This window comes from Capsicum annuum, chromosome 9, assembly GCF_002878395.1.
Source record: "Capsicum annuum cultivar UCD-10X-F1 chromosome 9, UCD10Xv1.1, whole genome shotgun sequence".
NCBI lineage: Eukaryota > Viridiplantae > Streptophyta > Magnoliopsida > Solanales > Solanaceae > Capsicum > Capsicum annuum.
This window is the reverse complement of record NC_061119.1, coordinates 195,808,531-195,880,619: the sequence shown is the minus strand read 5'-3', so window position 1 is coordinate 195,880,619 and position 72,089 is coordinate 195,808,531. Positions and strand designations below refer to the sequence as shown.

At 31.0% G+C, this 72,089-nt stretch overlaps 1 protein-coding gene and 1 pseudogene across 1 annotated transcript; both read left to right on the top strand.

Annotated features, from left to right (window-relative positions):
- The first annotated feature begins 39,257 nt into the window (after positions 1 to 39,257).
- Positions 39,258 to 47,380, top strand: LOC124887171. The gene is made up of 5 exons (XM_047396356.1): positions 39,258 to 39,444; positions 39,927 to 40,037; positions 46,530 to 46,638; positions 46,739 to 46,820; positions 47,267 to 47,380. The coding sequence occupies exons 1-5, from the start codon at positions 39,258 to 39,260 to the stop codon at positions 47,378 to 47,380; spliced, it is 603 nt and encodes a 200-aa protein (XP_047252312.1).
- Positions 47,381 to 50,966: 3,586 nt separating this feature from the next.
- LOC107841907 lies at positions 50,967 to 58,704 on the top strand (annotated as a pseudogene).
- The last annotated feature ends 13,385 nt before the right edge of the window (positions 58,705 to 72,089 follow it).

The window sequence follows — 72,089 nt, the reverse complement described above, 5'->3', positions numbered from 1 at the left end:
TGAGTTCTTAAGGATTTCCTTACTTCCACTTGTTCAGGCACTCTTTAATAATGGATTTAGGTAAAGCAAGTTATTCTTCAAGTGCCTTATCGAGCGGTGATGGCTCTTAAAATTGTTGCTCTTTAGGTAATTCATGAGAATTTAACTAATTTACATTCAAGTTTTCAGTATATACCATAAGTGGTTTTTTTTTATCTCTTTTAATTTCACCACTTGAGTTGAACTACTCCCACTACTTCATGTTCCTTAATAGTTTAGCATTTCTAGTCTCAACAATTTTAGGAGAATCAGAAGGACAATAAAATCTAAATCCTTTAGAGTCAACCACATATCCTATAAAGAAATCACTTATTTTTCGTTCACCCAATTTTTTTAAATATGGATTATAAATTCTCACTTCAGTTGGACATCTCCAAATGTGTAAATGGTATAAACTAGGTTTCCTCCTTAAAGATTATTCAAAAGATGTATTGGTGACAACCTTGGATGGAAACCTATTTAAAATATAAAATATAGTTTTAAAATCTTCATTTCATATGGATAATTATAAACTTGATCTACTAATCATGATTCTTACCATGTTCATTAATGTAATACGACGCATTTTGGGCTAGAACGTAAACCGTCATTCCTGCGCATAAAGATTCTAAAAGCCATAAATCCAATGTGAACTTAGTGTGGTAATCAATTATGTAGTATGGGCATCTATTTGAGCATAAATTGAGATCATAGAAGTCCTTTAACTCAAGGACGAGTTGAAAGTCTTCCTATCGATTGAGTTTTGGTGAGCGTTTAAACTTGGGTCAACTTCAATCGACCATAACTTTTTGTATATAAATAATTAGAGGGCCTACTATATATAAAAGGAAAGGTATTTCAATCCTCTTTACAACTCCACTAGTTTTGCCTTAATCCAATATCGGGGTAAACATTTATGCCCATTTTTATAGTAAGGTGCCAGGCTGCCTAAGGAGCGATGGCCGGGCTGATGATCTGTCAGGCCCGTGATGGTCCATCGCGGGGCTCGTCGCCCCAAAAAAAGCGAATCAATCACTAAAAATGCAGCGACAGTTCTGGGGACGGTTCGCCGGGCCCGTGATGGTCCGTTGGGCCATCCGTCAGTCATCCCAAAGCTCAAAAACATGATTTTTTAAAGGGTTGTTTTGGTACTTTTCCTCTTCAGAAAACCTCCCCAATGGATTTAATTACACCCTACACTTTATTAATCAATTTCCATCAGTTGCAACATCAAAAACTTCCTTCTTCACTTTCAAAATAAGATCAAATTAGGGTTTTTTTTCCCAAGAACAAGGAATCAAGAATCAACCTATAAGTTCAAGTTTTTCAAGGAACAAATCAAGTTTTGAGTCCTACTCTTTAAACCAAGTAATCTAAGGTACATGAAATTTTCCTAAAGCTACATGAGCATAAGAAAATTATTTCAATACCATTTAAACATTGTGAGGTCATGAATTTGTGAAGGGTTTTGGAACTATATATACAATCTTGCATTATGAATTCTTTAATGATATTATTATTTTGGTCTTGAGGCCTTTCCCCCAAATTTATTTTTACTCGTATATATGTATGTATGAAATTGGATTTGAATATTTAATTGAGAGCATGAACATATGGAATCCCCCTCTTGCTATGATTTTCTAGTGTTTTCATATGATATGGATTATTTTGAATACATCTTGAGAAGAATGATACAAATGTCTTGATTATTGGTTATGATTTGATTATGGTTTTGAATTGAAGAGAGGGGGTTTTATATGTTGATAAATTTTGAAAATAAATAATGAAGAATTGCATGGTTTGTCAAAAATACATGACCACCACATGTTTTGTTGAAATGTTGGAAAGAGAGATTCTTTGCATAATTTGACAAATGTTTTGAAGTACGAATCTTCTTGAATTGTTTGAACTCTGGTGGTCCAAACTTTGTGTTTTCAAAGAAGAGATTATATTATGATATTTTATCACTTAGAGATTCGACTTGCAAGTCAATGGTATGACGGTACCATATAAATGAATGCCATAACAGAGTAAGAGTTTCAGACTTGATTTCAGAGAATATATGTCTTAAAGAGCTAAAAATAGGCTTAAAGAGGATTAGATGGTTTCCCTAATAAGGCTTGAGTTCAAATAAATCCTAGTCCAAAATCGTGTTTTGTCGATACGGGTTTCATTACATCCCCAAGAGGGATTATACACTGGCCTAGTGCTCTGTAGAGTATCAGGGACAGAGACTCCAACTCTTACGACAAACTTGAGTTGGGGGCTTGGCTATCGAGTCAAAGGCATATTCCATATAACCCGTGGAATTTCAGAGTTGTAGGGTATACCACCTAGTTCAACAGTAATACAAAGAATGAGATTGCATTGACAAGATTGTTTTAAGATCATTTGAGATGACCCATGTATTTTAAACTATTTCATGCATAATGTTTTATGACTTGCTCTCACCTATGTTATATATGTATAAATTTATTATTTTGGATTGCTCTACGTACCAGTATATCTGTATTGACCCGCTATATTTCAGGGTCTGATGCACAATCCAGTGGTTCCGCTAACCCATAGATTTATCAGACAGAAGTGTGCAGTCGGTGAGCCTTCTTTATTCCGGAAGGCCTTTTTAGAACATTGTTATTTCATTTTAGTTTTGGGTCCGACTGGGGGCCTTGTCCTAGTTTTAGACAAGTTGTTAATTTCTGATGTATTAGAGATTTCGCAGACAGAAGTAGATATTGTCTAGATACTTACGGATTTTATTTAGTATTGTTAAATTGAATTCATAACAATACCATGATTTCGTTTGTTTACTTTCCGCATTTCTTCTTATTGTATATGAATGGTGTTTATGATTGCCAGCGCCTTCATGGTTCAGAATGCTCGTCGCGGTCAGGGCCTCGGCTCAGGTCGTGACAATTAATGTCCCATTTTTTCATGCCACACCATTCATTGTGGTGTTCCTGGCATGATATATTATGCAATTACCTTATTTTTCAAAGAACTAGCAAATGAATCTTTAACTTGCCCCTTTTCTATGAACCTACCATAATATTCTCTACCCCTATCAGGCCTTACAATTTTGATCTAAGCTCTAAGTTGTTTCTCTACTTCGGTTTTAAAAATTTTAAAAAGCATAAAGTGTTTTGATTTATTAAACAGAAGATAGAGGTACATATATCTTGAACATATCTCTCACCACTCAAGCAAGAGGTAGGAAAAGGTCCATAAATATTTGTATGTATGATCTCAAGCAACTGAGAACTCCTTAGGCACCTTTAGTGAATTTGTTTATCTTCTTACCTTTTATGCAATCCACACAAGTCCCAAAATCAGAAAAATCAAGAGCTCCAACAATTACATCATTAACTAATCTTTTGAATCTTTCTATAAAGATATGTCCCAATTTCTTGTGCCAAAGGCTTGATGCGTTATCATTCATAATACATCGCTTAGTGCCGATTTACTTATCATACAGAGTTATGACATTACAATCAATCGTGGGGGATTGCTCAAATTTAAATAACTTCCCAAACAAATTTTCAAAATCAATAACTTTATTGCCATTCAAATATTTTGTTAGACAAATGAAAATTGAAATCTAAACAGTTATTGATAGTCTAGATAAAGAGATTAAATCTCTAGAATACGATGGAGCATAAAAAAAATTTCTAAATCTAATTGAGAACCATCTTTTAAAATGAGCCTAAAAGTCTCCACACCTTCCAAATATGATGTTGTTTTATTGCCAGAATAAATATTTTGCTCACTTTTCATCGGCTTCTTTAGAGTTAAAAATCCTACATGACTTTGGCAATAAGAGTTGTGGAATCAAAATCAATCCCCATCTATTATTAGAAAGTTCAGTGAAATTAGATTCAGAACATGCAAAGGTAAAATTACCTTTCTTCTGAAGCCACTTTTTGATTTTTAGGTAATCTTTCTTTCAGTTTCCCTTCTTTCTGTAGAAACGACAAGTGTATTTGTCAAGACGGTCCTTCTTTTTCTTTAAAAGAACACTTTGCCATTCATTGCATTTTTCTTATCACGAGTCACCAAATTAGCACTTTCAGGTGTTTCATGTTTCAACCTTTCCTCTTCTTGCACACACATGATCAAGAGTTTATTGATTGACTATTTAAATTTGTATGTGTCGTAATATATCTTGAACGGACCATATTTCATAGGAAGATAGTTGAAAATAAAATGAATGGTGTAGACATATCAACCTCAAGGGACTTGAGTTTTGCAACAATAGCTCTCATCTCCATAATGTGCTCATGCATGGTATGACTTCTATCAAATGTCAGACTTGAGAGCATCTTCACAAGGGTGCTGACCAACGCCTTATCAGAGCTTGAAAATTGCTCATCGATTACCTTCATGTAAGCTTTGACATTGTCGTTGTTAGGGATGAAATTCCTAATACTTTGACTTATATGAGTTTTTATGAGCATTAAGATGAAGCGATTAGATCGCTCCCACTGCTCATAAAAAAACTTAACTCTCGTGTACTTAGGTAGTTCTTCCATACAGAGTGTCAGAACCAGTCCGCGTATCCTAAAGTGAGAAGACTTCTCCTTTCATTCAGTAAAATTGTCAACAAATAATATTGAAATTTGAGCATTTTTGTCAAATAGAGCAGTCGGAAAAGTTGTGTAACCTGCAAAATAAGGATACAAATACATAAGCTATGAAGTGCATAACCATCAAAATGAATTGCGTAAATACCAATTCTTAAGTAAATTCTAAACCTTCATATGGGTAGAGGTTGCAACCCATGAATAAAATTACTTAAATTTATTAGACTAGTAAACCAAATAAAGGTAGAAAATAATTCATACCTCTGGGCATTGGATGGTTTTTAAACTGAAAGGTTTACTATCTATTCCAATTAATTTAACCAAACTAGTTGCCTCCATGTGGAATGAGGTTACTATTTTGATAAGATAATTAGACTTTATTAGGTGAATTATTGTATCTTAATCACTTAACTTTATATGATCAAAGAATTTAGGTTTTCTTTATATCATATACACAGAATATTGTGGCTAACCCAAGCATATGACGAAAGAACTCAAAAATGACATCTACAAGTATTTAACGTTAATACTTTGACTTAAATAAATAGTTAATTAATCACAATGCTAAAATCAGATTGAATAGACATAGCCTACATCAAAGCAATCCGGTGTTGAAAGCATTTCACATTAATCAGAGAAAAATCGCACAACAAAGAAATAGGTTGAGCCTACATAATCTTTATTATAATGATAATTTCTTATCCATAGTGATAATAGGTCACATACGATAAGAAAATAGGCGAAGGCTACATATCTCTCATTTATATTTCTTACAATTATCACAAGAACAATTTTAATCAATAATTCTTAAATTCATCCAAATATTATAACAATATCCCTTTATGTTAGAAAGAATGAAAACAAATGAATATATATTGATCACGTTTCCACAAGAAAAACAACTTTCGTCCTTGTTAATATTTTATGACAAATTCATAACTAATAAAAGGTCAACCAATAACATTTAATGCAATAAATATTAAACTCAAATTAAATAAACCTTGTTGTTATGAGTTCTTAGTGTTTATAGGAGTTGTTATGATTCTTACGGATAAGCAAACCACAAGTAAAAGAAAACAAGAACAACACACAGATTTACGTAGAAATCCTTGCGGGAAAAATCACGAGCAGAGGTAGAGGAGGTTTCACTATAATGGAAAGAGAGTACAATGTGGAGAAGGCTGAATTGTCTGAATAATAAAATAACCCACTAAACGTACTTATCTATTACGTGCGTACAAATAGGTCCTAGGACCAAGAATATAAAGGTCCATCAACAAAATTCGGTTCACTACACTAACAATCTCCACCTGACATGAATTCTAATTCAAAACTCAAATGTATTTCAAGACATAAACTCTCCACCTCTTCTACAAAAGCCTCTAAGGGCACATCTTAACAACTAACACTAACCAAGTCCAAGCAATGCTCAAACTTGGCACTTGGTAGTGTCTTGGTCATCATATCAGCGGGATTATCATGAGTACTAATCTTCCTCACCACAATATCACCACGAGCAATAATTTCACGCACAAAATAATACAGAACATCGATGTCCTTTGTCCTCTCATGAAACATCTGATCTTTCGTAAGGAAGATAGCACTCTGACTGTCGCAAAAGACCGTAGCAATTTATAAATCTTTGCTAACTTCACCAAACAAACCCTTCAATCAAATAGCTTCCTTGAAAGCCTATGTAATAGCCGTGTACTCTACCTCAGTAGTTGACAAAGCAACCGTAATCTGTAAGGTAGATTTCCAACTAATAGTACAACCACCAATGGTGAAAACATAGCCTGTAAGGGACCTCCTTTTCTCATGATCTCCTGCAAAATCAGAATCAATTACCCAATTACTCTATCTCTATTTTTCCCAAACTACAAACAAACATCAACAGATCCATGCAAGTATCTGAAAATCCGCTGAACTACTTTCCAATGTTCTTTGCCAGGATTTGCCATATATCTGCTAACTGCACTGACGGCATAAGATAAATCTAGTTGGAAACACACCATCGCATACATAAGAAACCCGATGGCACTAGAGTGTGGAACTCGAAACATATAGTCACGCTCATCATCTATTTTTGGAGATAAAGTGGATGAGAGTTTGAAGTGAGCTGCCAATGGAGTACTTACAGGTTTGGTATTTTGCATATTGAACCTGTGAAGCACTTTCTCAATATACCTTTTCTAACTCAAATATAACTTACACTTTTCTTTATCCTGCATAATTTCCATGCCAAGGATCTTCTTTGCTGATCGTAGATCCTATATCCCAAATTCCTTACTGAGTTGGGCTTTGACTTTTATTATCTCTCTCATATTCTTTGCTGCAATCAATATATCATTAATATACAAGAGAAGATACATGAATGAACCATCACTTACCTCCTTGAAGTAGACACAACTATCATAGCAGCTCCTCTGAAATATATGAGAGGTCATAAAAAAGCTAAACCTCTTATACCACTGCCTAGGAGACTGCATTAAGCCATAAAGAGACTTTTTCAACAAGCATACACAGTCCTCCTTTCTTGAGACTACAAAACCCTCTGGTTGCTACATATAGATGTCCTCCTCAAGTTCTTCATGTAAGAATGCAGTTTTGACATCCAACTGCTCAAGATCAAGATCATGCATAGCCACAACACCAAGCAAGGCTTGAATCGAACTTTACTTTACAACTGGAGAAAACACATCTATGAAGTCAACACCTGGAACCTGACTGTATCCTTTAGCAACTAGTCTTGCTTTGTACCTAGCATCTTCAACTCCTGATATTCTTTCTTTCTTTTTAAATACCCACTTGCAACAGACAACTTTCTTATCTTTAGGAAATCTCACCAAATCCTATATGCCATTCTTATGAAGTGATTCCATATCCTCCTGCATAGCAATCATTCATCGGCCAGAATCATCACAACTAACTGCCTCTGAGTAAGAAGAAGGTTCTTCACTGGAATCAATACCTTCTGCTACATTCAATGCATAAGCAACCAAATCAGCTTTAGTATACTTTTGAGGAGGTCTAATATCTCTTCTAGGCATGTCTTTAGCAATAGAATATTATGGCGTCACTGGTGGAGAAGAAGAAATAGTACCACTGTATCTCTGGGCTAGACTGAGAAGTAGGCACTGGTGTAGTCTCTGCTCCAATCTGCAATTCAACATAGGTGCTTGACTGCTGCTGATTCATGTCACTAAGCTTATTTAGAGGCAAAGCACTAGATTCGGAGGGAACCCGAAGCATGGCAGTTTCATCAAACACAACATCCCTGCTAATTATAACCTTTCATCTTTCTGGACACCAAAGCTTATAACCTTTAACACCAGGCTTATTACCCATAAATAAGCACTTGACAGATCTAGGTTCCAACTTTCCACTATCAACATGAGCATATACAGGACATCTAAATATCCTCAAATCATAATAACTAGCAGGAGTACCAGACCATACCTTTTGTAGAGTCTTTTTATCAATCACGACTGAGGGAGAGTGGTTTATAAAAAGAAAAGTTATGAAAGCAGCTTCAGCCCAAAAAGACTTGGGTAAACCAACATTAGATAGCATACAATGCACCTTCTCCATTATAGTCCTATATATTCGTTCGCCAATACCATTTTGCTACGGAGATGACGAATTGTCAAGTGCCTCACAATTCCTTTTGACTTGCACAAAACATTAAATTTATAAGAACAAAACTCTAAACCATTATCGGTCTGAAGGCATTTTACCTGTTTCCCAGTCTGTTTTTCAATCATAGTCTTCCACTCCTTAAAAGTAGGAAACACATCATTCTTTTACTTCAGAAAAAACACCCAAACTTTTCTGGAATAGTCATCAATAATAGTCAACAAGTAATTAGTGCCTCCTCTAGAAGGTACTCTATCAGTACCCCAGAGATCAGAATGAATATAATCAAGTGTGCCCTTAGTTGAGTAGATGTCTTTAGTGAATCTGACTCTCTTTTGCTTCCTGAATATGCAGTTCTCACAGAACTCTAATTTGGTAATACTCTGCCCATCAAGAAGTCCTCTCCTGCTTAGTTCGGCCATCCCATTTTCAATTATATGCCCTAGGCGCATATGCCAAAGTTTAGCAATGTCATTTTCTGATAGAGAGGAGGTAGAAATAGCTGCATCACCTATAATAGTAGAGCCTTGCAAGACATACAAATTTGTAGACTTTCTCTGTCCCTTCATCACAACAAGAGAACCTTTAGTAACCTTCAGGACTCCACCTTCACCAGTGTACCTAGGTACTCAACAAAATAAGATTTCTCTTCAGGTCTAGGATATACCGTACATCACCAAGTGTCCTCACAACCCCATCAAACATCTTGGTCCTTATTGTTCCAATACCAGCTATATCATAAGGTCTGTTATTTTCCATTAACACAGCACCTTTAGAGACTATTTCATATGTTGTAAACCAATCTCGATTATGAGATATTTGAAACGTGCAAGCTGAATCAAGAATCCAATCCTCGTAGGGTTTAGAGTTACAATCAGAACTACCAAGAGCTCTCCATTACTACCGCTATCTTCCACAAAACTGGCTTCACCGAACTTCTCTGGTTGGTTTTCCTTTGGTTTTGGAGCTTCTCTTTTCTCTCTATTTTGTAGCTTCCAGCACTCAGATTTGATATGGCCCTTCTTCTTGCAGTAATTACAGGTTTTGTTTCTATTTTTAGATTTCGACCTATTTTTGTCATCACCCCCAAAATTCCTCTCATGAGTCCTTCCTCCTCGAACAATGAGACCATCTCCTTGAATCTCCAACCCTTTCACAAGATGCTTCATCTTCTTCTTAGAGAATAATGCATCATAAACTTCATCTATGGTCAGGGTATCACGACTATATAAAATCATATCCCTAAAGGTCTTGTATGATGCAGGCAGCGAACACAATAAAATCAACCCTAAATCTTCTTCATCGTACTTAACCTCCAAAAGTCTCTAAATCAGAGACAATTTCTGAAAAGACAGATAGGTGATCTTTCAAAGATGCACCCTAAGACATACGATGGGAATGAAGTCATTGCTTAAGATGTAACTTACTTGTTAGGATCTTCATCATGCATAAAGATTCCAGTTTCAACCACAACGCAGCGGTAGTGGTCTCCTTCAAAATATCCTGTAGAATCTGATTGGATAAATAAAGGTAGATCTAAGATAGAGCCTTCCGATCCTTATGCCATTTGTCCTCATCCGTCCACGATGAGGGCATCTTATCAAACCCAAATAGAGCATCATCCAAATCCATTTGCGCGCGCACAACCCGCATCTTAACGTGCTATAACGAAAATCTGGTGTTGCGATCCAACGGTGGAATATCATACTTCATGGTTTCCATCCCTACGAAAACAATCAACCAATCTTTGATACTAGTTTGTTTTGATTTGGACAGAATAAGCAAACCACAAGTAAAAGAAAATAAGAACAACATATAGATTTACGTGGAAACCCTAGCAGGAAAAATCACTGGCAGAGGCAGAAGAGGTTTCACTATAATGGAAAGAGAGTACAATGTGGAGAAGGATGAATTTTCTGAATAATAAAATAACCCACTAAATCGCACTTATATATTACATGTGTACAAATAGGTCCTAGGCCCAAGAACATAAAGGTCCATAAACAAAATTCGGGTCACAACTCTAACAGAAGCAAATAGTATATTTACAATTAAGGCCACACACAACACTTCTTTTAATTGTAAATCTTTATGAACAATGTGAAAGTTCATTAACAACAAGTCTAAACAACGAGGCAATATTTAAATATTATCAAAATACTGCACAATATGGCTAAAGCAGTCTCTTGATACCAAATGTTAAATTTTAACATACATACAAAACCAAAACGAAGTGAAAAATAAATAGAAACGTACCTTCAACCATCTTTATTCAAGTGCAGTGGAGAATCCTTTGTCAAAACTTTAATAAGAAAAAGGTTGAGAAAGAAACTTAGAATCTTCTAGCCTATGCCTATCAATGGATATGCCAGACTGATGGAATCACAGATGTAGTAGTCTAGGGACTCTTAGGCAAATAATTTTAACTCTATGGACTTTCATAATTAATTATTAGCACCAAAGAACTACCATATATGCATAACTTGAAAGAAAAATAATTGACTAATTTATTACTTTACTTGGAAGATAAGGTAAATTTATCATCAAAAATATATGGGTCGTTAATACTAATATTCTTACATTAGGAATACAAACTTGGACAAATTTATTTGTTCATATTTGTTTTATTCATATTATTATCATGATATAAATGAGTATTGGAGGAAAATGATTACCTTTTATTATTTGTAATTTTGTTTTTTAGATATATACACAAAAAATAAATATGGTATATATAGTTGCTTAATGTTATTATTATTTTATCTTGCATAACTTTTTTTTATTTGAATGTTGTCATTATTTTCATGTTGAACTAATTATTTCCATATTAATGTCGTCATTATGGTGGTAGTGGTGTGGTGGGGTGTGGGGTCGGTGAGTGTAGAGAAAAGACAACTCATAATTAGACCAACAATATGAGTCCACATATTAACTAATTTCGAATTAATAAGTATATACTAGGACCAAAAGGTTGACATCAAACGAATATGAAGGCCGAAAGGTAGATGAGGATAGTTTTATACCACAACAACAACAACAACAACAACATACCCAGTGTATTCCCACTTAGTGGGGTCTGGGGAGGGTAGAGTATACGCAGACTATACCACTACCTCAAGAGAAGTAGAGAGGCTGTTTCCGATAGACCCCTGGCTTAGGACCAATAACAGTATAACAAATACAAAAAGTAAGCGGATACAAACTAGTATGATACACAAAACAATCTAACAGTATAACAAACACAAAAGATAAGTGCATAATAAACTAGTACAGGATGCAAAAAAGGCAACACCACTGACCCCAAAAACTACAGCCCCAACACTATGAACCAGAAACTCCAGACTCAAAGGAGCACTCCCCTATTACTACCACTGTGATCCTACCCCCTAACTCTCTACTAATCCGTGTCCTCCACACCTTTTTATCAAGGGTCATGTCCTTTATAAGCTTAATTGCTCCATATCATGCCCAATCACCTCCCTCTAATATTTCTTCAATCTACCTCTAACCCACCTAATCCCATCTATATCCAGAGTCTCACACCTCTGCACTGGAGCATCAGGGTCCCTCCTCATCACATACCCAAACCAAGGTAGCCTCACTTCTCACAACTTATCCTCCACCAAGGCAACTCCCACCTTCTCCTGAATAATTTCATTCCTTACCCTATCTTTCCTGGTATGTCCACACATCCATCGCAACATTCTCATCTTTGCCACCTTCACCTTTTGGATGTGGGAGTTCTTAACTGGTCAACACTCCGCTCCATACAACATAGTCGTTTGAACTACCACTTTATAGAACTTACCTTTAAGCTTCGGGGGCACCTTCTTATCACGAAGGACTCCCGAAGCGAGCCTCCACTTCAAGCACCCTATCCCAATACGATGCATGACATCCTCGTCAATCTCTCCATTACCCTAAATTATAGACCCCAGATACTTGAAAATCTCTCTCTTATGGATGACCTGAGAGTATAACTTCACAACCACTCCATCTTCTTGCGACATATTACTGAACTTACACTCTAAGTACTTCGTTTTTGTTCTACTTAATCGAAAACCTTTAGATTTAAGCGTCTGTCTCCAAATCTCCAACTTATCATTAACTCCACCCCGAGTCTCATCAATCAGAACCACATCATCTGCAAATAACATACACCAAGGCACCTCCCCTTGAATATGTTGCATCAAAACATTCATCAACAAGGCAAATAGAAATGGGCTAAGAGTCGATCCCTGGTGCAACCCTATCAAAACTGTAAAGTGCTCTGAATCTCCAGCTACCGTCCTCACATGAGTCTTTGCACCATCATACATATCCTTAATCGACCTAATGTACGCCACGGGCACCCCTTTAGCCTCCAAGCACCTCTACAGAATCTCCCTGGGAACTCTGTCATATGCTTTCTCTAGATCAATAAACACCATGTGCAAGTCTTTCTTCCTCTCTTGAAACTGCTCCACTAATCACCTCACAAGGTGAATAGCCTCAGTGGTCGAGCGGCCAGGCATGAAACTGAACTGATTCTCAGAGATCATCACGATCCTCCTCAGAGGATAGTTTTATACCAGTTTGAATATTTTAGAGATAATTTATGCTCTTTTGCAATGACATTGAACAATCTTATCACTAGATTACACGTGTTCTTTGATAAAATACTTTTATTATTTTTAATTTATACTCCTTAATTTGCGGTTAGTTAGCACATTAAAAAAAACCACGGAGTCCCTCAATTAAAAAAATTTAAAATTCGATTGGCTTATCATTTTTTCTTTTCTATATTATAGAAGAGGTGATTTCAACATGGTAGTTTTTTGTCTTTAAATTGATACTTAAGGTTATTAAAGTCATTACAATAAATTATAAGCTCAATTCAATTATTTTTTGTGCTTTGATTTTGGAACCTCATCAAAAGTTTGAATAAAAACCCTTTTTTTCTCTTTAATTACAAACAATGTCATGTAAGAAATTTACCATAATGCCATCACACACGGCCTTGCATATATTTCCACACATGTGGGCCCTATATCTTCCATTTATTTTTCAATCTTATTTATCGTTTTTATGTATAAAATTGTTTCAAATATATTTAAGTAAATTGATTAGTAGGATGATAATTTATTGTAAAAATTAATTTTAATTGATGTAATTAAATAAACTTTATTCTTTATTTAATTTCATATCAAACATATAATTTACTTTCTTTCTTATTTGTTACTACAATTTCACCTAATTTAATTTTTTCCTAATAATATATTCAATCGTGATTTTACTATATCACCTCTAATTAATTATTATGGTCATCTAAGTATCATGTCACTTAAATTGGAGTAGAAAAAGTTTTACACAATAATTAAAATTTTAAATTATTTTAAAAATACAATTGACTATCAATGACACAAAACTTTGAAAAAAGAAAGTAGCATATATTTTTTAAAAATTACATAAAAAATATTATAAATTACAATAATTAAAAACTTGAAATATCTAAAAATAATTTGATCTATTATATATTTTTAAAAAATACTACAAATCACAATAATTAACAACTTAAAATTTAAACGATATAAATATTTGGTTGACTCTCGATCCCGGATGAATCTTAGGATGTATATGCAATCCATTTTTTTTAAAAACTTTTTTTTAAATATATCAAAATTGAAAATGCAAGTTCTAATATAGTACATCTAATAGTGTATAAGAAATAATGTAAGCATAAATAATACCAATATTATTAATACAAACATTATTAATGCAAACATTATTAATACATTCCATCAACATTATTTTTATACTCTCTAACAAACGACTCCATGTTTGAATGGAAGGAGAATATACAAGAGCAAAGTTCAATAAAATATCTACATAAGTATGTTTTATCGTGTTCTCAAAGTCAAATAATTTAAATTAATATGAAAGATGGTTCTATATAATTTTTGAAACACTTAAAATTTGAATTTAAAATATTAATTTAGTTTAACTTCAAAAAACAAGTTGGCAAATAAAAGAGAAGGAGAAAATGAAAGCAAATGATATTTATGGCAGCTTAGTAAGGGAACACAATGCAGGTTATTAACTGCAACCCACATATGATGTAATATGCAATGACTAGATAACCCTTTATCTTTTTCAACAATTATTCTCTATTTTATACAACAAGTGTCAAGTCTTATGCATCAATTTTAATCTCATATTTTCTACTTAATGTAGCAAATCTTAATCATATGATTAAATATATAGACTTCTATATGCATCGAATTTTGTTATTTATATGAGTAAGTTATACATACATATCTTGTAAGACTTGACTCCTTGAAAAATACTACCAAGCAGTTAATATGTTTTGTTTATTCATATTTTATAATTCATAATTCGAACTAATATCAATTTAACTTACTGTACATAGTAAAAATATCTTAACATTGGGTTCGTACTGACACGGGCCATGCTCCTCTAGTATTATATAGAAGAGGTGGTTTCAACCACCTTATGTAATTATCGAAAAATCCAACTACTTTCACTTAATTATATATCATGTCCCAATATATAATAATTATATTGTTTCATCATAATAGTTTAAATATTTAATATATTCTATTAATTTATATTAATTAACTATAACTACATATTGAAAGTAATTTTTTTATTTATTTAATTGTCTATCATGTTCAAGTCTAATTTGTTACCACAAATCACAATAATCAATAATTTAAAATATTTAAAAGACATATAGAAATTTTATTGACTCTCATTATTTTAGCAATGCCACATAAATTGAGACAAAAGAAAAAGCAACTTAAAATATTTAAAAGATATATAAAAATTTTAATTGACTCTCAAAATTGTATCGAAGCCACATAAATTGGGACACAATGAGTAAATATATTATTCAATAATTACATAAAAATTATTATAAATCACAATAATTAACAAGTTAAAATATTTTTTTAAAAATAGATAAAAAATTTATTCAACTCTCAAAATTTTATCGGTGCAGCATGAATAATGACAAAATAAAAATTATCTTAATTAATTTCAACTAAATATTTAAAGTAAATCAATTTTATTATTTTAATGGACTTTTATATCAAAAAATAATATTTTTATTTATTTATTTTAGTTAATTTAAATTTTAAAATGATTTTTTTCTTATATAAAAATACTAATATTTAAGCTTAACTTTAAATATTTAAAATAAAAAATTAATAAATTTAATTTAATAAAATAAATTTCTAATGAATATTTTCTTAGAATTTGTATTGGGTCAGTATCTATCAAGTTAAAAAGAAATAACAAAAAATACATAGTAAAATTTTATTATTGTGAAAGATAAATATAACGCACTATCCAATAATGTTTTAGTAATATCATATTTTGCATAGGCAAAATATTGCATCCCGTATTTAATTAATATACTACTCCGGTGGGTTATCGATGACTATTATTGGATATGATAAAATTATATTAATTTTTATAGTAATAACATAATCAATCACTCTTAATTAATTATTATGAGTCATCTAGGTATTAAGAAAATAAATAATATTTAATAAAAAAATAAAATAGATATAAAATGCGAAATTAACTCTTGATGTTTTAAATTAAATTGTCGTCTTTCAAATAATGATTTCACTATATCACCCCTTATTATAAGTCATTTATGTATTAGAAAATTAAGAATAATAATATGATATGTCAACATAAAATATTTGATTGACTATCAAAATTATAATAGTGCCACATAAATTGGGACGGGATAGAAGAAGATATAAAGCAACATATATTATTTGAAAATGAAATAAAAAGTACTATAAATAACAATAATTAACAAGAAATTTAAAAAGTTGACTGATTTCTGCTTCAGCTGCTTCAATCGTAATTTTAATGTATCACCCGTAATTAATTATTATAAGTCACTTATGTATTGAAAAATTAATAATATTGAATCCATGATTTTACTATATCACCTATAATTAATTATTATAAGTTATTTATGTATTAAAAAATAATATTTAATTAAAAAATATAAAATAAATATTTATGACATGTCTGATTAAGTTGCTTCAATCATGATTTTATTATATCACTCCTAATTAATATTTATATATTAAAAATTAATAATATTTAATAAAAAAAGTAAAATAAACATTTATGACATGTCTGCTTCAGCTGTTTCAATCATAGTTTTACTAAATATCACCCATCATTAATTATTATAAGTCATTTAAGTATTAAAAAATTAATAATATTTAATAAAAATAAAATAGATGTAAAAATGATAAATTAACTTATGATGTTTTAAATTAACTTGACGTCTTATATGAGGTCCACTTAAAGTTTTCACAAGTAATTTTATAGTAATTTCGCCATGTCACTTCTAATTAGTTGTTATAAGTCATTTAAGACATCTATGCTTTGTTGTTTCAATCGTGATTTTACTATATCACCCCTAATTAATTATTATGGTCATTTAAGCATTGTGTCACATAAGTTGAAATAGAAAAAATATTATAAATCACAATATCAAAAGTTTTATTTAAAAAATTTAATTGGCTAGCATCGACACAAAACTCTGAACAAAGAGAGTAGCATATATTATTCAAAACTTACATAAAAACTATTATAAATTACAATAATTAACAACTTAAAATATTTAAAAATAATTTAATCTGTTATATATTTCAAAAAAATTACATGAAAATTACTAGAAATCACAATAATTAACAACTTAAAAAATTTAAAAGATATAAAATATTTGGTCGACTCTTGAAATTATATAAGTGTTACTGAAATCGAAATAGAAGAAAGTAGTATAAATCACAATAATTAAAATTTTAAATTATTTTTAAAATATAATTGACTATCAATGCCCCAAAAATTTGGACAAGAAAAGTAACGTATATTAATTTGAAAATTACATTAAAAATATTATAAATTACAGTAGTTAACAACTTAAATTATCTAAATACATATTAAAATAACATATGTTGAACTCATGCTAGATTCCGGATGAATCCTAGAAAACATATGCAATCCTTTTATCAAAAAAAAAATTATTTAAATATATCAAAATTGAAAAGATAAATAAATATCTTAATGTTGGGCCCGTGCTTCTACGGGCCATGCTCCTCTAGTTATTAAAAATGAGTTAGATTTTCAAAAATATATTTAATAATAGCTAGTTGAATTTGAACCCATGCATTTGTTATGAAAGACATTGAACAACTAGACACAAGAGCTCGTGCTTATGCTAATTTATGGTCTCAATTTATATGATATAAATAAATTTTAGAGAGTCAATCTAATTTTTTTTACAATCTTTAAATATTTTAATTTTTTAATGAAATACAATACTTTTTATATAATTTTTAGACAATATATGTTACTTTCATTTTTTGAATTTATGTGCCAATGATATAATTTAGAGAGTCAACCAAATTTTTTATATAATTTTTAGATGTAGTGTGATTTTTAAATATTTTAAATTGTTAATTATTGCAATTTATAGTATTTTTAAATAATTTTCAATTAATATATGTTACTCTCGTTGTCTCAATTTATGTGACACTGATGGAATTTAGAGAGTCAACAGAATTTTATACTTATAGTTTTACATATTTTGACTTGTTAATTAGTATGATTTATATTACTTCATGCTATTTTCAAATAATACGTGTTACTCCTATCTAATTTATGTGATTGTGATAGCATATGGATAGTAAATTAAATTTTTTATATGCCGATAATATTTTGAGTTGTTAATTATTATGATTTATGATCAATTTTACGTTATTTTTAAATAATATATGTCAGTTCTTCTGTCTCAATTTATGTGGCCGATAAAATTTTGAGAGTCAACAAACTTTTTTATGTCCTTCAAATATCTTAAACCGTTATTATTGTAATTTATAGTAACTTTGATGTAATTTTAAATACCTAACGGATGAAAACTAAGATAAACAAACTAAAAAGCTGACAAAATAATAATAACATGTAAAAAGTGGGTTTGGTCCATAAGCTGGTGGGACCAGCTGCTTCCCAAGCCACTTATATATATTAAACATTTGGAGTAATAAGTCAGTCTGGGTATCTTTGGTATCAGCCTTTTCCATTGGTAAATCAGTTTGAGTAGCTTTGTCTTGATAAGTAATCTGCAATGATATTTTTGTTAGTATTGATTACTTCGATTGTAAATGTACAATTCAGTATATTTAATACTAGTCTCCGAATTTCCTTTGTCGTAACTGAGTTTTGTATTTTTCTTGTTAGCCACCATCTTACCTGTGTATTATCTGTTCTAACAATAAACTTGTTATACACGATATATGGTTCAAATGTTATTAAACATTTATATAAAGAACATGATTCTTTTCTATTTATTTCCCATTTTATTTATGTTTCGTTAAACGTTCCTGAATAATATCTACAATGATGTTCTAATTTTTCTTCTTCATATCTATATTTGAGTATTCCTCCATAACTATATTCACTTGCATCAGCTTCTACTATATATGTAAATTTTTTATTTTCATCTGGAAATTATAATTTTGGTAATTTTTTACAAAGTAATTTTATTTTCTATACCTGTATTTTGTCTTCTTCATTATATCTATATTCTACATCCTTTTTTATTTTTTTCTGTTATGGTTTTAAGTTTTCTGCTAATTTTGGAATATATTCTCTTACTTAGTTTACTAATCCTAAAAATGATTGTAATTTCTTTTTTGTATCTAATTCTTCTTTTGAATTTATTATTTTTTGGACTATATATTGTTGCATTTTGACTCCACTTTTATCTATTTGTATTCCTAAAAATTTTATCTGATTTTTCATTATTTCTATTTTCTTCTCACTTAAACTTATTCCTGAAAATAATAAATGATAGAATAAGTACAACAAAAAGAATAGCTTATGAAAAAACAGAATCATCAAATTCATCAAAAAGAACAAGTTATGAAACAAGTTCAATAGTTAATTTAAACTAATATTACATAACAGGAAAAATAAATAAAAAAGAATATTTAATACTCTTAAATACAGGACAAGAAAAAAATTATATAGCAAAATATCTAGTAAAAAATGAAGAAATAAAATCTGATAATAATATATGCCCAGATCTACCAAAAATCTTAATAAAAGCTAAAAATATAGCATAAAAAGAAATAACCATAAGAGTTAGAAAAATGAAAATAGAATTTGAAATAAAGGAAGAAATCCAAAAAGCAAACATAATATTAAGAATAAAATGGTTAGAACGACTAAAACCATATAATATAGAGCATACACAATTATCTATAACATATAACAGAGAGAAATTATTCTTAAGAAGAGCTTTAACATGATATGAAAATATATTTATTAATGAAGATAATAGTAGAAGGATATTACAGTAGATACTATACACCTATGATAGATATAGGAGCAGAAGCTAATTTATGTAGATATAATTGTTTACCAGAAAGTAAATGGAATAAATTAAAAACACCAATAATAGTTAAAGGATTTAATAACGAAAGAAGCTTAATTATTTATAAAGCTAAGAATGTAAAAACACAAGTATGGGATAAAATATTAACAATAGAAGAAATCTATAATTATGAGGTGACATCAAGATATATACTTTTTGATATGCCGTTTTTAGATAAATTATACCCACATATAATAACTAGAACAGATTGGTGGTTTACAACACCATGTAAACAGAAAGTAAGAGCAAAAAGAGTTACTAATAAAATAAGAAAGAAAACTGATTGGATAGAAAAAAGTGAAAAAATTACACAAAAATTAGAAAATATAAAAAATACTGAAGATACAATAGAACCGATCGTATTTCCAATAAATAAAAAGGAAATAACTATATTCTCAATAAATAAGATAGAAATAATTAAGAAAAAATTAGAACAATTATATAGTGAAGATCAATTAAAAGGATGGGAAAAATATAGAACCACTATTAAAATTGAATTAATAGATAAAAATAGCATAATAACCCCATACCGTTTGTAGGGAGTGCGGATTAGGCACGGTAAGTTTACTAGATAATAAATACTTATGTATTTATTTTTATATAATGTATTTTGTGAATATTATTGATTGGAATAATTTTTATTTTTATCTTCTTGACTTAAGATGTTTTATTAATTCATATTCTAGATTAGATATTATCGTAATTAAATTATCTAGTGTTTTAGGATCCTCTTTAATATTATGTAACCTTTTGTATTCTAGGTATAAATTATATAGTTGGGTTTCGATTTCTTTTAATGATTTATCGTTTTCGTAAGATGTATCCATTAATTTATGTAATTTTTAAATTCTTTGTAGTAATATTCATTAACTTTTTTTCTTCGTTCTTGTATTTTTTATTTTCATATATTTTATTAATATATTCAATTTTACTGATATTCATATTTGGGGGGGGGGGGGGGTGATATAATGGTAGTTGATTAAATGCTTTGCTATAATATTCTTTAGTTTTTTATCTTAGTTTTTGTAAATCTTCTATATTATTTTTAAGATATTCTAAATATTCTATATCTTTTGTTTTAAAGTATTCAATTAAATTTGTTTTTATAAGGTTTTCTGTTAATCTTATTTCTTCTATTTCTTATTTCCAATATTTTAGATATTCGTAGTTTATCATTTTACTCTAAAGTAAATGTATAATAATCTATTCTATTTGTACTATATTTAATATCTTGTTTGAGGTTATTTATGCTACTAACTATTTCTTCTTTTTCTCTTTTTAATGAATTTTTTAAACTATCTAAACTTTTATCTTTGCTTTTTTCTATATTTTTTAAGGTTTCGTCTATCCATTTTAATTTTTCTATTAGATTTTTTATTATTTCTCTAATTTGTTTTCTATAATTAATTTCTTTATGTAGGTCTTCTTGGTTTGCTCTAATTTTCTTAATATATCCTGACATTTTTAGTCTATAATATCCATCTGAATCTAAATAATATTGATGTTCATAATATATGTTTAAGTTTTCTATACTGTTTAATAATTCTTCCTCTTCATAATCTTGTAATTTTTCCCATATTATTTTCTTTATGTCTATAATTTCTATATCTCTAAGTATATATAAAACAAGTATCTCAATAGCATCTGTCATTTAGGCTTGATTAAATGTTTTTTCTTAATATTTTTCAATTGTTTGTTTTAGTCTAAGTAATTCTTGCATATTTTCATTAAGGAATTCTGTATATTTTATATCTTTAGTTTCCATGTATTTGTCTAAATTTGTTTTTATTAGTTTTTCTACTAATTGTATGTTTCTCATATCTTTTTTGCAAAATTCTAAATATACGTAATTTATCATGGTTGACATGTAGGCTTGGTATATATGTGTTTATAAGTGTAATTAGGTATTTGTGGTGTGTAATTTATTCTAATCATATAATATTTACCAAATATTTTTTCTAATATGATTTTTCTTATATCTACTACTTCTATATGCTTAAGTGCATATAAAATAAGTATTTTAAATTTATCTACCATTTCGTCAGATAAATAATTATTCATTTTTCATAAAATTGCTATTTTCAAAATATTCCCTTCAATCATACACATAACAAAATATGATCATATTAGATTACTATATACTAGATTATTCTTAAATAATATATTCGTTGGTCACTATTAGCATGGTAATCCAGATACTTTTCCCTTAAACAGCGCCTCAACTCTGGCTACTCCCCACCATGGCTTCTTGCCTTATTGGTTTCACCTTTAGGATGACATAGTTCTTACGGATTTTTCTCCGTTTTCACTTTGTTAATAAACTTCTTAACATGCTATTCTTCAAATAATTATATTATAAAGTAACTAACATGAAACTTATTTTATCATATCATGATTGTTAGGAATTATGAATTTAGCTATTCATAATAGTAAATGAATATACCTGTTCTGGTAGGTTTGATAATTCTAAGTTTTGTTCCTCCTTAGATTTTTCCATTGAAATATACCTTTTTTTTAAAAATAAATAATCAAAATATTTGTTGTAGACAAGAGAGAGAATTTTTTGCTTCAACGCGCGAAGGCTTACCTTCATTCTGTCTCCGATGCCTTCTATTTATAATCTGAAATTTTACAAAAGTATCTCTAATTTTACACGTTCCTAAAACTTTTTACAAAAAGTCTTCTACCCAACCTACTTTACTAGTCTTTAAAAAGACAAAAACTATTAATGTTTTAGACTAATAATAGTCAAACTATACAATAGTTTCTAATAATTTACGTAAAAAATATTGTGAAAGTTTGTTACATGTCGCTTTCACAATTTAATATCTTGTATTTTATCTCCATTAATTTACTTTGTTGCTTTTTTTTTTGTTGTTGTATTTGTTGTTTTCTATCTTCTTTTCAGTGTAGCATCACATCTGGAATAAAGTTATGCTTGCCATTACATCTGCTGCATATGTGGTCTTTGTATTTTTGGCCAACGTTTTCACAAAATTGGTCTATAGCTTCTTCTGAAATAATTCTCTTACTGATAGATCTTGTTAACGGTTGTTCTTCTGGTCTGAGGAGTGTTAATCCCCATTTTCTAAGTTCTTCCATGTCATGGTCTCTAACTTCTTTGCAAGTTGAATAAATCAATGCTTGATTCCTTGAATTATATATCCAAACTGGTTTTTTATTTGAATAATTATTAAGTAAGTCTGATAATATATTGCTTATTCCAATAACTCTTTTGTTGCGGTAAAATATTGGTATCTGCATTTTTGGTATCTCAGTCTGTGCACATATTTCTTTCGGAATAATATAATCTCTGGTCATACCTATTTTGACTACATTAATAGTCTGTTTAATTTCATCAAATAATATTTCTGCTGGTGTAGAATAAAATCGAACATAGAATAATTGTCCGTTGGTAATTCTCTTGTAATTTATAAATTCTTTGTGAATTTCTGGAATTACTACTAACTCTTCTCCATCGGTTGTGTAAACCGTAGATAATAATCCAAAATAGTAACATGAATTAATAAAATTTGGGCTTGTACCTGGTAAGGCAATAAGTTTATTGTAATTTTGACATTTCTGGGTAATATATCCTTTTTGTTGTGTGGCTATCTCTTCACTTTGAATAGGTTTTTTATTTAATAAGGTTTGTAAGGTGTGTATGTTGTCAATGTATTTACGAGAAGAATAGTTGTATATCTGTTTTTCTAGGTTAAGTGATTCAGAATATGTATGTATCTGGGGAGGTGCAAATGCTTCTAAATTTTGTATATTTGGTGTATATGGTTTTGAAAATATTTGGCTGAGGTTATAGTTCTTTTTCTTTGGTATTTCAGGTCTAATATTAGTGACTATATTTTTCCCTTTAGATGTACCTGCAGCTGTAATTGAAGTTACGTCAGTAATTTGAGTTTTAAGGTGTTTCTCATCGTCACCTTCTAGGTCTAGTTTTTTAATGTGCTCTTCCTGCACAGTATCTTATTTTTTATAGTGCTCGACTTGCATTTTTACATTTATAACTTCAATAGTTAGTGTAATAACTCGTTCTTGTAATAACTCCATTTGTTTAAACATTTGGAGTAATAAGTCAGTCTGGGTATCTTTGGCATCAGCCTCTTCCATTGGTAAATCAATTTGAGTAGCTTTGTCTTGATAAGTACTCTGCAATGATATTTTTGTTAGTATTGATTACTTCAATTGTAATGTAAAATTCAGTATATTTAATACTAGTCTCCAAATTTTCTTTGTCGTAAGTGAGTTTTGTATTTTTCTTGTTAGCCACCATCTTACCTATGTATTATCTGTTCTAACAATAAAATTTTTATACACGATATATGGTTCAAATGCTATTAAACATTTATATAAAGAACATAATTCTTTTCTATTTATTTCCCATTTTATTTATGTTTAGTTAAACGTTCCTGAATAATATCTACAATGATGTTCTAATGTTTCTTCTTTATATCTATATTTGAGTACTCCTCCATAACTATATTCACTTGCATCAGTTTCTACTATATATGTAAATTTTTTATTTTCATCTGGAAATTGTAATTTTGATAATTCTTTACAAAGTAATTTTATTTTCTGTACCTATTTTTTGTCTTCTTCATTATATCTATATTCTACATCCTTTTTTAATTTTTTCTGTAATGGTTTTAAGTTTTCTGCTAATTTTGGAATATATTCTCTTACTTGTTTTACTAATCCTAAAAATGATTGTAATTTTTTTTGTATCTAATTCTTCTTTTGAATTTATTATTTTTTGGACTATATGTTGTTGCATTTTGACTCCACTTTTATCTATTTGTATTCCTAAAAATTCTATCTGATTTTTCATAATTTCTGATTTCTTCTCACTTAAACTTATTCTCGATTTTCTATTATATCTGTAAATTGTTCTAATAATTTTAAATGTTCTTCTTTAGTTTTTGTATATAATAGTATATCATCTATGTATACTATACAATTAGGTAATTGTTTAAAATAACTATCCATAAAATGTTGATATCGACCTGGTGCATTTTTATATCCAAATAGTAGTACATTCCATTCATAAAATCCTTGTGGTACCGTAAATGTGGTTAATTCCTTAGATTCTTCTTCTAACTTTAAATGGTAAAATTCTGATTTACAATCAAATTTACTAAAATAATTATATCCCTGTATTTGTCTTATTTTTAATATCTTGTTTGGTATTGGGTAATTATAAGTCATAGTTTTTGCATTTAAATTTCTATAATCAATAACCATCCTGGTTTTTCCTCTTTTTTGTTCACTATGTTTATTTACTATAAATGTTGGGCTATTATGTTTACTATTATTTCTTTGTATATATTGTTTTTCTAATAATTCTTCTATATGCATTTTAAATTCTTTTAAATCATCAAAATTATATGTTAATGGTTTCTGGGTTATTATTCTATTTTTATCCATTAATTCAATTTTTATAGTGGTTTTATGTTTTTCCCATCCTTTTAATGGATCTTCACTATATAATTGTTCTAATTTTTTCTTAATTATTTCTATCTTATTTATTGAAAATATAGTTATTTCCTTTTTATTTATTAAAAATACAAACAGTTCTATTGTATCTTCAGTATTTTTTTATTTTTGTGTAATTTTTTCACTTCTTTCTATCCAATCAGTTTTCTTTCTTATTTTATTAGTAACTCTTTTTGCTCTTACTTTCTATTTACAGGGTGTTGTAAACCACCAATCTGTTCTAGCTATTATATGTGGGTATAATTTATCCAAAAACGGCATTCCTAAAAGTATATCTTTTGATGTTAGCTTATAATTATAGATTTCTTCTATTGTTAATATTTTATCTCATACTTGTGTTTTTACATTCTTAGCTTTATAGGTAATTAGGCTTCCTTCGTTATTAAATCCTTTAACTATTATTGGTGTTTTTAATTTATCCCATTTACTTTCTGGTAAACAATTATATCTACATAAATTAGCTTCTGCTCCTGTATCTATCATAGGTGTATAATATCTACTGTAATATCCTTCTACTACTATCTGCATTAATACATATATTTTCATATCATGTTAAAGCTCTTCTTAAGAATAATTTCTCTCTATTATATGATATAGATAGTTGTGTATGCTTTATATTATATGGTTTTACTTGTTCTACACATTTTATTCCTAATATTATGTCTGTTTTTTTGCATTTCTTCATTTATTTCAAATTCTATTTTCATTTTTCTAACTCCTATTGTTATTTTTTTCTTGCTATATATTTAGCGTTTATTAAGCTTCTTGGTAGACCTGTGCATATATTATTATCAGGTTTAATTTCCTCATTTTTTACTAGATATTTTGCTATATAATTTTCTTCTTGTCCTGTATTTAAGAGTATTAAATATTCTTTTTCATTTATTGTTCCTGTTATGTAATATTAGTTTAAATTAACTATTGAACTTGTTTCATAACTTATTCTTTTTGATGAACTTGATGATTCTGATTTTTCATAAGCTATTCTTTTTGTTGTACTTATTCTATCATTTATTATTTCTAAATCTTCTTCTATGTCTATATTTTTGTAACTATAATCATTATTATCAATTGTTTTTACGAATTGTTCAAAAGGACTTTCTATTTGTATTTTATTAATTTTTTTCCCCGTTATTTTATGTTTTGTTGTTAATACATATAGATTTTTACATCTTGCTGTAAATATTTTACTTCCTGGGGTTAGTTCTATTCCTGATATTTTCCAATATAATACTAATGATTTATCTATATTTTTATCTGTTATTGCTGCTGAATAGTTCACACTTATTATAAATTTTAATTTTTGGTATATTAAATTTCCTTTTATGGCAGTTATTATACTTTTTTCTACAGGTTTTATAATTCTATCATTTGCTAAATATAATTCTATTGGTGTATCTATTCCTTCTCTAAAACATGCTTTTATTAATATCTTTGTACCTCTAAGGTGTACATATTTTATTGGGTCTCTACTTTTTATATCGTTTATTTCTTTATTAATTAACCTTTTTGTTACTAGTGGTATACTAGCTTTACCTTTTGCATATCTACAGTCTATTACATGTTCCTTTTGACTTACTACGTAATATTCTTCCTTTTTCCTAGTAAATAAATTTTTTATTGTTGGTATTTTAAATATTTTTTCTACACTTAAATCTAACTCTTTTCCTTTTATTTCATCAAATATATTATTATCAAATATTATTTTTAATCTGTTCCTTCGTCATTTAAATATTCTTCTTTTGTTATTTTTTTATATCTTCTTCAGTTATTTGGTTTATTTGTATATCTTCTTTAGTCATTTAATTCGTCTAATTCACTATCTACTTCATTATCTTCTATTTCATTATCTGTTTCAGTTTCAGAAATTTTATATATACTGTCTTCACTTTCTAATTCGTAATCTATATAATCTATCTGCATATATTCTGTATTTTCTATTTTTATTTCTAATATTTGTTTATTTTTTGGGTTTTTAGGTAATTTACAATCTCTAGCTAAATGTCCTAATTTTCCGCAATTATAACAAGTACATTCTTTTATAGATTTCTTTTTCCTATATGGTCTTTTATGTTTATAATTTTTTACATAATATCTTTTTCTTGGTTTTTTATATTTATATTTTGATTTTTTGAATTTCTTATATTACTTATGTCTTTTTCTTTTCTTATAATCTCTTTCTTCGCATCCAAATTGAGGTGCTATTTTATCTTTGCAATATGCTAAAGTTTTTATTAATGTTTTTTACATTTTTATTTCTTCTCTATATTTTTCACATAGGTTTCTATTCCATTGTTGTAAAAATTTTATTCTTGCTCCTAGAGTATCTACTATTTTTGCTTCTTCCTAACTTTTTATTATTTTTGAACTAAATGGTTCAGGTAATTTACTAAAATATAATTTTCTTATTTCTTTACTTTCTTCTGTATTATATGCTCCTTTATAATAATATTCTTTAAATTCGCAAGTATATTCATCTACATAGCACATATTACATATTGTTAATTTTAACATTAAATTCCTATTTGTATTTTTGTCATCATTTTGTTCTTCTTCTGTTGTTGTCATGCTACTAAAATCGTCTTTTATAGCTATTTCATATTTTTTTAATAATTCTACAGGTGTTAATTTAGTTGTTGTTGATGATGATGTTCCTTCTGTAAGTTTATCAGTTCTTAATACCCTTTTACTATTTTCAGTTAGATTTAAAAACCATAATTTCACTGTTCCTATTAGTGTTCTTTCTATATATTCTAGTGCATCTGTTATATTTATATTATTATCTAATAATTGTTTTGTCCTATATCCTATCCATAATTGTATTATTTTTTCTGTATTTATTACACAATCTAAATCTAAAAAGTTATAATTTTTATTAATTATTTGTTTTGGTATCCATTTGTCATATTCATTCTTTAGATTATATCTTTTAAACTTATTCTTATAATGTGTAGGTTTTCTTATTTCTGATGTTCTGGGTATTATATTTTTTATATTTTCATCTTCTTTTTTATCAAGAGTATTTATTTCCTTGTTTATATTTTCTAAGTTTTCTTCATTAACTACTTCTAGTTTTTCATTGATTTCTAAATTTTTTGTATTTGTTAAGATTTCTGTATATGTTTCACTATCTTCCAAATCATAATTATTTGTTTCTTCAACATCTATTGTACTAATTTCTAATTCCTTGGTTTCTATTTCTTTATTGTTTATTTCTAATTTTTCTTTAAATTGATTTATCTCATTTAATAATTTTTGTTCTTTATCCTTTTCTTTTTTTTTCTTTCTGTCTTTTTTCATACAGACCCTTTAGCATTTGTAGTTCTTTTTCTCATTCAGCAATCCTACTATTTTTAGTTTCTTCTAATTTTCGTATTTCTTCTGTAGTTTATTGTTTTATTTTTTCTATTTCCTTTTTTCTATCTATTTCTTCATTTTCTTTTTCCTATTCTCACCATAGCTGCCAATTTATCTTCTAATGTTAATTCTTCTTTCTCTAACATTAAATATAAATGTTCACCTATTTTATTATACCTTCTCCCTAGATTAGAAAATACTATTTTTATTTTTAACCCTTCATGGTTTTCATATATTTTTTCATCTATTATAAATTCTTCTTTGTTCATTTTTTATTTAATTGTTAATAGATCATGTTGGTATGTATATTCTAGACTATCTATTGTTGATTCTAAATTTGATATTTCTTCTTTTTGTGCATTTATTGAGTTTTTACTGACTCCGGCAATTATATTATACTGTAGTCTTTCTAACCTTATTTTTAATTCTTTGTGTTTTTCAGATATTATTTATTTTAATTCTTTATATTTTTGTACGTTATTCATTTAAATAATATTTTGTAGAATATCTAAATCTCATCATAATTAATGTATTAATTAAATAAATCCATATATATACTACTTCCGTATTTTTTAAATAACAAGGATCTGATACCAGTCACTAAAAATAGACTTGAAATACCAAAGAAAAAGAATTATAACCTCAACCAAATATTTTCAAAACCATATACACCAAATATACAAAATTTAGAAGCATTTGCACCTCCCCGGATAAAAATAGCATAATTACCCAGAAACCATTAACATATAATTTTGATGATTTAAAAGAATTTTAAATGCATATAGAATAATTATTAAAAAAATAATATATACAAAAAAGCAATAGCAAACATAATAGCCCAGCATTTATAGTAAATAAACATAGTGAACAAAAAAGAGAAAAAAGTAGGATGGTTATTGATTATAGAAATTTAAATGCAAAACCTATGACTTATAATTACCCAATACCAAACAAGATATTAAAAATAAGACAAATACAAGGATATAATTATTTTAGTAAATTTGATTGTAAATCAAGATTTAAAAACTTTTTACAAAAAGTCTTCTACCTAACCTACTTTACTATACAAAAGTCTTTAAAAAGACAAAAACTATTAATGTTTTAGACTAATAATAGTCAAACTATACAATAGTTTCTAATAATTTACGTAAATAAAATTGTGAAAGTTTGTTACATGTCGGTTTCACAATTTAATATCTTGTCTTTTATCTCCATTATTTTGCTCCGTTGCTTTCTTTTTTGTCGTATCTGCTGTTTTTCTATCTTCTTTTCAGTGTAGCATCACATCTGGAAAAAATCTGTTTTTCTATCTCTGGTCATACCCATTTTGACTACATTAATAGTCTGTTTAATTTCGTCGAATAATATTTCTGCTGGTGCGGAATAAAATCGAACATAAAATAATTGTCTGTTGGTAATTCTCTTGTAAGTCATAAATTCTTTGTGAATTTCTGGGATTTCTGCTAATTCTTCTCCATCGGTTGTATAAACCGTAGATAATAATCCATAATAGTAACATGAATTAATTAAATTTGGGCTTGTACCTGGTAAGACAATATTTATTGTAATTTTGGTATTTCTGGGTAATATATCCTTTTTGTTGTGCGGCTATCTCTTCAGTTTGAATAGGTTTGGTATTTAATAAAGTTTGTAAGGTGTGTATGTTGTCAATGTATTTACGAGAAAAATAGTTGTATATCTGTTTTTCTTGGTTAAGTGATTCAGAATATGTATGTATCTGGGAAGGTGTATACCCTTCACCGACAGTTTTGCATATAAAATACGAGTGGAATATCTCAATGTTTTCTTAAAAAATAATTAAGAAATCGAGGAACTCTCGCAGTTTCTTAAAAAATTAAAGGGAAAAGGATAAAAAATATCCCTCTAATTTCATTAATTAATTAAATTTACCTCTAATTAAACTATGGGGTCAAATATGTCCTTATCATTATACTTTATAGACAAATATGCCTTTGCCATTTATATTTCACGTTTTACCCATCAATTGGATGGAGTCCCCAAATCAAATAAAAAATTCAATTTCACTTAAATTATTCAATTATCTCTTTTAAACGGATCCAACCCACTAATCCCACAACTGTACTCACAAGTTGGGGTGGACGTTCGGTCGGTTCGGTCTGATTGTTTAATGTCGGTTTGGTTTATCGATTTTTGGATTGACAAAAATAACATCCATAGCCAAACCGAAATAAATTCGGTTTGGTTCGATTTTTACAAATTCGGTTCGGTTATTTCGAATTTTTATTTCAATTTGAAATATTAAAGTAGTTAGCTTCTCTTTTTCATAACTGAGCATTTAAAATTGATGGATTTTTTTAGAAAAATTATTTTTTTCAAACCTGTTTTTCATTCCCAAATACAAATAGTTATAAATAACTCAACATGGATGAAATAAAATGAGATAATCATAAGCTTAACATAATACATAACGTCATTAATCATTACATATAATATAACCTTGCATAAATAGTTTACAAAACAACACAAAACTCATAAAAATAGTCCATGAAACAACATACTTTCTGCATAAATAGTCCATAAAACAGTCCAAAATCACCAAAATAGTCCATAAAATATTTAAGTCACTAAAACAATCCATAAACAGCCTGCGGCGTATGCGAATTTGCTGTTAAATTTTAATTGTGAATGTGAATTACTAAATATTATATATATATATATATATATATATATATATATAACATAATATTATATTATATATATAACATAATATTATATTATATATTATATATATAATAATATATATATATTATTTATTTATTTATAAAATTTTGATTTTTCGGTTTTGATGGAATTTTTTTTAAAATCGAAAACCGAACCAAAAAATCAAAATTCTAAAATTACAAACCGAATCCGATCCAAAAAATCAAAAAACCGAAACCAAAATTAAATTTCGATTTGGTTTTTCGGTTTTTTCGGTTTAAACTAAAACATGCCCATCCCTACTCACAAGAATAACCAAATCATGTACCTCCCAAAATCCAAACTAATTAATAGCCAAATCCCAACAATTGCATATCCATGTATGCCTGTGAAAGCTGCTGACTGTAAAATTCAAAATCAAAAACCAAAAATAAAAAATATTAGCAAATGCCCTTTTTCTAGTTGATAACAATAAAAACACACTTTTTGTCCTATTATAAACAAGAACTTAGAGCCCAATAGTGCTTGTCTCCAAGACTATAAGTTTCATGTTGTTCCATGTTTTAATAATGACTACATGATACTTAGGGACTTGGTCCATTGCCTGTCTTGCCAATGTACAACTGTCACACTCTGCACAATTTTATCTTATAGTGTAACAACTGTGCAGGTGCATAGTGTACCGGAATGAATACCTGGTCCAATCGAATTTTAAGTTTAAAGTTCTACATTCCTATAAATACAAAGAGATGATTGTGGCTGAATAGTTTTTGTAAATCCAAGTCTTCTAGTGTGGCGACAAAAACCCTCATAGCTCAAGATTACGTATTCATAATGCTCATAGTGTTGGTGTTCTTGAGTCAAGTCCTATAACTGGTTTACTCCAAAGATTGAGAGTAAAGTTTTTGTTTTTCTTTTAAGTTTCTTAGGTAGAGTTACCTAAGGTTGTGTTGGCTAGAGTTAGTCAGTTTTATGATAGGTTTTGACAGAGTTGTCAAGGGGAGATTGTGGTAGAGTTATTGCAATCTAGAGCTAAGTTCAAATGAAGTATGTGATTATGATTCATATGATTATAGTGCAGTTTGAGAGCCTGTGAGTACAGGCCGTGGTTTTCCTCCCTTAATCCTTGCGTTTCATCAATTGTATTAGAGTGTGGTCAATCTCAAAGGTTCACACCTAGAGTGTCTTTGTTATTATGGATGCACCACCCAATCTAGAGGAAGGACAATCTACTACTAGGCTAGCCCGTTTCAATGGTCAATACTATGGGTGGTGGAAAACTAAAATATATGACTTTATTATGGCTGAAGATAGTGAACTGATGGATGTGATACTTGATGGTCCTCATGTTTTGATAAAGAAGGTTAAAGAAGGTGAGATAACCAGGTTGACAGCTAAAAGTAGAAGAGAGTATAATGAGGAAGATAGTAAGAAGATAAAAAAGAACTTCAAGGCCAAGAAATTACTGGTTTATTGGATAAGACCAGATGAATACAATCATATTTATGAGTGTAAAAGTGCCAAAAAAGATTTGGGACTGCCTTAAGGACTACCCATAAGGGAACAAGTCAAGTAAAGGAATCAAATGTGAATATGCTAACTACTCAGTATGAAGTCTTCTTTTTGAAGGGGAGTGAAACCATCCAAGAGATGCATACAAAATTTACTGCAATCACAATTGAGTTGTACTACCTTGGTTAGGTGATCCTACTTTACAAATAAGTGAGGAAAATTCTGAGAGTGCTCCCAAAGTCATAGGATAGAAAAGTTGATGCAACCACTGTGCTAGAGATTTAAATACTCTTACAATGGATGAGTTAATTTGGAACTTGAAAACTTATGAGCTAAAAACCAATAGTAACAGGAGAAGGAGGAGCAAAAAAGAGGGAAGTCACTGTCTTTAAAAGCTTCAAAATATGAGTCTCGTGAGGAGGATGCTGATGTTGCTTGCTTAGCCAGAAAGATTATAAGGGCTATGTAAAAAAGTGGGAATTTTCAAAGGAAAGAGAGTAATAGCAGGCAACCTAGTATAGTTGAGGTCTGTCACAAATATGGAAAACTTGGACACTTCATCAAGGATTGTCCTCTGCACAGAATGGATTATCATGGGCAAAAAAAGCAAAAAATAAGCACTAGGTACCTAATAAATCAAAAAGGAAAGCTTCAACTAACTATATTATGAAGAAAGAAGTAGTTACCTTGGGAGATTTCTCAAGTGAGTTTGAAGATACAAAAAAGCCTGAAGATGCATCTATGCTGGCTGTGGAAGATAATGAAACCTCCTAAAACTCATTTTTTTCTCTCATGGCTAAATTAGATGATGAAGGAGAGGATGGTGTAACTCCTTTTAATATTAAGCAGAACCTAAATGATCACTCCCCTAAAGAGTTAAAGAAACTTTCAAATTTCTTAATAGACTCTATATGTGAGCTCACTATTGATAAGGAGTTTCTTGAAGATAAGGTAGAAACCTTACAACATGAAAAACTAGCACTAACTATTCAACTATCCGAGAGGGGAGAACATTCATTAAAATTAAAATCTAGAAACAAGGATATGGTGGAAAAATTAAGAGTGTTAGACGGTAAAGGGAAAAGAGAAGATACTAAGTTGCAAATTGAACTTAAAGAAAAGTTGAAAAACTCTCAAAATCTCTTAATGACTACTCTTGAGAAGAATGAGGAATTAGAAAGGAACTTGGTCCGCATAAAAGAAGATCTTAACAAATCATTGAAATTGACCACCTCTTCACAAATTCTTACAAACCTAACAAGTCAAGGTGTCAACAATGGTAAAGGTCTTAGGTATCATAATAACATTCATTTTCTTAATCCCCAAGGCAAGTATGTTTCTGTTGCTAGAAAAAATTCTAATAATTCTCTATGCACTCATTGTGGTAGAGATGGTTACAAAAAGGAGCACTGTCAGGAATGGCTTAGAGTTAAAATAAATTTAGCTAGGCATGTATAGCAGATGCATTCATTTTCAAAGGGATCTATTTCTATGACAAAGTTTAAGAAGAACAACTATCTAGCAAGACCAAGAAAGTTGTGATCACTCATTTATCTTTTCTTTAGGAACTCAAACTCAAGTGGGTTCCCAAATCTAACAAATAACCTCTGTATGTATGTGGGAATAAGGGAAAGTAGTCAAATATGGTTCATATATAGTGGATGCTCTAAGCATATGACTAAAAAAACTGATTGTTTTCTCTCACTAAGGCACTTCAAGGTGAAGGTGTCTCTTTTGAAAATGAAAAAAAGACTATATCCATGGCGTTGGAAAGATAGGTGAATCCATAAATCATGATATTCAGGATGTTTATTATATAAATTGGTTAAAGTACAGTCTTCTAAGTGTGTCCTAAATCTATGACAAAGGAAATAAAGTGAAGTTTTTATCTGATAGGTGCACTATTTCTAACTTGAAGACTGGAAAAGTTATTCTCAAAGATAAAATATGCAAGTGGTTGATTTAGACACAGTGGCTAGTTGTGAATTAACTTGCTTCAGTGCTCAAAGTGAAAATGTTAATCTATGGCATGGAAGGTTGAGACATATAAGCTCCTCTCTACTCAACAAACTGATCTAAAAAAAACCTGGTCCGTGGTGTTTCAAAGCTATAGTTTTCAGATAACAAGCTTGTTATGATTGTCAAAAAAGAAAAAAACAAGATCTTCCTTTAAGTACAAAAAGCAAGTAAGCACCATAAGACCTCTTGAATTGTTTCACATGGACCTATGTGGATCTATCAAATTTCAAAGAAAAGGAGGGAAGAGATATGTGTTTATTATTGTGGATGACTATTCCAGATTCACTTGGACTATGTTCCTAAGAACCAAGTATGAAACTTATTAAGTACTGGTGATCTTTGCCAAGAAAATTGAGGTAAAACTAAATAGCAAAATTGCAGGATTCAGATATGATCATGGAACTGAGTTTAAGAATGTCAAAATTGAAGAATTCTATGCCAAAAATGGCATTAGTCATAACTTTTTTTCTCCAAAAACTCCACAACAAAATGAAGTGGTTGAAAGGTAGAAAAGGACATTGATTGAAATTTCAAGGACCATAGTGATTAATGGTGATCTTCTAAAAAGTTTTTGGGCAGAAGCTAGCAATACTACCTATTATGTCACCTACAGATGCCTGATTAGATCTATCTTAAACAAGACTCCATATGAACCAATTTTCAATAAAAGTCCAAAAGTTGATTATTTCAAACCTTTTGGATACAAGTGATTTATTCTAAATAATGGAAAGAATAAGCTTGGTAAGTTTGATTCCAAGAGTCGTGATGCTGTATTTATAGGCTACTCCACAACTAGTAAAGCCTATAGATTCTTCAACAAAAGGACTATATGTGTGGAAGAAAGTGTGCATGTAATTTTTGATGTATCAGAAGAGTTGAAAAATCCTAATTAAGGTAAAAATTCTGATATAGAATAGCTTATTCCTATTCAAAGGGATGGTATAATTGAATTTGAGGTTCAATAATAAAATGATATAGTTGCTGATGAAGAAGGAGGCGATGAATCAGCTCCTCACTTGCTGAATCCCAATATAGATGAGGAACATCAAGAAAAACCTAATCAAAACAATCAAGGAAATGTTCCCAGTAGACCCCAATAAAGAAGATCAAATTGAAAGCACAAGTCATCTTACCTACTTGAAAGTTTGACCTCTCCATTAGAGTCTGGGATGCAAACAAGGGCACAAACTAGGAATTTTATGGCATTCTCAGACTTCTTGTCCTAAGTTAAGCCTAAAATGTAAATGAAGCCTTAAAGATGCTGAATGGATTAATGTTATGCAAGATAAATTCCAAGAAATATGAAAGGAGCAAAGTCTGACACCTGGTACTCGTGCTCATTAATAGAATTATCATTAGGATAAAGTGGGAGTACAGAAACAAGCATGATGAACATGTTACTATCAACAAAAATAAGTCAAGGATGATTATACAAGGAAATAATCAGGAGAAAGGTATTTACTGTGATGAGACCTTTGGTCCTGTTGCAACTATGGAAACAATTAGGATTCTTATTGCTTTTGATTCCTATATGAGTTTCAAACTCTTCCAAATATATGTCAAGAGTGCTTTTATAAATAGTAATCTGAAGGAAGAAATATATATCAAGAAACCTCTATGTTTTGAGGATTCTGATTTCCCATATCAGGTACTTAAATTGGATAAAGCTCTCTATAAGTTGAAGAATACACCTAGATCTTGGTATGAGAGTCTGTCAAAGTTTTTTCTGGAAAATAGCTTCAAAAGAGGGAAAATTGACAATACCCTATTTCTGAAGCCCAGAGGTAACAAATTATTGATTGTGTAGATTTATGTAGATGACATAATATTTGTAGTAACCTCTGAATCCTTATGTGAAGAATTTACCAAATTAGTGGGAAGTGAGTTTAAAATAAGCATGATGGATGAATTGAGTTTCTTTCCAGGGTTATGATTGAACAAATATCTCAAGGTACAATGATTTTTCACGAAAAATACATCAAGGAGCTGCTGAAGAAATACAACATAGGGGATGTCAAGCCAATTAATACTCCCATTGGAACTAGCTTAAAGATGGATAATGATGAACCTAGTCCCTCAGTTAATGAGATCATTTATAGAGTAACTATTGGATACTTTCAATATCTCAGTCCCAGCAGGCTTGATATTAGGTATGTGTGCTAGATTTCAGACATGTCCAAAAGAGTCACATTTGAAAGAAGCTAAGAGAATTCTTAAATATCTGAAAGGAACAAGGAACCTAATCCTGTTTTATACATCTAGAGATAATTTTAATCTAGTGGGGCATGCTGAAGTTGACTATAGTAGGAACTTGGTTGATAGAAAAAGTACCTCAGGAATGTCTCATTTCCTAAGATCATCTCTAATTTCTTGGGGGGGCAAGAAGCAAAATTTAGTTGCTTTATCAACTGCGGAAGTTGAATATGTTTCTGCAACTTCTTATTACGCTTAATTATTTTAGATAAAACAGCAGTTGAAGGACTTTGGGATTGTCTCTAACACTATTCCATTAATGTATGGCAATACTAGTGCTCTAAATATAGATAAGAATCCTATTCATCATAAAAGAACAAAGCATATTGATGTGAGGTATCACTTCTTGAGAGACAATGTTTAAAAAGGGACTATTTGCACAAAGTTTTGTAAGACTGAAGATCAGGTAGCTGATATCTTCACAAAGGCTCTTCACAAGAAGCAGTATGTAAATAATAGGTTGAGAACGAGATTGATCAAAATGAATTGACCTATTTAGTGAATCAATTTCCTCAATTATTGGCTATGATTAGAAGATATGTATCATTGTTGCAATTTGTGCGTTTTGGTCTAACTCAGTACCATACCTTTATAGGTATACACAAATGGTGAGCTAGTTTAAAGGAGAACAAATGATACATACATAATTTAGAAGTTCCTATATGTAAGGGAGGGACTTGGTCCTATTCCACAAGTCAGTATTATTCATGTGTGTTTTAAAATTGCAGAATTTTTTGTCTGAAAAGCCACGTCCTTTCCCGCTGGTCTGAAAGCTCTCAAACCCCTCTAAAATTTAACAGATACATCTATTAGGACCATAAACGCCTCATACCCTTAATTTCAAATGTTGCACCTTTTCTCCTTTTTAAAGAACAAAATCAAATCCCTTATTTCTCTTATTTTTTCCAAAATTAGTTCTAAATCTCTTTCATAAGAAAGTCCTTTCTTTCCTAAAATTTCATTCCTTGTACAAAAGTATTTTTTAAAGTACCAAATAGCAGACAAAACATCATCCTCAAGCCCCATAAATGAAATTGAAAATGTTCAAACTTCTTTACCCAAGTTGGAAAACCCACCTATTGCGTCTTTCTCATTACCAATCCCTATGACAGAGTCTGCCATGGATAACACTCCAAAAATGGTAGAACCTAACACTGAAACTACTATAATCATTAACTATAGTGAAGCATTTGGGTCACCAATAGAGGTTGAGTTTCCTCAAACCTCCACTCCATCAGAAAATACTATCGTGAATGCTTTTTCTGAAAATCATCAAGAACCAAGTTCTCCTACCCCCTCAGATTTGAAACCTATCTTTGCTCATCTCTTTGAAGAAGATATTCCCTATGAAAAAATGAATCCTACAAGTAATGAATTAGCAAGGGAAGACTAGGTGGCTGAAAATCTAGTATTGTTAGCTAATAACCCTAGAGAAAATTTTGTTGAGATGGATGAAACTATAGGTGATGGCCCCTCTCTTCTCTCATCAAATAAAACTCCTGAATCTATAAAAAAGTACTTCTTTGTGCAACCCCCATAGAAGATTAGGAGGTTGATGAAGATAACTTACCCTTAAGGTAATCCATGCAAAGATAAAGAGGTAGCAAATTAAAGGAAATGAGAAGGTAGATCAGACTAAAAGGTGACCAAGATCTACACAAGAAGGAATGTAGAGAGAAAACTCATAGGAGATACCATGAAGTCAAGTAAGTCTGCAACTACTAAAAGAAGAAAGTCAAAAAGTAGGCAGTAATAGATCAAGAGAATATAAACGTGGTTGAGATTGGAGAAGGTGATGAAGAGATTGATACAGATATTGCTGCTGCAAAAAAAACAAAAGAAAAAAGGCTCAAGACAGAAGGAGGACCAAGTCCTCTCAACCAAAATCAAGGCGTCCAACTCCTAAGAAACACATTGCTGTGAAGAAGAAGGTGACTAAGGGGCCCAGTCCTAAAAATAGAAAAGTTCTTAAAAAAGAGCCTGAAAGTGGCTCTAAAAGAAGAAAAGTGGAAGATGAAGGGAAAACTCTAATTGGAGAATAGAGGAATGAGATTATGAGAACTCAGAAAGTTTTGACAGAAAGAGTACTTGATTCTAGGATTTTTGAAAATTTTGAAATGATAGAGTTAGTGGAATATGTAAGGAACCAGGGTTGCTTGCACCTTCTGGAGTAACCAGTTCCCTCTATTTTTGAGAATAAAGTGATACATTTCTACTACATAATGAAGTTTTCTAGTGATGAGCTAAGTCTATCTACTTTGGTTCAAGGAAAGAAATTGAAATTTGATGAAGAGGTTTTAGGGAAAATTTTAGATGTTCCAAAAGCTGGAGTGAGGTTTGTTATGAAACAACATCCCACAGTAAAATTTATGGTAGATGACTTAAAAGTAGTTGGAACATCTGTTGCTGGTGTGATAAAGAAATTTATCAAATTCCAGTTGGTTTTTGAGTTTGTAAACAAGGTGGTCTTGCCCAGGTCTGAGAAAAGAATAATAGACTCAATTGTCAATTTATTTGTGCTTGAATTTTTTAGTAAGTTCGAACTTATTAGTCTGCCTGCATTGATGATAGAGCATATGTACAAGGTCGTTCATGTCAAGGAAGGAAAATATGATATGCCTTATGAATATTTTCTTAATAAGGTATTTGATCATTTTGGAGTTGTTGATAAGAAGGAAACTACTGAAGTTGCAAAATAGATGTTTACTGTGACAACCTTGATTGAAATTGAGTGTTTAAAAGCAAAGGTGAGGACCATGTCCCAGTGTCATAATTAATAGCTATCCAGGAAAAGTTAAGAAAATAGGTGAAGGATATAACGATTAACTTCGCTAACAAAGATGTTGAGATTCTACAGTTGAAGATGAGAAATTAACAAATTTCTACTGAAGGACCAGTTGCTGCAGAAGCACTGAGAATAGAAAATGCAGAATTTAAGACCAAGATCACTGTACTTACAGAAGAGGTTCAAGGATTGAATGCAGAAGTAAAAGACCTCACCAGTAAGCTGTTGAACTGTCATGCTTCAGAGAGTGCAAGGATGAAAATGCTGCTTAAGTCCCTCTCTCACAAACCTTCATTCACCCAAGCCCCACGGTTCCAAATTATCCCTTGTGTCAGTTCTTTTTTTGTCTCTAGTGGATTTTTAAGTTTAAAATTTTATGTTGTTTTATTGTGCACTATATGGTACTTGCCCTGCTTTTATGATTGAATCATATTTTTTGTCTATCAACTTTCTCTCTTTTCTATAAGTTGTTCATTTATGTTAGTGTTGTCCAGTGGCCATAAGTTACAATAAATGTTCTTATTGTCATCTTAGGTTACTGTTCTTACTTTTTTATGATGCCAAAAAGGGGAATGTGATTCACCATAGGCAGGTATCGGGTACCAATGAGTGCTGATGATAGAGGGAACACATCGACGGGGGAACATTGTATGTGTAAGATTCTGAAGAGTCTGAGTTTGTATGTGTGAGGGTAAGTTATGAGATGCTACTATTGATAAGGAACGAGATGCTGATGCTGATAAGGAAAATGCTTGAGTAGATGCTCCAAATTGATTGAAATTTGTATGTCCTATGAACATGGGTTGTCATCATCAAAAAAGGAAAATTGATGTTCTATGTTTTGATGATGACTACATGATACTTAGGGACCAGGTTCGTTGCCTGTCTTGTCAATGTACAGCTATCATATTTTTCATAGTTTTATCTTTAGCGCAATAACTGTGCAAGTGCACAGCGTATCAGAATGGATACTTGGTCCGATTAAATTTCAATTTTAAGGTTCTACTTTCCTATAAATGGAAAGAGATGATTGTGGCTCAATACTTTTGCAAATCCAAGTCTTTCAGCATGGTGGGAAAAATTGTCATAGCTCAGGATTACATATTTCATGTTGCTCATAATGTTGGTATTCTTGAGTCAAATCTTGTGACTGATTTATTCTAAAGATTGAGAGTAAATTTTCCATTTTGATTTCACGTTTCTTAGGTAGAGTTACCTAAGGTTGTGCTGCCTAGAGTTAGTCAGTTTTGAGGGAGGTTTTGACAGAGTTGTCAAGAGGAGATTGTGGTAGAGTTATTGGAATCTAGTGAAACTTAGATCTAAGTTTAAATGGAGTCCATAATCATGATTCATTTTGGGAGTTTGAGTGCCTGTGAGTACATGTCATGCTTTTTCACCCTTGAGCAAGGAGGTTTTCACGTAAAAAGTAATTGTAATCTTTATTTACAATTTTTCTTCTGTGTTGCTATCTATTGTCATATATTATCTTTCATGGACGTGGACCCTTTGTGGTGGTTAATCCTTCCATTTCATCATTCCATCATATGTCGTTTAAGTTTCTAATAGTGGGATCAAAGAAAGAGAGAAATTCATTCCTTCATTTGGTCATGAAGGTTAAGATAGCTTGTGGCTAGTAAGAAACTTCTGGTTATTCTTGTGCGTACAAAAGAGTTGTGGAATTAGGTGGACGGGTCGGGTTCAAAGAAATAATTAGGTAGTTTTTAGTGAAATTGAGCTTTTCTATTTAATTTGAGGATTCAATCCAATTGAGGGATAAATATATGAAGTTTGGTAATGACAAGGGCATATTTAGCCCTATAATATAATGGCAAGGACATATATGACCTCAAAGTTTAACTAAAGACAAATTTAATCAATTAATGAAAGTAGAGAGATATTTTTTACCCTAATTTTAAAATTAAAAGATCTCTTTTTTATAATTTTCGTACAAGATTTCACGAAAAATTACCGATGAACGTCCATCAATTTTCTTAAGCTCCATCAGAGTTCGTTGGTTGGACATTCTTTTAGTAGAGCGACTTTTATCATAGAGAAAAAAATAATATTGTTTTACTTCTAACACTAATTATTTATTTTTAAATTATTTTTCAAGATTTAAAACTAAATATCAATTAATATGAGTATTATGTAAAATATTCATTTCAATATTTTTTGTTAAGAGGCGTGCAAAATTAAACCATAACAAATAAAAGTGAACCAAAAATTAGTACGTAGTAAAAGTTTGACCTTCGACTTCTCCTCCACACAAATAAATTTCTGCTCTGCAAGAATATTGTTTGGCCAAATTTTTTAAATTAATTTATTTTGAGAATTGACTTTAGGAAAAGTGCTTCCGGAGAAATATCATTTATTTTATAATTTCTGAAAATAATTTATATGTAACACTTACTTTCCCTTAAAGACTTGATCAAGCACTTACTTTTTAAAAATATACACTTTTGAAATAAAAAGAAAAAATACTTTGACAATAAATAAGTTTGATCAAACAAGTTATACATCGCAACCAGGTATTTCACAAATAGGCTTGAGCTTATTTATGTGGATAGACCCCACAATATTGTCAATTCATAAAAGGTCAAAGATACCTTCGAACTTTTTAAAATGATATAAAAATTAATATTTGTTATACCTTTAGATTGTCAGTGCCCTTACTGTCATATTTTTGGGTCATATATACCCCTAAACTTTCAAAAATGTTATGTAAATATCTTTCGTTATACTTTTAGCTTGTCAATGTCTTTATCATTATATTTTTGGGTCATATTAAGTTATCTGGAGAGATATGTAGCATTATCACTTTGCATATACCCAATTTTTTTTTATCTTATCCAAAATATAAAAACCCACCCATATCATATTATTTTACCCGCATTAGACCCGCTAAAAATTTTGATTCACGATTCTATCTACCAAAAGACCCGCACCCTTCGTTATTCATCTCACTCACCCTCATCAAAGAATAGGGTCTTTTGATAGAAAGAATCGTGGGTTAAACTTTTATCCAAGTCTAATGTTGGTAAAATAATATGATATGAGTGAGATTTTAAATTTTGGGTAAAATAAAAGAAAATCAGATATATGCATTGTGATAATGCTAAGTGTCTCTCCAGGTATATTAATATGGCCTAAAAGTCTGACGGTAAAGACTTTAACAAGCTAAAAGTATAATGAAGAGTATTTGCACGCTATTTTTGAAAGTTCGAGGTATACACAGAGGCGGATCTACATAGAGTTTAGGAGGTTCACCCGAATCTTCTCGCTAAAAAATTACACTGTATATGGAGGGTCAATGTTTCATTTTACGTGAATATATACAAAAAATGAACTCCCTTGATAACAAGTGAAAGACTCAACTTAGATGAAAGGGTGTTCGAGTTTGAGCTTGCCGCTGCAGGTTTGAACCTTTTTAGCTACTACTTTTCTTTTTATGATGGAGCTTTTTATTATTACAGTTTCCCAATCTTTATGTTAAATGAAACAAATATCTCATTTAGAGTCTCATGATCTTTAAATTAATTGAAACCAATGTCTCATTCTATTTTCTCCCACTGTCTAGCTCCCTCGTTTTCCCCTAAGCAATGTGTTAGAGTTTGTGACCCGAATTTTGTTGATTCGATCCTGAAAAATTCTCGGTGTGATTCATATTTGTAATTTTTTTGTGGGGTCTGTGCTGGTAGTGGAGGGATCGGGCCAACAGTTTTTGGGCTTAGAATTTATTTGTATGCACGTATTATATAAGTGTATTTAATGGATTATTTTTGGACGTTTTTATATACTTTATTGAGACTATCATATCCTCATTGTATTCTTCTCCATTATAGTGAAATTCGTCCTCCTCTGCCCGTGGTTTTTTTCGTCAAGAATTTTCACATAAATCTGTGTGTGTTCTTGTTTTCTTTCATTTTGTGGTATTGCTTTTTTCTGTCCGTTTTATAAAAAACTAGTATCAGAGCTAGGTCCATTCCTGTTTAGGCTCCCGGCCCACGTGCTAGAGCCAGTTGGGCTATGGGCGTGAGGGGGATGTTAGAGTTGGTAAAAGTCTCATATTGGTTGGAGAATGAACTGGTGGTTTGCTTATATAGATTTGAGCAATCCACCCCTCATGAGCTAACTTTTGAGGTTGAGTTAGGCCCAAGATCCATTCTATCTTGTATTGTTGGTGTTTGTCCTGACTTTCTTATCATAATTGAATTTTTCTTTAAGTATCATAATTGGGTTTCCTTTTAGGAAAAGGAAAAGATATTTTCCATATTTGGCGAATCCTTATTCTTGTAGGAAAATATTATAGACTCTATATAATTGAGTTTTCCTTTAAGTATCATAATTGAGTTTCCTTTTAGGAAAAGGAAAAGATATTTTTCATATTTGGCGAATCCTTATTCTTGTAGGAAAAGATTATAGACTCTATAAATAGAGACTCGTTTCTTCTTGTTTGGTAGCATCCACAATGTAGTCCTAGGGGTTTGAGAGTATTGTTTGGAGAGACTTTGTGAGACACAAGTATTGTGGTATCACTTGATACCAAGCAGTATCTACAAGAGCACAAAACAGTCCACAAACTCACAAAAATAGTCCACACGTACAAGACATCAAACGAGAACAACAAACACACAAACTTAAAAGATAAGAAGATAGATAACTTGACACAAAGAGAACTTGTAATGTAGTAACTAACCAGTGTATCAAACTCTAAAATCTCTACAAAACACGTTAACAAGCATCAAGTTCTTACATAAACACAAGACGAACTCGGTTTACTCAAGCACTCACGTTTCTAGCCGATACACACAACAAAAGAAGAAACCAATTCTTGTGATGTCAAAGTAGTGGTCTACTCTCTCTTGAGAGGATGGTGTTTCAATATTACAATATTGATTTTCAAAATAAGCTAACTAAGCAAATAAGACTAAGGGGTTCCTACTTATAGTCTATTACAAAAGAGATGGGAAATGACACCTTTACCCTTAATGAAGGGGGTGGGTTTGGAGTGTATAAATGGGGCTGCCTTGTAGTATTTTTAAGACACTCAAGGCATGTCTTCACACTTTAATACATACACTCCCTTGGACGAACTTAAGACATGCTCAAACACATCCATCTTTATGAATGTGCCTTGAAGATGTTGTAGTTCCCGAGCTTTGCTCCTAGGGAATGGTCTTGAGCTCTTGATACCCGTTTGCCACTCTTTTACAAAGTCTTTCACACTCTTCCCTCTTATTGGATATGGTTCGAGTATGGCTTTTTGTGCTTGTACCCTCTTTGCACTGGTATCACTTGTAATCCTTGTGCTCTTTATGCTTGTATCATCACTCGTGTGAACCTTTTATTATTCTGATTGAATTGTATGAGGTTGTCTCTCTTGACAGTTTGTACTCTTTTTTATTTAGTGGATTGTTCATCTCCTTCTGTGGATGTATATCGATTGATCGAACCGTGTTAAATTCATGTATCTCTTTTGATATATTTCTCACTTTTCTTCTTATTCATGGTCTTCCGAGGTTTTCTTTGCTAGCTTTCGCATGACACCTGATTATTTGAACCCTATCACAACGTTAAAGATTGAGAATTTGGCAGGTTAAATCCCCAATTTTATATTCAAAAAATAATTTTAGAAAAACATACATTTATTTCCTTATTCTTATGCTCTTGGGCTATTTTAGTAGCTCAGCTGATTTCCCATCTAAAATTTTAACTTAGAACTTGCTGACAAAGTCAAACATATATATTTTCTTTCAAATATAAAATGTGTAATTGATGTTGAAATTATTCTTTAATTAGTGACTTGAAACTGAAAAAGGGTTATTGAGGAATTTGAGCAGCTTATAAAATATTTATTCGCGTTATTTTTCTTTCTGAAGATTATTTGCAAAGGAAGTTCTACTGCAAGAGATATTTATACATAAATTTGAATTTTTGTGATATTTCAACAAGGTTAAGAAATAAAAATTGTAATATGATTTGTTTAACTTCTCCAATTTTATTGTTCAAGCTGAGGTAGAGTTGAATTTGCCTAACCTGCTCATATTTGATCTGACTTGCTTATTTGCTAACACTACTGCTATATTTATCTTCTCTCGAACCCCCTCGATCAATGGAAATTCTGCGTCCATCACTGAGTATATATGACCTAAAAGTATAATGGTAAGGTCATAGACAACCTAAAAATATAATGAAGGACATTTACATATCATTTCTAAAAGTTTGGAGTTACATTTGATCTATTGCCGTTTTTAATTTATAATGCTATATCTAAAAACTTTATATTTCTATATTATAGAAGAGAATGTTTTAACATGCATGCTTCAACCGCAATATTACTATATCACCCATAATTAATTATTCAACCACAAAATTAGTTTCTGCTGGCCACAACTGTCTTCCTATGGTGATGATAAAGTATATGATGCATTGTGGTTATTTTTTTGAAAAGGTTATAATTTTGTATCTGAAAACCCCTTTACAAGAAAGTAATAAATCCTAAAAATACAATATCAGTCCTTGCCATCGGAGTAATTTTATAGGATCAAATCGACTTGATCAATATGATAAATGCTGCAAGAAAACTTATATGTGATGTGAATGGCTATTGATATGTGTAAATTATCAAGAAAACTTGTTTGTTATTTGGATATGTGCATATGCATAGAATCGTCCATTTTCTCTTCTCAGACAATGTTCTTATGGTCAGGGAGCACTGACAGAGACTACAGCAGAGTTAGCTTAGCAGCAGCAACAAGAATTGTTGAGGCAGATGAGTTTACAAGAGCTGACAAATATAAAGGATGGTTTCCACAATTGTATGAAAATGTTTAATTCCATTTATTGTGTCTTCTCAGATCCATAATCAAATTTTTTTTGGTCTTAAACTTTCCTGATTTTCTTGGAATTCTCTTTCAGGTTTGGGGAGAACCTGCGTAAAGGACAAACTGTTGGTGTAATATGGGCTGGTCCTATTGGATTGGCTTATGCCAGAATGATGGTAATCAGCTGATATTTTACCCTGTACATGGTTGTTCTTATGAGATTTCACGAAATATGTTGTTGTAAATTTAATGAAATTTACATGGTCATTCCAGTCGATTGTTCCATGGGCAATCACTGAGGGATAGCTTGATGCATCTTTCCTGAAAGCCTCAGGTGAAAAATTTGTTTATCTTGCTATTTTGGTGTTGTTATTATTCTTTAAATCTTTATTTGATTACACTCCTCTATCCTACAAAGATAGTGTAAGCATTGCATATATTCTATCCTCCCCGGATCTCATTGCGGGATTATATTGGACATCATCATGATGTGCAAAAGAAAAAGAGGCAAAACATGTAAGATAGCACACCACGTGGAAAAAGAATGAAAATATTAGGATACTTTTTGTTTCAGCGATTGGATGCTCATTGCTATAATTGATTATCATTTATTATTATGCAGTTGTTACTTTGGAAGCCAAGGTTGTGCGAGCATCTTGCAGCATGTGGAAAATCAATTGAATCTTTTATGAGATTTGATGACAACCTCTTGGTCTCATTTGCCACTGAATTATGAAATCTTATCTTTGTTTTTTCGTTCTATATGAACTTAAAGAGCAATTATAGTTAAAAATTTATTTTAATTTCAATCTGCAACAGGTACTTTTTGTTAGTGCTGACTCACAATACAAGAAGTCAAAGCACAATACCATGTAAATAGCACAAAATGTTTAGTAGTAAATATTTAGTACATGATAGTAAATATCTGATGTAAACAATGCAGATGCAATTGATATAGACTCTTGCCAACCATATATATAATAGCCATAACTATCTTATATATGTATATGCAAACTCACAAAATCTTTCAATGTTGGGCCTGTGCTCCATGGGTCGTTGCCACCTAGTTTTATATTATAAAGGAGAAGGTTCCAACATGCTTGCGTCAAGTGCTTCAATCGTTATTTACTATATTATTCGTAATTAATTATTATAAATTATTTATGTATAAAAAAATTAATAATATTTAATAAAAAAATAAAATAAATATTTATGACATGTCTGCTTCAACTTCTTTTATCGTAATTTTACTAAATATGACTCCTAAATAATTATTATAAGTCATCTAAGTACTAAAAAATTAATAATATTTAATAAAAAATAGATATAAAATGATAAATTAATTCTTGATGTTTTAAATTAACTTACGTTTTGAATGAGGCCCACTTAAATATTTTTTCACAAGTATTTTTTATATTTTGCTATATCACTTCTAATTTATTGTTGTAAGTCATTTAAGACATGTTCGTTTCGCTGCTTCAATCGTGATTTCACTATATTACCCCTAATTATTTATTATTATCATCTAAGCATTGTGTAACTTAAATTGAAATTGAAGAAAAACTATTATAAATTACAATAATTAACAACTTAAAATATCCAAAAAATTAATATATTATATATTTTTTAAAAAAAATATAAAAAATACTATATATCACAATAATTAACAATTTAAGAAGTTTAAAAGATATAGAATATTTGGTTAACTCTCGAAATTATATTAGTGCCACTTAAATTGGAATAGAAGAAAAATATTATAAATCACAATAATTAAAAACTTAAATTATTTTAAAAATATAATTGACTATCAACTCCACAAAAGTTTGGACATGAAGAATAACGTATATTATTTGAAAACAACATAAAAATATTATAAATTATAACAGTTAACAACTTAAAATATCTAAAAATATATTAAAAATATGATTAATTATCTAAATTATATTTGTGTCACATAAATTGAGACAAAAAAATAACATATATTGATCTTATGCTAACACGGCCCCCTCGACATCTAGCATGTGAATAGACCCCTCAATATTGTCAATTTATAATGCTATCTGGACACTTTACAAAATCTTATAACCTGTGGATCGTATTTTTAGCAAATCAAAAGTGCTTATTATTTTAAAAAGGAAAGGTGTTTGACTAAATTTTTGGAAGAAAATGAGTTTTCTGGATAGTAAAAGAAATTGTTTTTCAAAAAGTTAAAAAATAGGTTTTTTCTTAAAACACGTCTTTTCAGAAAAATATACTTAGAAGTACTTTAAAAAAGATTTGTCAAATATTAATTTCTTTTTAAAAATGTATTTTAAATTTATTGTTCAAACATAAATTCCTTCAAAAAAAGAATTTGAAAAATACTTTTCTAAAAAGTACTTTTCAAAATAAATTGATTTTAAAAATTTGACAAACAAGCTATTAAATCTGTTAGGATTTTTACCATTATCTTTTTTAGCATATTTAAATTTTACTTTTCTCTAGAAGGAATGTCAAAGTAATACTATAATTGTTTTTACTTTTCTCTGAAACGAAAATTTAAATCTGTTCTATATTTGGCTATTCATTGGAGGAAAGTTTTGGACATCAAGATCCGACCTTCCCACAAAAGTATATATTATCGAAAGTGTAGTCGTTTAAAGAGTCTTGTTTCTCTCAAGGCAAAATATATAGACAAACTCCTGAACTTTTTAAGTTTTTTCATATTGACATCTCAATTAGGCCATGTACCTGTTGAACCTCTAAATACAATTGCAGACATAACATGACATGTGCAATACTTTCTCCACGAGGAGAGAAAGAAGCCATAATTTACTCTTATTTCTTTTTTTTTTCCTCTTTATCAGTTGAAGGTAAATTTTCCCAAACATCAAATTCAACATCAAATGATGAGTTTTTGTGCAAAAATTCAACATCAAAATTGATGCTGATCAGTGAAAATTGATGACGAGGTGTGTGAAAATAGAGAAAAATAATTGTTTTCCAGCGATGTGAACGGTGGTTCGAAGTTGGTCAGTGGGATGAGTTTCATCGGCATCTCCCCGAAAAATGAGGTGGAGTCTGTTGCAGGTGTTTTGGTGGTGGTTTAGTGGTGTTGGAGGGTGGTTGATTGTGTTGGGATGGCGTTTTCCGGTGAAATTTTCACCAAAAAAATCAGAATCGCATAGGTCTTTTCTTTATTATTGTTGTTTGTTGTTATATATCAGTGTGTGTTACATTGTATTGTTACTCTTTTTCTTCCTCTAATGGTTATTGGGTGTTGTTTTGGTAGAAAAATGGAGGAATGAAGGTGATCTTTAATGGTGAAAACAGATAAATGACTAGAATTTAAGTTATGATTTTGAATGCCCAAAATCAACAAAGAATTGGGTCAAATTCAATGAATATAACAATAGAATTTAAAGTGGAAGAAGATATGATGGAGACAATGGATATTTTTTTCTTAAGAAAATGGAGGTTTCTTTTTTTGGAGAAAAAGAAGGCCATGTTTTTTTTTTTCTTAAAAAAAAATATTTTGGCAAAGTTTTTTACTTTTTGATTGGATTATTTGAGAGCAAAATGAGTTGTGTTTCTCCTATTGGTGCATTTTCCAGGCTACTAACATGTGAAATTCATACTTCAGTTTTTTTATTTTAAAAAAGGTGCTTAATAGACACACTTAATGAAACGTTCAAGGGTTCAATAGGTACATGATCTAATTGAGGTGTCAATACGAAAAAATAAAAAAATTCAAGGATCTATCTATGTATTTTACCTTCTCTCAATAATTTAGGTTTCAGGAGGAAATTTCTCATACAAAAGTTTAGATTTTACGTTAGTTTTTAATTATGTTAAATATTGTTATTTTGTTATAGTTTTCTATGTCGTCCGATCTCTGGTCGCCATAATTTAGAATTATTAACTTTCACATGACATTCTCATTATTTCTATCCCAACAATATAAAAATCAGTATTTCGACGGGTTCTAAAGCATTATAAATAGGAATTGTACCATCATGCTTCAGTGTATTGGTACGTTGAAAGGAAACTTTAATTTGCAACTTGTTGGTAGAGCCAAGATCACTTTAGGTATGCCTATTTTCCTTTATTTTTGTATCGAGATCAATTCATATAACAGCTTAATTTTGCAAAGTAGCTTAATAAGTGGAGTACTATTAAAGTATATTCTTTCACCTTAGCATCTCTCTGACCTATACTTAAGTATAATCTTCCGATAAAGGATATTCAGCTGATCATAGTTCGATCTACGTTGCTCAGTACTAGCTGACCCTCATGTTTGTTCAAATTTTGGACCATTTCCTTTACCAAACAGTGTTTGTAATATGGAGTTATGCACACAAACCGTTGCACCTGATAAGGTTATAATTATAGGTCGCTCAGGCAGTCATCATCCTACTGCTTGGGGAGATCATTTTATTTTCTAGCGTATACTGATCTCTCGGTAAATAAATATATTTTATATCTTCAATATACAGAACAAATTACATATACAATAGAGTAACATATTCCCAAATAGGGAGCCACTGAGGGGGAAGAGGAGCAGCATGAAGACCTAAAACACGAAGTGAGAAAGATGCTAGTGATGGCTCCTTCAAAATCTTTGCAAAAGTTTGATCTCATCAACACAATCCAATGTCTTGGTGTAGCTTATCATTTCGAATGTGAGATTAAGGAATCACTGAGTTATATGCACACTCATTATGAAGAATGGATTGGTGAATTTGATGGCAGTGACCTTCATGCTATTGCTCTATGCTTTCTATTACTTAGGCAACAAGGTTATTATCCATCATGTGGTAAGTATCATTCAATTTAAACAATGACAAAATTAGTTCATAAAAATATGATCTGTCTAATTCACACAAAATTTGAAGCAGATGCTTTTAGGAAGTTCACCGACGACAAAGGAAATTTTAAGAAAGAATTGGTTAACGACGTGCATGGAATGTTGAGATTATATGACAGTGCAATACATAGTACAAGGCGAAGAAATTCTGGATGAAGCATTAAATTTCACCATCACTAAATTGAAACTAATTTTGCCTAAATTGAGCAACTCTCAGCTTGCACAACAAGTCAGTAATGCACTGAAGTTTCCAATAAAAGATGGTGTCGTGAGGGTAGAAACAAGAAAATACATACTTCCTCCGTTTAAAAAAGAATGATCTACTTTGACTTGGCACAAAGTTTAAGAAAATAAAGAAACTTTTGAATCTTGTGGCCTTAAATTAAAGTAGTGTTAAATGTATCAAAATGTCCTTTAATCTTGTGGTCATAAACACGCCAGGTGGAAAGTTGAAATTAAAGTATTGCCAAAAAAAGAAATAGGTCATTCTTTTTTAAATGGACTAAAAAAGAAAGTGGGTCATTCGTTTTTAAACGGAGGAAGAATCATTTTACCAAGAAAATCATGAACCACGCAATCAAGTGTTACTAAACTTTGCCAAATTAGATTTCAACATCTTGCAAAGACCGCATAAAAGGGAGCTATCTGATATCACAAGGTAATTGGCCGCGTGCGAGCTAGTTACTGACCTATGTGGAGTTAATGCTTCATAAAACATTTTGTAATGCAAAGAATAAAGGAAAAAAAAATATACGTTACCAAGAAGATGAACCTACATATCGGTTCCAAATGAAAAAAATAAAAGTCTGCGATAAGCTTGATTTAATTGTACTTTGGTTTAATGATAACTTAATTCCATTGGTTCTCTTCTTGCAAACATCTTTTTGGCATCCTGTATAAACACGTATCTTTGGAGAACAAAATATACAACTAGAAGAAAGAAAAAATATTTTCCTCCTTTCCTCTTTCTAAGTTCCTTATTTTGGGCAATTGGTTTAGGTAACCTCCAAACTTCCAGTCACGAGTGCACGTGTTTGGAAGTAGCTTTGGAACCTTGGGGAGCAACCAGCTAGAAAGATTTGCACCGAAGTCGGACTGAAATTGCTTTCAAGGCAGTGGCTTGCCACGACACAGTGTTTGTGACAATTCTCTTACTATTACTAATTCGGTTTCAATATCAATACTGTACTAATTTTTTCAACAGTTTGAAAGTGATTTTACTTACATACAATATTGATAAATGACTATTTCTTTGAACAGAACCTTTCCTGATTTGTCAAAACATGAGCCATTGGATGAAAATAATTTTAAACGTTGGTCACAAATTTTTTTTATTTTCTTAGAAAAATTAGATGTTGATTATGTTTTGTTTAATGATAGTTCTAACATCATTACTGGTTCTTATATTGTTATGATTGTTGATGAATTTGGTAAAAAGAAGATTAAAAAGAATAACATAAATGCTAGAGAGAATTTATTGAGTGATATGACTAATACTTTATTTGATTTATTTTTTACTTATAAATCTGCTAAAAAAATATGGGATAGTTTGCAAAACTCAAAACAAGGAGGACAAAATGATGTCCAAATTCATCTTACTGAGGGTGATGAAGTGATTGCAGCAGTAGTCATCGAGACAAACTTGGTGTCTAACAAGACTGAGTGGGTGTTGGACACAGGGGCTTTATGGCATTTCTGCACCAACAAAGAATTATTTCATAAATTTGAGGAATTCACCAATGGCGAGTGTGTTTACATGGGTAACTCCACTATTCCTGGAGTTTCCGATAAAGAAAAATTTTTACTTAAATTAACTTCTAAAAAAATATTATCCTTGGACAATATTCTGTATGTTCCCTCGCTCTGTAGAAACTTAGTTTCTGGAGCACTTCTCAACAAAATAGGTTTTAAATTTATTTTTGAAGCTGATAAAATAATTATCTCTCGTGGAGGAGACTTTGTTGGGAAGGGATACCTTAGTGGGGGCTTATTTGTACTGAACATTGATCAAGAGATTATCAATGCAAATATTTCTAATTCTGCTTATATTGCTGAGTCTATTAATTAATGGCATAGTAGACTAGGTCATGTTACTATTGCTTCTATTAAAAGACTTAGAAAAATGAGATTAATTCCTACAGTAAATATTGATGATATTTTTAAGTGTCCTATGTGTGTAGAAGCAAAGCATGCTAAGAAACCTTTTAAATATATTACTAGCAGAAAGACCGAATTACTTGAACTAGTACATCAGACTTAGCAGATTTCAAGAACACTATTAGCAAAGGTAGAATGAAGTATTACATTACTTTTGTTGATGACTTTTCTAGATAAACTAAGGTATACCTACTTAAATCTAAAGATGAGGCTGAAACTATGTTTTTAAAATTCAAAGCAGAAGTAGAAAATCAATTAGACAGAAAAATCAAGAGATTTAGATCTGATAGAGGTGGTGAATATAGTACTAAAACTCTAGAAGACTTTTTTGAGAAGAATAGTATTATCTATGAGTTTAGTGCTCCTTATACTCCCCAACAAAATAGTGTAGCTGAACGAAAGAATAGAACTCTTAAGGAAATGATGAATTCTATGCTTTTAAGCTCAGGTCTACCTGACTATATGTGGGGGAAAGATATCTTATCTGTATGTTATATTCTTAATAGAGTCCCTCATAAAAAGTTAGATAGGACCTCATATGAATTGTGGAAAGGATTTGCTCCTAACTTAAAAATTTTAAAAGTGTGGGGGTGTTTGGGTAAGGTTGGTCTACCTGATTTTAAACGAGTAAGTGTAGGTTCTAAGACCTTTGATACCTTCTTTGTTGGTTATGCTCAAAATAGTGTTGCATATAGATTTATGTTATTAAATGATTATTCTATTTGTGAATCTAGAGATACAGAATTTTTTGAGCATATTTTTTCTTTGAAAAATGATGTGCCTAGTGATGTTCAAAATAATACTTCTATATCTGTGTCTGTTAACTCTAATGTTATGCCTGCTTCTGATGTTAATGCCAATGAGCATGAAAATAAACTTAGAAAGATTAAAAGACGTACAACTAAGACTAGATTTGGTCCTGCTTTTATCATCACCTTCTTAACTGAGAATTTTGATATCGATACTTTAAATGATGAATTAGTGTCTATTTACTTAATAGTAGAAGACCCTAAGACATATGATGAAACAATGAGTTTAATAGATGCGATATTTTGAAAAGAGGCTATTAAAAGTGAATTAGACTCTATAGTCTTAAAACATACATGAGATTTGTATGATTTGTCTAAAGGTTATAAACCCATAAATGGGAAGTGAATATTTAAGAAGAAATTGAGGCCTGATGGTACAATTGATAAATATAAGGCTAGACTTATAATAAAACCCTAAAGAAAGGTGATTATTTTGATACTTATTCTCCTGTGACTAAAATAGCAACCATTAGAACTCTTATTGCTCTAGCCGCTATTCATAGTTTAGTGGTACACTAAATGAATGTCAAAATTACATTTTTAAATGGTGATTTAGATAAAAAGATCTATATGACTCAACCTGAGGTTTTTGTGGTCCCAGGACAAGAGGATAAAGTATGCAAATTGACAAAGTTCTTATATGGACTTAAGCAGGCACCTAAGCAGTGGTATGAAAAAATTAATTTCAGATTATTGGATAATGGCTTTATTATTAATTCATCTGATACTTGTGTTTATTCTAAAATAATAGGATCAGATTCTGTGATTATATGGTTATATGTGGATGACATGTTAATCTTTGGCCCTAGTGTGAAGTTTGTAAATGAAACTGAGAAATTTTTATTTTCTAAATTTGAAATGAAAAACCTTGGAGAAGCTGATGTGATTTTAGGAATAAAAATCAAAAGAACTATTAATGGTTTCTCTTTATGTCAGTCTCATTATATTAAAAAAATATTTAAAAAGTTTGATTGTTTTGATGTAGTTTCAGTGAGAACTCCTTATGATCCTAGCATACATTTGAAAAAGAATAAAGATTTCAGTATTTCTCAAACTGAATATGCTAAAATAATTGGGAGTGTAATATTTCTCATGAACTATACTCGGCCTGATATAGCCTATGTTGTTAGTAGATTGTGTAGATATACTCATAATTCCAGTAGTGAACATTAGTATGCTTTTCATCGCTTGTTAAAGTACTTGAGAGATACTATGGATTGGTGTTTGCATTTTAATAAATTTTCTGCTATTTTAGAAGGTTTTTGTGATGCAAACTGGGTTACTGACAATGATGAAGTTAGCTTGACCAGTGGCTATGTGTTTACTTTGGGTCCAGGTGCTATTTTGTGAAAGTTTTCTAAGCAGACTTGTATAGCACATTCTACTAGAGAATCTGAATTCATTGCTCTCGAGTTGGCAGGCCAAGAAGTTGAGTGGCTGAGAAACTTTTGGCATATGTGCCTTTATGGGGAAGATAAGTGTCACCAGTCTCCTTACTTTGTGACTCACAGACAACAATTGAGATTGCTAAAAATAATGTATACAATGATAAAAAGAGACATATTCGCATCAAACATGGTGCAGTTAAACAATTGTTGAAACAGGGTGTTATTTACTTGGAATATGTAAGATCCGAAAGAAATTTCACGGATCCTATGACTAAGGGTTTGACAAGGAAAATGATCCTTGAATCGTCGAGCGGGATAGGGCTAAAACCCATAGATTGAAGTAATATGGTGGATACCAATTTGTAGTCAAACGAAGCCATATAGGCCTTCAATAAATACTATATATCCTATCCCTATAGCGTGAGATAGTGTCTTATAAGGTTGAGCTTACTTTTGCTCTTAATGATCCGTAGCCTTAAGGTGGTCTATGAAATAGACTTGATGGATCACCTATGTGAGTGTAAAAGGTTGATCACCTTTTTATGAAAGACTTGGGTTATCTTTCTAGAGCACTTATGAGACCCAAGGTTTGTGTGCATGACCATAAAAAGAACTTTGTAGTATCACGGAGGTTGCTTAAAATAAAGGATATGGTATGTGTTGTGGGGGTCTCAACTTATGTCCGTCTAATTCAAGAGTACTTCACTTTTTGGATATTTGTTGTTGTCCTATATCACTACGTGTCAATTTAAATCGAAAGATATTGACACTTAAGTACACGTTCCTTCCTTTTGCTCAAAATTTATTCATATTATTTATCTTTGCATTAGTGGGGGATTGTGGAGTTAATGCTTCATAAAGCATTTTGTAATGCAAAGAATGAAGGAAAAAAAAATATACGTTACCAAGAAGATGAACCTACATATCTGTTCCAAATGAAAAAAATAAAAGTTTGTAATAAACTTGATTTAATTGTACTTTAGTTTAATGATAATTTAATGCCATTAATTCTCTTCGTGCAAACAGTTTTTTGGCATCCTATATAAACACATATCTTTGGAGAACAAAATATACAACTAGAAGAAAGAAAAAACATTTTCCTCCTTTCCTCTTCCTAAGTTCCTTAGTTTGGGTAATTGGTTTAGGTAACCTCCAAATTTTCAGCCACGAGTGCACGTGTTTGGAAGTAGCTGTGGAACCTTGGGGAGCGACCGACTAGAAGGATTTGCACCGGAGTCGGGCCGAAATCGCTTTCAAGACAGTAGCTTGCCACGACACAATGTTTGTGACAACTCTCTTACTATTACTAATTCGGTTTCAATATCAATATTGTAGTAATTTTTCCAACAACCTATACACCTTAATCTTTGATGAAATGTTAAAAAAGTTACTTGAAGAGTTTTCAGGTAAAATTTAGTTTGATCAAGCACAACATTTGCTCCCAAAAGTACATAATGTTCCAACTTCAAATTTAAGTATTCTTTCTTTAATATATCAATTCAAACGAAATATATTGCTCAATTAAGGACGGCTACTAAAGAAACTCACAATTTGTTGTAGGGGTGGAAAGAATTGAAAATGGTGAAGACATTAGTATATATATACGTTACCAAGAAGATGAACCTACATATCATTGAGCTATACTTTTGGAGTTTAGGTGTCTACTTTGAGCCTCAGTATAATATTGCAAGGAAAATATTAACAAAAATTACATACTTCACCTCTATGATGATACATATGATATCTATGGGACACTAGATGAACTTACTCTCCTCACAGGAGCAACTGAAAGATAGTATCATAGTTTTTTTTACCTAGTCCAATGTAATTTGATTGAATTTGATGGTGGTCATATATATATATCTGTATGTAGGAGGAATATTGATGCTTCAGAACAGTTACCATCATATATGAAGATTCTATACCATGTCTTTCTGGATATTTACGATGAAATTGAGAAAGAATTAGCAAATGAAAATAAGTCATGTCTAGTCAACTATTCCATAATAGAGGTACTTGTAAAGAAAGTAGCAAACAATTAATTAAATTGATTAACAAAAACAACGATAATTATTCCTCAAATCTTATAAAGATTTTGATATATTCTGGTTCCAGATGAAAAAGTTGTTGAGGGCTTACTTCCAAGAGGCATAATGGTATCATGGGAAGACAGTACCAACAATGAAGCAATTTATCAAGAATGGAATTCCATCAAGCACTTACCTAGTGCTAGCAACTATTTCTTTGTTAGGCATGGGAAAGATAGAAGCTAAAGATGCATTTGATTGGATAGCAACTGAACCTCCAATACTTGTTGCTTCCAGTATCATTGGAAGATTACTCAATGATCTTTTATCACACGGGGTATATATAGTATATATATATTTATTGAATTAATTATTTACACCAGTAGTTATTTTATACCACCAGTATGTTAACATGTTACCATATGTTTCTTACTTTATTTTTTAGCCTCAAGTTAGACGCTCTAATGTTAACAAATGCCTACCTATTAATTTTTTGTCTTTTATTTTGTTTGTTGTTTATTTATATTGTGGATGCAGGAAGAACAAAAAGAGGAGATGTAGCTTCTGGTGTTGAATATTATATGAATGGATATAGTGTAACAAAAGAAGAAGCCCACATGAAAATAAGGAATATAATAGAGAATAATCGGAAGGATTTGAATAAAAAATATCTCAAACTCACTGGTGTTATACCAAGGATTTTGCTCATGCCTATAATTAATCTTACAAGAATAGTAGAATTCATATATAAAGATGAAGATGCTTATACTTTTTCTAAAAATAGCTTGAAAGACACCATTTCGATGATGCTAAATATTGATCCTATTATATAGACCTACAACAGTGGCAGAGATAGACTTTTAGTTAAGGGTATTCATATTTTTCCTTGGGCAAAAACTATTTAAAAAATAAAGAAAATAAAGCACTGCTGCACTTGCCAAGGTTTGAACCCGGATTATTGATGTGGAAATGCATACTCTTGACCACTGGACTATGCTTCTCTAACTTATCAAGGGTTTGCAACAACATGTATATAACCATAAATATCTATATTTAACCTATATATTCGAAAAAAATTTCCAACGAAGGGTGTTCATCTGACCACCCTTCGTTGGCAGCGTTGGCTGTGGCTCTGCCACTGCTACAGCTTCAAAAGGAAGAAGCAGAACAAGAAAAAAAAGAACCTCATTTCCCTAGATTATATTGTGTTATTTGGATAGGTTAATTGAGGGTTGTTTAGTTACCTGTATTACTAGCATAATAAATAAATAAGTTTCATGTTCAACTTCGCCTTAATAGACAGGTGTTTGGTTTTATGTCAACAAGATCTACATTAATTATATGTTAATTCCATATTTACGTCGTAATCGATTTATTCATGTATTAATTTTTGTATTAGTTATATAACATTTGATAACTAACTAGATGGGAAATATGTTATTCATGTCACATTAATATGACGTTTGGTTTGCAATTTTGATATCTATGTAATTAATATATGTGTGAATTACGAGGAATTGGTGATTATCTTCTGTGAGGTACAAGATGAAATAACTAGTATTTGCATAATCCTACCCGCATAACTAATATTTATATAATTCTAACTGGTGGCCAAACAATCACTGTGTATTATCAATGTCCCCATTTTGATGCAGCCATTCATGTTCTAAAATATAAAGTACGTCTGCTTAGACCTAGTATTTGGGCTTTTCATGACTTCTTCACCTCTGAGCTTTTGGCTTTTAGGTGTGTGCCTTTTGTCCCGATTCCCAAAACCAATTCACCACTATCGTTATCTATCATTACCATCATCAATGTTTTATGGTGTGCTTCATGTCATGAAAAATACTTTTTATAATACTCAAATATGTTCTTTTTGTGGGTTTTATACATCAATTATTATTATTTTTTTGGAAAAGACTTAAAAATATTCCGAAACTATCTGAAATAGCTCAAAAATGTCCATCCTTAAATTTTTAGCTCAAAAATATTCATCCGTTAAATATTTAACTCAAAAATACCCCAACCTCTAACAGAATTCGGAAAAGGATCAAAAATACCCCTGAACTATCTGAAATGACTCAAAAATACCCTGCTGTTAAATATTTGGCTCAAAAATACCCCTTCCCTTAACGAAATTCCACCAAGCATTCCACCTAGATAAAAAAAACTACGTGACTATGCCACATTACCATCCACATGTAAAATATTAGTATTTTTTAATTATATGACATTCCTTTCTTCTTTATTTTTATTTTTATTTTTATTTTTATTTTTATTTAAAAACGTCAGTGAAACGGGCAAAACTTACACGGCTTTTTCATTTTTAATCAAAGTAGACAAATGATGGTTACATAACATTTTTTTTGAAAATTTTTATTAAATGTAACATCGCTATTATCAAATTTCTTTGATCATCTAAAAAACAAGTTATTTTCTATTAATAGGTTTAAAAATGTGAAAACCAACAAAAGAGTCTTATTAAACTGATAAACCCATTAGTTATTAGGCCATTATAAAAGTTAAAATTAAGATTTACTCATAAAAATAATAAATTTCAAACTAAACTTCAAATTAGATACTCAAAAGATGTGCTTGACTTTGCTAGCTTTTACTCAAAATGCTTATGTTAAAATGATTCAATAAATACTTCCTCTAATCTAAAATTAATGAATCTTTGAATGTGACACACATCTTCAAAAAGTTAATGAATGACATAATTAAAGAATAATTTATCAATATTAAGTATCATTTTACTTCTTTTCAAACTTGTTTTAAAAATAATAAGATTATTCATCAAAATTGAATTTAGAAAAATGAATTCATTTCGAATGATTAAACAAGTGTTAAAAGAAATTCATTTATTTCAAAAAAGAATTTGCATGTAATAAATTCAACTCAATTATTAGTACATCAATATTTGTTAGCTTAAAAGTTAAAATTTTAGCTCCTCCTCACATCAGATCAAGATCAAGCTGTCCCTCATCCCAAACGATAATAACAAGATGAAATTTAGAACTTTTAAAATACTAATGAAAAGTTGAAATCTAGAAATTTTAAAACACTAATGAAGTAATTAGCAAAAGATTGGTTTTTTGGTTTTTCCGTTTCATTGCTTTGCAAAAAAAATAAAAATAAAAATAAAAATAAAGAAGAAAGGAATGTCATATAATTAAAAATACTAACATTTTAAATGTGGATGGTAATGTGGCATAGTCACGTGATTTTTTTTATCTAGGTGGCATGCTTGGTGGAATTTCGTTAAAGGCAGGGGTATTTTTGAGCCAAATATTTAACAAAGGAGTATTTTTGAGCTATTTCAGATAGTTCAAGGGTATTTTTGATCCTTTTCCGAATTCCGTTAGAGGGAGGGTATTTTTGAGCCAAATATTTAACGGAGGGGTATTTTTGAGTCAAAAATCTAACGAAGGACATTTTTAAGCTATTTCCGACAGTTTAGGAGTATTTTTAAACCTTTTCCGTTATTTTTTTATGTGTTAAAACACATCTCGATGCTAAGTTGGACTACATGCACCTTTTGTCGATTGAGAACAAATATTTGACACTTAATTGTCGCTCTCGTGCTCCCACTATGAATATAATGAACTGACCACAGCAAGAAGCTGGTTATCTGCAAATACGCTGAACTTATAATAATACTAGTGGCAACTCAAACAAAAACAAAGTGACTTTGGGACATTAGAAATTATCCAAAACCATCACACACTTTTGTCCTGACTCAAATTTGAAATGCCTACAAATATCCGTTCTTACTATTCTCACAAAACTCAAACCAATTCTTGCAAAATTAAGACTTTTTTATACAACATTGAGATGGCCAAGAATGTGAGTTTGGCTTCAATGGATCAAAATCTAGCAATGGCTAAGCGTTGCTCTCGTGGTACTCTTTGCTTGTACCTCAAAGTAAAAAATTCCCACTAAGATTGTACATATGCAGAAGGCGTAGTAGCAGGAGCAAAAGCAGCTGTTGTTGCATCTGTTGCTACTGCCATTCCAACTGTAAGTTATAACATCTATTTCAATATTTTTCAAGATTTAGAGTGTGTGTTGTATCATGGGGTATAAAAGATATTGATAATAACGTCAACGTATTAGTTGAAAACTGAAATAAAGACGAAGTTAAGAGTTGAGATAACTGTGAAAAAATAGTGACTTTAGCACCTAAAGTAAGGTACCATTTTCCTTCTTCCAGTGGAAAATGGTACCTTACTTTTGGTCGATGATTAGGGTAATAGGTAGTTGATGTCGTTCAATTTCCTTCAATCATACTCTCTTATTATCTTATTTTTTGATTTGATTGTTACAAGCTGTTTACTTTAATTCGAGTACCATATTATGATCTGTTGCTAATGTTTTCCTCTCTTTTATTTTAGCATGATATCTTTACTATTGTATTTCCTTTGCATTCTTGTTTTTGGTATGCTTTACTTGAGCCAAGGATCTACCGGAAATAGTCTCTCTATACCTCACAAGGTAGGGGTTGTTGTGAACATAATGAATTTGACTTCTCTGAGTTGATTTCTCATACCGTCATTACTCAACTAAATGATTCAATTCTTTGTTTTGTAACATAAGAGTCACTCAACTAACGATAATTATTTAAGAAAGTTCAGGAGCATCACCTACACGGAGCGGCTCTTATTCAGATATATGGAAGATTGAATCTTGTCAAAAATGATATACAGTGTAAATTTTTATTGGTCAGAAGACTGAATCTTGTCAAAAATGATATACAGTATAAATTTTTATTGGTCACACTAGATGTAAATTCGTTAATTAGGGTATAATATGTGAAGTCCTCTTATAAATGGTGCATTTATGTCTTTTTTTCTCTTAATTCTTTTGATTTTCAAAATTTATAGGCTCTTGAATTTGTATTTGTGAAATGCGAAGCCAATGAAATAATACTATAGGAAGAAATTAAATAATCAATTTGAAGCGGAAGTAAAGGCATAAAAGATGATTTTTCTTTTTGCAACAACAATAATGAAACAATATATATGTTGTTAACATTATTTCCCTCTAGGTATATTCTAAGCTCTCAAGACCTGTCCACTTATGAGTTTACATATGTTATATAAAAAGTAATGATTGCTTTGAATTGACTGAAATAGATAAATAAATGCATTTAAATTATCAGTGACTTATAATCTCAAGAGAAATAAATTAAAGGAAAGATGAAATAAAATTAAGTGTCAACGTCTACTTTGTGAAATTTTTTTTAGAAGGACCTCATGTTTACGGTTAAATTGGTACAAATTAGATAGTGTACTGTTAAAAAACATGCGGATTGAGATGGCTAAACAATAAAACTGTTAATGCTAAATTGCTTACAAGAAGGGGTTAAGGTAATGAAAAGAAACAAATAAAAATGAATCAATTGATAATATAAAAATAATTAATTAGATTAAATCTATCTCTGACATGACTATCCAACAACATCACTAGAAAAACAAGAAACAATTGTGTTTAAGAGTTATTTATTACATAGCTTCAAAATAATAGCTTGTGAATACTAAAATTGCACGGGATACAAATGAAGGATATCAATATATTGACATAATACATACACACAATTTATTAACTTGGTCCAAGTGATTTTTATGTCCTTCAATTTTGAGTATATATAATTAATAAGCATTTAAATTTGTATAAAGTTGAATAAGTAGACATACACATTCTACGTGCTCAAGTAGCAACTGATTTGTATTATGTACGTAGGATGTGTGTCTCAATTTTATACAAGTTTAAATGTCTACTTATACATACTCAAAATTGAAATGAGTAAATAATAGTCTAAAGGACAAATTGAAGAATACGTTTATCTATTATGCCAAATACATTTAAAACCAAACCTTAGAAAACGTCTTCCATGAATCACACCTCATTATAATTCTATATCTGCACGTTATCTCCATTACGTGTTGGACATTGAGAAATATGACCGTGTCACGAATCGAATCGGGGCACTAGCCGTGACGGGTGCCCCAAGCCAACCAAGTCCTAAGATAACCCTTAGCCTTACCCCATAAGCATAGTATTAATATGGAATTGTGGAAGCTAACCAATAGAATTAAAAAAACTTGAATAAAAAAATTTAAGTTTGTAAGTCAAAACCAAATCCACAAAGTTACAACACAACATTGTCCATAAAGCCTCTAACCAAGGAATACTAACCAAATCAGGACATGACTCCGATTATGCCAGAAGAAAATCAAAAGTACTGAAGTAGTAAAGATACTAAACGAAAACAACACCTTCTGAATAATTGAGGGCTCACCACTTCACCAGTTGTTCAAAGGGAATACCAAATCACATAACACTACAGATGATCACAAGAAAAGCCCTCCAAACCTATATCATGAAATGATGTAGCATCAGAGGACGGTCAGTACAACGAGTAGTAGCATGCAACCCAAGAAAATAGATAAAATATACATTTACCAAAATCAGTACTAAAACACATGTCCGACAATAATAATGTAGTGGAATGTCGGGGTAGGAGACAAAGGACATAAAACATGACCATTTAAAATCTAATCCTAAACTATGTAGCTCATACCGACCTTCAGGCATCCACGAGCTATATGGATCCGGCTCCCCCGACCGAAAGAACCCCAATCAATGTTAGCCGCATGGATCGGAGAAATTAGGCTAAAGTCACTAAGACAATAGCTTCCCAAAAATATATTGTGTAAAGTAAATATAGTCGTCATAGACCCCTACGTCGGCAAACGTGGTTTTTAGTGTTGGTCGTTACAGAAGTACACTTTCTCGGTGAGCTACATAATTCCCTTTAAATCAAATTAAAACTTTTTTCACATACCATTAACCATGGAGTCTTTCATTAAGGCATTTCGATATTGGTATTGTCATATCAAGAGACTTGCAAACCATCCCAATTATGCCGTACCTATCTATTTAACCATTTAGACTCCAATTTTCATTTAAAAATTCATAACCATAGTCTCAAGGGCGTTTCCAAAATCTTTTTTACTTTTTTACCAATTAATATTATGCAATTTTCCAATAAACAGTTTAGACACCATGAAATCTTTATTTGGAAACCAAATTATGATGTGGGTTGAGGTTTATGTCCTTATCATCATGCAAAGTCCATAATATTATGAAACCCGATTATCAAATTCCATTCTTATCATAAGACAAAAATTTAGTTTACAAACCACCATTCAAACCTGGAGAAATCATTAAAACAAGGAAAAAAATCAATCCAAGTATATAATAATTCAAAACTCTCAACCTAGTTTAAACAATCATTAAAACATGATAATATTAAATTATTTTCATAATTAAAGGATAATTAAAAACAAAGAAGTGTTCAACATGCCTTTTTTAAAAGAAATTTGCCCGAAAATAGCAAGAAAAAAAGCCCTTGGGTTGAACCCCAACCTTTTTTATCCTTCAACTTAGCTTTTTGTTCACTTTAGATGATGGGAGGAGAATGAATGTGTAAAATCTTATAACTTATGGGTAAGTGGGTTTATATAGGGACTAAAGTTGTTTAATAGGGCAAAAGACTAAAAACCTCTCGCACCAAACTAAAAAAATAAAATTTGGCATTTTATGCCCTTGGGTGTAGCACGTCGCTATCGCAACAGCCCAAGGGCATGCCACGCTCTTATCGCAGCATGCCCAAGGCATGACACATCGCTATCATGAACCTTCATTAGTTCGGGGTCCCAAAATAAGCGCGAAAGCTTTTCAAAGATTTTGAAACTCTTTCTAGTGATCCCGTTATCATTCTTTATCATGTTTCAAGTAAAAAATCATCATTGAACACGAGGGAGTGTCATGACCTGAACCGTAACCTTCTGTGATGGGCATCCCAAGCCAACCAAGGTTTGAGATAACCCTCTTCACTTTCCCTCAAGAACATGATAATAATAATAATAATGAACAACATAAGCTAACCATTGGAATAAGAAATTTATTAACCAAAAAACAAGTCTGTAATTCAAGATCCAAATCCGCAAAGAAATAACCCAACACTATCCACAAAGCCTTTAATCAAAGAATACCAATCAAGTCAGGATATGACTCCAACTATGTTAGAAGAAAGCCAAAGTGAAAGTACTGAAATAACAAAAGACTAAAAAAACTAGGTCTTTCGAATGATGGAGAGCTCACCACTTCAACAACTATCCAATCGGAGTACTGAACCACCTAACACTGTATGGGGTCACAAGAAATGCCCTTGAAACCTACATCATAAAATGATGTAGCATCCAAGGATGATCAGTATGGAAAGTGCCATGCAATCCAAGGAAACGGATAAAATATATATACATATATATATATATGTATATATATATATTATATATATATACATATATACACTTACGAAAACCAGTCATAAATCATATGTACAATCAACATAGAGGTAATAAGAAGTCGGAATAAGGGCGAGGGACATGAAGCATGATCCTTTAAAATTTTAATCCTGAACTATGTAGCTCTTATTGACCTTCAGGCACCCAGAAGCTATATAGGTTCGGCTACCCCTGTCGGAAGGGCTCCAATTCATGTTAGCTACATGGACTGGAGAAATCATGCTGAAGACACCAATAATCAGTAGCCTCCCAAAAAAATATTGTGTAAAGTATACCCAGTGTTCATAGACCCCCAATGTCAGCAAACGTGGTTTCTAGTATTGGTCCCCCCCAAAACTACACTTTATCGGTGAGGTAGACAATTTTCTTTAACCCTAATTAAAATATTTTTTCACATACTAATAACTAATAACCATGGAGTCTTTTGTTAAGACAATTCCAAATTGGTATCGTCATAATAAGAGACTTGCAAGCTCATTCAATTATGTTATACCATATCCATTTAACCATTTAGACTGCAAAATCTATTTAAAATCTACAACCACAGTCCCCAAGGACCTTTTCAAAACCTTTTTACCGTTTTACTAGTTAATGTCATGCAATTTTTCAAAGAATAGTTTAGTCACTATGAAACCCTTGTATAAAGACCAAATCATAAGATGGGGTTGAGGTTCATGGCATTATCAAGCCAAAATCCATAAACATTGAGAAACCCAAAGTACCAAATTCCACCAGTATCATAATGCACAATTTTAGTTTGCAATTTACCGTTTAGACCATGGAAAAACTATTAAAATAATAGTTAAACAATGAAAGAGTATAACCACCAAAAACCCTCAACCCTAGTTTGAATTAAACATTTAAGAACATCTAAATATCATGTAATTTGAAGCAATAATATATTAATTAAAATAGGGAGTGTCTAACATGACTTATTGACGAAAAAATTTGAGATAAATTTGAGTTAGAGCCCGGAGAGTTGAATCCTTGATAAAAATCCTTGGTTTAATTCACTTGAGAGTTGAAGGAGGAAAAATGGTGATAATTTTTGGTTAAATGATGGGAAATAAGGATTAAAGAAGGTTTAAAGCCGTTTTAAAGGGAAAATGACCAAAAAGCCCTCACTTCCAACTGAAAAAAATAAAACTGGGCTATTTGTGCCCTTGGGTGTGGTACGCTCTTATCGTGCTAACCCAAGGGAACAACACACCCTTATCGCTGTGTGCCCAGGATATGGCACACTACTATTGTGGACCCTCACTGGTTCGGGGTCCCAAAATGACTTCGAATGCATTTTGAAAATTCTAAAATTCTCCCTATTATTCCCGTTAACATCTCTTACCATTATTCAAGTAAAAAATCATCGCTAAACACATGGGAGGGTCCAAAATAAATTTATTCAAATTTTTGGAGTTTTACATTATCCCCTCTTAGGATCATTCGTCCCTAAATAAGAAATTTAGGACATCATTAGAATGATAATAGGAAGAATATAGAGGGATTCAAGAACAAATTCGAAATGCCAAAAGAGAAAAATTAAAATTTTGTACCTCAACCACTTTCGTCTAATGTTGGAAACAAGAATGGGTAGTTAGCCTTCATATTTTCTTTTGCTTCCATGTAACCTCCTCTACCCTTTGATTCCTCCAAAGTACCTTCACTGACGATATTTCCTTCGTTCTTAATTTTTGAACTTTCCTATCCAAGATTTCAATCAGGATTTCCTCACAGGACAACAAATATTTAATATCAATATCCTCAACTAGAACTACTAAGGAAGGATCACCCACATACTTTTTGAGCATGGACACATGAAAAATAGAATGAACTGAATTCAAGCTAGCAGGTAGTTCCAATTCATAAGCAACATTCCCAATTCTTCTTAAAATCTGATACGGACCAATGTAATGGGGACTGAGCTTCCCCCTTTCCCCAAATTGCATAAATCCTTTCATAGGAAAAAACTTCAAGAACACCCAATTATCAACTTTAAATTTCAACTCTCTTCACCTCGCATTCGAATAAGACTTTTTGCGACTCTTAGTTGTCTTAAATCTCTCTCGAATTGGCTCCACCTTCTCCATCACTTGGTGTACCAGGTCAGGCCTAAATAATTAGTCTCACCCACCTCAAATCATTCAATTGGAGACCTACACCTTCTACCATAAAAGGCCTCAAAGAGAGCCATTTGGATGCTGGAATGATATCTATTATTATAAGCGAACTCGATAAGTGATAGATGATTAACCCAGCTACCCTTAAATTCAATAACACACTCCCTTAGCATATCCTCCAGAGTCTGAGTAGTACATTTTTCTTGTATATTCATTTGAGGGTGGAAAGTAGTGCTAAGATTTACCTAAGTACCCAACCTTTTATGAAAAGAATGCCAAAAATGAGAAGAAAATTATGTACCTTGATTAGAGATAATAGACACGGGGTACCGTGCAACTAAACTACTTACTAAATGAATAACCTTGCATAATTCTCTCCTGAGTAATTAGTCCTCATTGGCAAGAGGTGAGCGGACTTTGTCATTCTATCCAAAATGACCTAGATGGAAATGTACTGATTTTAAGACCGTCGAAGACCAGTGATAAAATTCATATTAATCATTTCCTATTTTCACATAGGTAAAGATATCTCTTGAGAAGTACCACCGGCCTCAAATTCTCTATCTTAGCTTGGTTGTAGACCATACACTTGAAAATAAAATTTATTACATCCCCTTTTATATTATTCCACCAATAAATTTCCTTTAAGTCATGATATATCTTTGCCAAACCTGTATGAACCATATGTCTGGACATATAAGGAACACACAACCTCCCTTGGTAACTCAGAATGCCATCTCCCTCAAGCTCAAAAGTCATAACTTTCTGCTGGCCCACATTTTCCTTTATTTGCATAAGTACGGGATCTTAGACCTTCTTCTCCTTGAATACAACCCTAAGAGATGATTTAGGAACTTTTTATACAATTAATCCCATATCCTCTGAGTCCAAAAGATGGACTCCCAAATTTTCCAGTCGGTAGATATCTTTATCGATCCTCTTTTCTCCCCCTTAACATGAGATAAACTCCTCATGGACAACTTGGTATGAATCTACTTATTTTATTTAGGTTCAGGTTTTTTTAGTGCTAAGAGGTTTCCCCATATCTATATTTGTAAGATAGCTCATCTTCATGGTGTGTCAGCATCTATCATATCAAATAGGGGTCCAGTTTTCATATCTCACTATTGGAAGACTTTTTTTGAGGGGGGAGGGAAGGGGTTGGGTATCCAGTTGATCTTAGCACAACATTTTCCCCCCAAACCAACAGTTAGTTAGAGAAAACTATTAAGGTTTTAGAGATTATAACCTGAGCTTATGTTATTGACTTAGAAGTCAGTGGGAATAACATCTAGCTTTGGTAGAGTTTGCATATAATATGTTGTCATTCCAGTATTGAGATGACTTATTTTGAGGCTTTGTATGGTAGGTGTTTTCGCCCTCTAGTTTTTTGGTTTGAGGTTTCTGAGATTAGACCTTAAGGCATAGATGTGCTTTGTGATCTCTGAATAGAGTTTGGGTCATTCAGGATAAACTTCGAGCAACTCAGAGTAGGCAGAAGTTTTATGTAGACCGTAGACTTCATACTTTGAGATTTAGTGTTGGTTATTGATTCTTTCTTCATGTGTCACCTATGAAGAGCGTGATGAGGTTTGGGAAGAGTGGCAAGCATAGCTGCAAGTATATTAGACCTTTTAAGATTATTCAAACAATTAGGGATGTGGCTTATGAGTTAGCATTGCCCCCAGATTTATCATCTATCCACCTAATATTTCATATTTCTATAATTCAACATTACATTTAGGATGAGTCTCATGACATGTGTAGGGATTCAGTTCAGTTAGATGAAAGGTTGTCCTTTGTTGATAAGCCTGTCTCCTTTCTAGCCAGTGATGTTAGATGGTTGCATACTAGAGATATTCCAGTGGTTAAGGTTCAGTGGAGATATCGACCTACAGATGAGACTATTTAGGTAGTCAAGTCAAATATATATGGTAGTTATCTCTAATTTTTTGCTAATTCATGTATTTCCTTTGCCTTTGTCTGAGGACGAACTAGATTGTTAGTGGTGGATGAGGCAATGACTTAATTTTTGATAATTTTTGTGAAGTATTTATTTTTATGTGATTTGACTATTTTATCCTTCGTCGTGGTTAATTCATGATGTTTTTGAGGCGTGGGAATGATTGAAATGGTTCTTAATGTATCTCGATGTGATTTGTGCGAGTTTCTGATTTTTGGTGGTTAAAAAGGCTTATTAGTTGACTTTGATCAATATTTATTATTTTGTCCATGGGATGACAAAACAGACCACACCAGTAGATCTGAAACATTAATTTTGGGTTGGTAACATGGGTGGTGTGATTTTACGGCTTTTGTATCTCAATTTGACTCTCGATTCAGAAAGTTGTGATATAAGATCTCGTGGTTCAATTTTGTGAAAATAATTTTTTTTCAAAAATATAATGTCTCCATTGAGTTTGGAACGTCGAATTTAGTCTAGTAACATAGTTCGCTTGCATTCTCGGGATTTTAAATGAATCTCAAGGGGCCCATGAAGACTTGGAGTCTCCAGCTGATGCACCACTTAGCAGGTGCATCTTCCTAAGTGACACTTGGGTCGCTTAAGCAAAGGCCACTTAAGCGATGCCAACTGAGTGTTGCTTAAGCAGGACCCTTCCGCTTAAGCGAATGTCGTTTAAGTGGTATTGGGTCCACTTAGGAGACATGTGTAGACTTTAGCGGGTGTCTCTTAAGTGGAACTTGGCCACTTAAGCAGCCCAATGTCCGCTTATGCAATGCCTGGGTGGTTTATATATACCTTTTCTCGATTATACAATCATTTTTGAGACTTTAAGCTTGGGTTTTAGAGTTTTTGGGTGATTTCTTCCATTTTTAAGCTTGGGTAAGCTCCAAATTTGTATATCAATTATTTTTCTTCGATTCTTGTTATTTAAATCTTGTTAAAACTCAATTTTAAAAGTGAAATTTGAAATTTTGGCTCAAAAGGCCTAAATTAATATTTCTTCAATTTAAACCCCAATTTCAATCCGTTTTCACGTGTGGTTTCTTCTATGATTTCCTTTAATCACGGAGAATATATTTTTGAACTAAAATTCTAGTTTTACATTTCTTTTTTAAAATTCATTTCGGGTGTCCGTTTTGACCCCAATTCAAAAATGGGCAATATAGGTATCATTGACTTCCTTTTGATACGTAGATTGTATATTTGTATGTTATAGTTGATTTCAAAGCCGTTGATGAGGGGAAGGCTTCGTTATTGTAGGTTTTTGGATTGAATTTCTTCTTTCGAGGTAGGTTATGGATTAACTTTCTTCAGACTAGGTTGTGTAGTCAATATTGATATAAAAGCATACTATGGGTATGGGGTTGTGACCGTGTGGAATCTCATATGATGTTGTTAGCCAGATATTGATATATGTTTTGTTGTACTCTTTTTGGTGGAAATTGCCTATGTTGGGATCTATGTGGTATCGATGTCATATTATTGGATATCTTACTTTACTTGTATATGGATTATATTGAATTATGAATGGTTGTCATATTGAGTGGATTTTGACTCACGTGGTTGGTATATTGGTTGGATTTGAAAATTCTCATGCTGGTTGATTGTAAGCATTACATCCTCATATCATATACATACATGAAACATTGGTACCAGCATAAAAATATTGGCTTTTCTAACATAAAATATGACATCTTTAAAAACCCTCTGTAGATATATGTGTTGGGGAGAAGTTATAGATATTGGATTGGTATTGTTTATTGAAT

Coding starts and splice junctions, on each gene's coding strand:
- LOC124887171 (XM_047396356.1), top strand. CDS start 39,258: ATGAAGTTTTCTAGTGATGAGCTAAGTCTATCTACTTTGGTTCAAGGA. Junction 40,038..46,529: donor AGAAGTAAAAGACCTCACCA/GTAAGCTGTTGA, acceptor TCTTATGGTCAG/GGAGCACTGACAGAGACTAC. Junction 46,821..47,266: donor TGGCTTATGCCAGAATGATG/GTAATCAGCTGA, acceptor ATTATTATGCAG/TTGTTACTTTGGAAGCCAAG.